Genomic DNA, 72089 nt, shown 5'->3' on the forward strand with positions numbered 1-72089 from the left:
CATTTCACCTATGTGCACTATAAGTGTTCTTATCTGTTAGATCTTTTAGCCAATACCAGTTTGGCACGCAATATACCTGAAGGTATATTTTCATATCACAAGTAATTTTGTGAAATTTAGCACAGTAGTGGTGGGATTTTATTTTCTCACCATTTATTTTGGCACTATTTACGGATAATAAGGATTGTCACTTATAACTCACCAATTTATGGTGTACTTAGGTTACACCCTAGATTTATTTTGGGGGTTCCACTGTTATATATGATTTTGAATTTTCATGTGCATTCTATTCTGTATATTTTGAAATTCATAAGTCACCTATTTATGGTGTACTTAGATTTCACCCTAGATTTTGTATTTTGGGGGTTCCACTGTTATATATGATTTTCATGTGCACTCTATTCTATATATATATTTTGGAATTTATAGTATATGCTCTTTCTGTGAAGTTTTCTGTTAATTTTGATTTTTAAAGGGATATAGTATTAGCGCCACAGCAAATTATTTTATTCAACTATTGCCCATTGTGATTGGTCACAGCTTGTCACATGGTACAAGGCTGTTGTGAATAGCCTTGTACCATGTGACCTCTGTGATCATTCACAGATTTCACTAGTAGTAAGCAATGATGTCAGCAAGTGACATCTTGTTTACTACTATTTATGTGATCACTGATTTGCCAATCAGTGATCACATGATCAGGACCTCACACAGAGGTCCTGTACAGCGATCGTTGTTCTGCTGTGTCCTCCGGAAACAGCAGGCACCGGATCGCAGTGCCGTGCACTCCCCGGGAGCACGCACAGGCAGGGAATGTGGAGGCCGTTTATAAACGACCACCTGCTCCTGCACTGCTCCCGTCCAGCCATTTATGTACTTGGGCCGGACAGGAAGTGGTTAATTCCTGTAAGTTGCGAGGTGGGGTCTCCATGGATTAGACTTGTTTTTCCAACACATCCCACAGATGCTCAATTGGATTGAGACCTGGAGAATTTGGAGTCAACACCTCAAACTTGTGTTCCTCAAACCATTATTGAACACTTTTTGCAGTGTGGCAGGGTGCATTGTCCTGCTGAAAGAAGCCACTGCCATCAGGGAATACCATTTCCATGAAGGGGTGTACTTGGTCAGCAACAAAGTTTAGGTAGGTGGTGCTTATCAAGCAGCCTCCACATGAACAGCAGGACCCAAAGTTTGCCAGCAGAATATTGCCCAAAACATCAACTACCTCTGCCAGCTTGTCTTCTTCTCATATTGCAATCTGGTGGCATCTCTTCCCTGGCCATCCACATGATGTAAAAGAAATCATGATTAATCAGACCAGGCCACCTTTTCCCATTGTTCCATGGTCCAGTTCTGATGCTCATGTACCGATTGTAGGTGCTTTTGGCTGTGCACACAGGCTGTCATGGGCCCCCTGACTGATCTGTGTCAATGCAGCCCTATACAGAGCAAATTGTGATGTCCATTTTTTCTGCTGTGATAATTAATGTTATAAGCAATCATTTTCTCTGAATGAAATTTATTCATTCAGTGTGTACTACTGTGATTAGCTGTGATGATTGGCTGTGATTGGCCCTGTCTGTACCATGTAGTCACTGTGACCAATCACAGAGATCACAGAGATCAACACAATAGTACACAATGAATAGTTTGAATGTAAGCCAACTATTGTGTACAATTGCCATGTGATCTCCTTTGCCTGGTACACTGATCTGTCATCCACTGTGCCTGGTGACAAATTGCGGTATGGCACGTTCCTGGGAGGATGTCATGTGACATCCACCCAGGATAGCAGCCCTCCTGCTTGCCTGACATTTGTCTATAGGCTGGGCTGGTGGTGGCTAATTATCACTTGACATGGGCACAAAGATTCTTTGATTGTACCTTTGATAAACTATCTAACAAATGGAGAACCATGTGAGAAAGCATACAAATGAACCCCAACAACATTGAAAACGTTGTGAGGATTGCCTGTGCTGGTCATTATTTTGTCTACCACAAGGAGGGCTATAACTTTAAGGATTCCCTTGGCCATGACCTAGAGGATGTAAGCTGGTCTCATCATTGTAGCCTTACTGGCATTAATAATATTATTGAAGATAAGATGTCTACCAATTTTAGGAACGCATGTGTGTTCAAAGTGAATATCTACAGTATGTGTCATAGATATTCAGTCTATCTAGTGCTCACCCATACAGATGTCAGATTGGGAGCAGCATCTTTTTCTTGCTGCTGCTGTTTCCCAACTGGCATAAACTAGACTGCCTGCACAGAACACCTGTGCATTCCCATACATTCAAACATGACCTTCTGAGTGGCGTAAAATGTTCACCGGGCACAGCGGGTGACAGATCGTGCCATAGCTTGATCCGTGGGGCATGTGCGAAGTGTGATCCTGGGAGGACATCATATGACATCCAGCCAGGATAGCAGCATTCCCACTCGGCCGTAATCTGCCTATAGGCCGGACGGAAGGTAGTTAATTATCACTGGATATGGGCATGGACATTCTTTGAGTGTACATTAAGTAGACTATCCAACAAATGAAGAACCAAGGGAGGAAGCAAACAAATGGACCCCAACAACATTGAAACCTTTTTGAAGATCGCTTGTGCACTTCATAATTTTGTCCACCACAAAGAGGGCTTTAACTTTGAAGATTCCCTTGGCCATGACCTAGAGCAGGGCTTGAAAATTCCGCTCGGCAGCTCGCCAAATGCGAGGGGAAACTCCTTTCTTGCGAGCACAGTAATGCCCTGCACATTTATTGATGGAGCGGGTGGCTTGCAATGCGATCCCCAGGTATCGATTTGCATTCCACTTGCTCTCCAAGCCTCGTTTTGAAGCCGACTTCCTTTTTCCAACTTCCAGCTTCTTCTTTGGCACCGCCATTACACTGGCAGCGCCACTGAGGGGACAGGTGCTGGAGAGGTCCACTCTCCACCGCCGTGGGGGACATGAGGAGAGGCCTGCTCTCCACCGCCATGGGGGACACGTGAAGGAGACCCGCCAACTGTGCACATCTCTACATATTTTTGGGCATCTAAATAAGCACTTTTTTAGTTTTTTTTCTTAATGCACTACTTCTTTAAGCTCTCTTTTAAAAAACGTGATATTTTGATTGCACCCTATTGCTATTAAGCTATTGCTGTTATGTTTCAATTGACATATAATAAAGTTATGTTATAATTGCTGTTTTTTATTTTTTGGACTCTTTATTCTAAAGAAAAATGTAATTTCATAAGATTTAAGGGGGCGTGGTTGGGGACAGGGCTGGGGGTGGGGATGGGCCAGGGGTGGGGTTGGAGGCGGACCTGGGCAAGGTTTGGTGGGGCAACTGGTGGAGAGTAAGGTTTTTGTCTGGCTAGTAGGTCTAGACTTGAAATTTTAAGCCCTGACCTATAGGATGCAAGCTGGTCCCATCATTCTAATTGAGGTGTGGAAAAAAGAGATGTTTGCCACCTACCATGTGTCGTCAGAAGGGGAGCTCCCATGGCAAGATCTAATTTTCCACTGTTTGTGCCTTCCTTAATAAAAATTGTAGCCTTGCTGGTATTAATATTATTATTGCAGATATGATGTCCACCATTATGAGGATGTGCAAGATCCAATTTTAACAATAATGTATGTTCAAAGTGAATATCTTTGTGTCTGTACAGACACAGCCACTGCTCAAAATCTGACATCTTAGTCTGCATTTGGGGCCAGTCACCCATACAGATGTCAGATTGAAAGCAGCGTATTTTTTTTTTTGGTGGTTGTGCCCGCGATTGATAGGTTTCTGGTCTAGGGTTTTTGGTTTGCTACAAACACAATTTATATTACGGTCCGTAGGGATGCAAAGGTGGCCCTCCTGCATTGCCCAATTTTGGGTCTGTCTAGGTCTCAACAGAAATTGGCATCCTACCTATTCATTTTGGCCAAATGTGCTATAGCCAGGGGCAGACTGACAACTCATGGGGCCCCCGGGCAATAGGGGATCATGGGGCCCCTGTGTCCCTGCCCAAACTCAAAAGAGCCTATGAAAAAGGTATCAGGGGCATCTCATGGGGCCCCCTACTGACCCCAGGCCCTCGGGCAGTGCCCGAGTTTCCAAATGGTTAGTCCGCCCCTGGCTATAGCTCAAGCTTGGAGAACCCCTTCGGTAGTTTTCCAGGAGGTGAGGACCCGGATGAATGGTATGTTGTTCAATGAACAGATGTCTAGCATTCTTCATGATTCTCATCCGAGATTCCTTAAGGTTTGGGAATCTTGGATACATTATTTCTTACCATACCTGCCTCCTACTAGTTATGGCCTCCTGTAGTCACTGCCTGTGCTAGCCCCGGATCCATGATCCCTCTAGTTTCCCTTCTCTTATTGTTTCTTTCAGATTCCCTTTTGTTTTCTTTTCTTTTTCTTTTCTTCTAACCTTTTTTCTTTCTCTTTTTTTCTTATATTATGTTGAATTACTGCTGCTATTTGGCTCGGCTTTTTGCCGTCCCTTATTGATGTCATTGGACATTTCGTTATTTGACTAATACAAGTCAGCAGGATATCTCTGTTTATATGTTATTGTTCTGCTCTGCCCCTGCGTGGGTGTATTTTGAGCTTGTTATATTCCTAAAAACAAAACTTTAAGAAAAATATTGAAACAGAAAGCAGCGTTTTTTTCTTGTGTCCCAATTGACATGTACTGGATTGCCTGCTTGGAACACCTGTGCATTCCCATGCATGCAAACATAGCCCTCCAAGAGGCGTAAAGTGTTTGAATGGGGTTTTATTAATAAGACTAAAATTCGTCCTATTTTCTCACTGGGTGCCCCCTCATTTTTAAGGGTGAATTCCAATCAGTCCCTTAATGGCAGACATTCAAAATTACTGGGCCATGGTTGTGTGAAATATATGCACTTGTCACCCAAAACCTTCTGTGTGCAGTTTCCCACCCAGCCCCCCCCCCCCCCCAATAGCCCCCTCTCAGTCCATCGATATGCACTGGAGTTTCAACTATCCCGGGACTCCATTTCCTCATTGCCTGAGACAGCAGCAGGAGCCATTTGCTCCCACTGCTATCAATCACAGCCAGTAAGCCAATGAGAAGGGTGGGGGCAGGGCCACACGGAGCAGTGACTGGGGATATGCACATGCTCAGGTGGCCCCATATTAAGCAGCACCCAACAGAAGGGAGGGGCCAGGAACATAGGTGGGGTACCAGAGAAGGGGAGGATCCCAGCTGCTCTGTGTAACATCACTGCACACAGCATGTAAGTATAGACATGTTTATATTATAATAAAAAAGAAAAAAAAAAAGCTTTTGGAATCACCTTAACACTATTTTAGTAGACTAAAATTCAACTAAAGCTACTTACGAATATATATTATTTTGCTTCCAGCTAATATAAGTACACTGGAGGATGTTTCCTCAATTGAATAATGCGGCCACGGCAGTGGAGGCAGCGGTGGCTACCTCATATGAGACTCTATTAAACCATTTCTATAGAGGAGAGGTTCCATCCATATATATACACACACTATATTGCCAAAAGTATTGGGACACCCCTCCAAATCATTGGATTCAGGTGTTCTGATCACCTCTATGGCAACAGGTGTACAGTATGCCAAGGTGCTTGAATTTATACACCTGTTACCATGGAGGTGATTGGAACACCAGAATCAAATGATTTGGAGGGATGGCCCAATACTTTTGCCAATATAGTGTGTGTGTGTATATTTTATATATATATATATATATATATATATACACACACACATACACATACATACATACACACATACATACACACACTTTATACTGTATATATTGTTCTGGACATTAATACTGAATTTTTATAGCTGGGCAATTCCTATTCTCATATTGATTAGTGGTTCCAAATTAATAATAATAACTACTGCAGTAGGGAACAGACACAAAAAGATGCATTCAGCATCTTTACAAATCACTGTTCTGTTTATTTGGGGCATTTGAAGTTTTTTATACACATGATTACGTAGGTATCACATTAATATTACAATTGTACTTTTATGGTAACAAGGGGCGTTACATAGGTAGGCTAATTTCTAATCAGGACTTGAAGGAATGCAAACGTAATGAAAACATTAATAGTGCCGTGTGCACATGAGTGCAGTGTACAATACATAGGCATAGGCAAAGCATACAAAATAGAATATAGTTTTATACAGAATTTACAAATTTCCTTTACAATCTCCCCTCTTTTGATAATATTTTACATTTTGATCACAGACTACACCTACTATGACCTTTTACCTGGAGCCTCCTTGAATTTTTCCAGAACTAGTCCCGGCCTAGGAGGCAAACTCCACTGGGAAGAATCTAATAGCTGAGAGCAGCTATGTCATTACAAAATTACCTTTTATTGTGACTAAAACTTACATAAAAAAAGTAAATGATTTCTAAGAAATATTTACAGATTAATTGGCTGTACACTCACATCTTGTGGCCAAAATGGCCTTGTAGCTGAATCCCTTCCACGCCGCCCTATAGCAGAAATACTGCTACAGGGCAGCACGGCTGCACAAAACCACGTGTATATATACGTGATTTCGCAGTTCCAGGTAGGGGGCGCATGCGTGCCCTACCTGTGCCACCATTCGCAGCATCGGTTGTCAATCACCGAGTCCTGGAAGGTGATTCCGCTCCAACACCTGGCGATTGCTGAGTATCACCGATAGGGGAGAGACCTGTGTATAAACACAGATCTCTCCCCTATCAGCTTCTGCACACTGCTTTGCATGGCTTTGCATAGCAGAGCCATACAAAGCAGTGTGCTTACAGTGTAAAGCACACACTCAGTACACAGTTAATCCTTTGATCGCCCCAGATGTTAACCCCTTCCTGCCCAGTGCCATTAGTACAGTGTCAGTGCTTTTTTTTGTCAGTGACACCAAGTCAGTTACCCCCAGTGTCAGAATGTCCGCCACAGTCCCGCTATAAGTCGCTGATCGCCGCCATTACTAGTAAAAAAAAAAATTACAGTATTCTACACCATTTGTAAGTGCTATAACTTTCACGTAAACCAATTAATTTACATGTATTGCGATTTTTTTTTTTAGCAAAGACATGTCGCAGAATACATTTTGGCCTAAGAGTAACTGTGTGCAGGGAGTGTTTTACTAGGGGGCAGTGTGTTGGTGCTTCACTGTAATCACACTGCTCTGGATGCCTGTGCTGTGCACAGCCATCCAGAGCAGTGTGCCCGAGGTGGCAAGGAGGAGGACTGTTAGTAAACAAAACGCCCTGGAGAAGGGGCGAAGCGCATTGACGTCCAATGTACCATGTCACTTCCGGTGAGTGGAGTGCACGCCAGTGTGCAGCGCTCTCAGGGGCCATCTTGCTTGAGGGATAAATCACCTATGTCTTTACATGCTGTCATCTATCGCTGACTGTAAGATCTGGCTATGTGGCGGTTTGGCTCCAGATACAATAGATAAATGCTGATTACATTCTTTTAAGATGTGAGTGGTTTGGTATTTGAATTTATCCTGAGTCTTACAGTATTACACTATATATATATTTTTTTCCTCTGCACAAATTACCAATTCTTATGGAAAGTGATCTTTGCTCGCCCTTGAGGTTGGAGGCTGATTATAATTCCATTATGGATCTCTGAGGCATTGAGAGAAAGGCAATAGTCTTATCTACAACTTTCTGCCTAAACCTTGAGATTGGAGGCTATGCGCCTATATAGCCAGGTGAACTCGTCATTACTGGGTGAACCCATCATCATTGGATGAAATATATCTCAATGGCTTGTTTTTTCCTATCATGCTCTTTGTGTAAAAAATCCAGTGTCATGTTCTAAAAGGACAACCTTTTCTTGGCAATATTATAATTTCTCTTTGTTTGTTCTTCTTGTTAGTTTTAGTTAAATAATAAAAGTCCTTGGTTTCCATCTTACATATTTTTTCAAAGTCACAACATAATATAACTATACTGTGCGGTCATACAGAGATGTCCGTAAATCTAGTTTTCTTCAGCTTACCACTGCACTTTCAAGGAAAAGGGACACCTCATTCCACAGTCCACACATTCTGCTTTGGATTTAAAGATAAAAATAAATAAAAACAAAAAGTGCCAACAATCTGTATATGAAGAACAGAAAAATCATCAGTCAGATAAAAAAAACAAACAAACTATAAAACAACCAGCTACAGGTGCCATCTATCCTAACAGTGTGTGTGGGCTTGGTGAGATGGGTCTGTAATTTAATTTATTACACTCACATCATGGACCGCACATCAAGTTACTATAAGACCTTTAGTTTTCATTTTTATAGAAAAAGTTCTCCTGTAATCCCATCCATATAGACTCTGTTAAGCATTAAGGCAGCTGCAATATAACCACCTCATGTTAATCTAAAGTAACCCCATATCCACCCTATTAGATTGTAAGCTCTTATGAGCAGGACCCTCATAATACTCTTGTTTTTTTATTGTAAAAGTATCGTCTCCCTTCGGACACAGATCACAGAGCGCACTGGGTGCACAGTGCAGCAGGTGAGATTTTGGGAGGACATAAATACACCCTCCCAGAACTGGACGACCGCACTGTAGCCATCATTTGGCTATAGTGCGATCAGCAAGTAGTTAACATATCATGTATGCATATGTGTACATATTTCTTTTTAGTACAGATACTACAGGCCATGCTTCCTCATAGTTGAATTCAGTCTAGCATGTGTGGTACAGCGCTCACTCATGTGGGATGCCATGGGATGTTCCCTGTAATCTTAATGACTATAGAAGTGGATTGGATTGATTAATAAATACCCCCTCTATCACTCAGCCTCACACCTCCTTCTTGCAATTTTATATTGCACCAGGTTTGTTTTATGCTCAGTATATGCCCAATCTTTTATGATGTCTTTGTGCTCGATTCTACCACGCATTTATGTAAATCATGCTCATTACTCGAAAGTACAATTGTCAATCACACAGTGTTGTAAGGCTAAATCTTTAGTAATCACGATACATGTCAGCAACACTTTGGGGTAGTTTTAATATAAAATTTGCTTTGCAAAAGGTCTCATCATTCCAGCAGACATAACAAATAATACCCATAAAGTTTGTAATGTGTGTCCCATAATTTCTTTGTTGCATTTTGCTAGGCAAAGCATTCCCTAACATTCAATCCTAAGAGAAAAGTAAAAACATTCAAAATGAGATTTAAAGAACATTCATCAATAGAGAAAATAGCCTAACACTTTAGGCTAAGAACATTCAACCAACAGAGGAAATATGAGGTAAGCCTCAGCACTGTGTACAGTCTATGGAGAGTCTTATGCAAATGGTTGGACAAATGGATGTTTAGCCAAATGAACCTTCAGCTGCAGAGTGAACCATTTAGCAGCTGTATTACTACCACTGCTAAAGTGACAGCTTCCAGCTCAGGTCTCCTGGTTGTTAGGAAGCTGGCACCTGCCAGTTGTTGTACAGCAAAACATTTTTTCTTTCGGTGACAGCCCTGTGCCATTGAAATTACCACACTGAGTCATATGCAGGATTTATAGTTTATTTTGTATTCAACATGAAAATTTATTATAAAAATTGCTAGTAAAAGGAAAGATTTCCTTAGTATCTATTTTACACTTGATATACCCTCTACACATTTAAATACAATGAGGAAGATTGTTGTTAAATCCAAAAACTGTCTTAAATTGTCAGCATACATACTGTATTTATTTCTGTTAATCTATTTATGCTTAAGGTTTGATTGCTGTCAGTGTTTCTGTTCGGGAAATTCACCTTCTCTAATTGCCTTGCACCAATTTTACTGAGGATGAAAGTAAAAGGTAAATCCAAAATTTTGTGTTGTCAATAGAACAGGAATGGGAGGGAAAATCTTCCAGTGGGGGCGCTTGTTGTTGGGGACTACTGTCTAAGAAGACATTTCCTTCACATTGGAAATATATCCTCTTGTTTCCTGTTGTGTCTGTAGCACAGAATGTTACTAAACCCACAACAGTAAAATCAGTCTGTATATGCAGTAAAGCTTGCATGCTATACTCACTGTGGAACCTAAGGGGTTAATCCTCTGCATTGTGTAAAAAGGCTGTTTGATTCTGACTTCTCTGCCCCTCTCTTGTTCAAATATCCTCCCTGATAAGACAGACTGAACCCATAGCTCTTCTGCACATGCTCAGTTTAGTGTGTATTGCTAGAGAGGTTTTTTTTTTTTCTTGGGAGAGTGCACATGATCAGCACAGGGCCAATCAGCACTGTCCAGCCAGAGGTCAGGGGTTCTACATCCTCCTAGAGCAGAAAGAAAACTTCTCCTACAAGCTTTAACCAGTGCTCTGCGGAAGACACAAGACTGCTCTAACTTCTGATGAGAAAAGGTATTTACCAGTTTATATTTACTAAAATAATTGCATTTCCATGTTCTGTGTACTGTGGGAGATCAGATATAGTGAATGCAGGGTGCGGGGTTTAGTAACACTTTAAGGGAAAATCTTCCTAACCGGACAAAATTGGAAACAATGTTATTAACCTTTATTTGTCCAAATGAAATAAAAAAAAAAGAAAAATATTGCATTTAGAGAACTTTATCAAGTTAACCACTTGTCCTCCGGAAGATTTACTCTCCTTTGTGCACGCCCCCTACCCAGAAATGCGGAATCACACACGCACACACACATATATATCACACATACACACACACACACACACACACATATACATATATACACACAGACACGTGATTCTGAACAGAGCGGCTGCCCTGCTGTAGGGCAGTCGGCAAGTGGTTTGTTCCTTATACTAATTCTTTTTAATTTCACATAACTGTTTTTTCTAGCAATAGCAGTTGAGGTCAATTATCACATTGCCGGGGGTACTTGAGCAAGTTGCAGCACAAGGGTTTTTTCAAATCATGATTATAGAAGCTGCCCTTATATTTACCACTGTCAGTCTTATTGTTTGTGCAAATTCTTTTCACTTGGTCTGCACATAAATGTGGGGAAAATGTAAATAACCACTTATGAAAAAAAAATGAATTACTTTGATTATATGCTGATCTGTTGAAGTTAGTTTTTGTGATATTTTCTCTGTAAACTCTTAGAAACCTACTAAGGATTAAGGGCCATGTTATCCACAGACAATTCTCTAGAATGGAGAAGTACTATCATTGAGCTCAAAGTAATGTGAGCCTCCACCATGAGACTTAACAAGTTAGCATTCACCCAAATTCTAGGTTTAGCTAAATTTGGGTTTTCCTTAATTTTCACCATTGTTTTCACCATGAATACCTTCACATTATTTACAGCACATTGCAACTATTTTTCTGCTCCACGTTTCATCATTAAGGGTGGAGAGCATGAATCTTGCTACATCTGCTCGAGACACTGTGTTGGTACAAGGGTATCCCTTCTCATCTGGGACAAAGTAGCCTTCATGAGTCAATATTTCTTTGTCTGCAGAAAGATAATTACCATTTATAAAATTTTTATGTACAGAATTGTACTGCTTAGCTGAAAAATAAAATGTAAAATTAAGCATGGTATCATAAAAACATATCATATAGAACCATTAATAGAAATATAGGTGCTGCTGATAGGTCTAACTAACTTCTATGGTACCTCTGTAACCTATAAATTAGTTGACTTAAATTTCTATCATACAACAGAAACCTAAATGAGATTTGGAAGCCACTACTTATCTTTTTGCCATAAACTGTCTCCAGTTTTTCATTTTTGGTATGGAGTCAAAAGGATTAATTCAACAAGCCAGAGCAAAAGCAGTGATGTAATACACAGCACATTAATAATTTTATTCAGGACAAAAATGTATTATATGCAAGAAGCTCAACAGCTATTATCAGATAAAACACATACCAGCCTCTTAAGAAAGACCCCTTACGTAAATTAAAATCTGAATTAATACATCTAGAAGATCAAATCACCCCTAGGTTGACCAATAATTGCTTGCATGGACAGTCTGACAAATGATCTCGCAATACATACATTTCTTTCTGTGACCACTAATTATATCACTATCCTCCGGAATCAAGAATTCCAACCAAATTCTACTGGTTTTTAGGAACTAGCGAAGCCACTTTCATGTGTTTCTTTTTAGCTGTGCGTTCAATATAAACATTTGTTCCAGATCAAGTAGGTCTTACATCGTTAATATACCACCTTATCAAACAGGTATCAACTCAAAGCAGACACCGCATTTATTGACTGTTTACTCTGGCACACATTTCAAATTTTTGGACCAATTCTTTAAAGCCAAGGTACCACTATGGGAGAAAAAACTGCCTCGAGCTATGCTAATCTGGCAAGGAGCTATTTGGAAGACCTTAAAATTTGGAAATCTAATCCATTTTCACTGATGTTCTAAACTATGGAAGAAACTACTAAGGATGCCTCTCAGACATTTCGCAACATTCCAGTTCCTTCTACATAAAATGCCCAAGTCTAACTCAATAAGAATACATTTTATCACCAGTAACACAAAGCACCTCTAGTCTAAGAAAGTCTAGCTTTGGATCTTGTTTTTAAGGTATTTAAATTTTTCCTAATGGCTCTCTATGCCAGGAAAACAGTAACCATGTGCTGGAAAAAGCCTTCTACCCCTTCTTTCCAGTTCTGGATGCATCTTGTGAACACTAACCTGCCTCTGTATCAAGCTACATATCGTATTAGTGGTTGCCCAAAGTAATTAGAGATGAGCGAATCGAAGTAGCCGAAGTGGAATTCGAGTCGGATATCGGAAAAATTTCGATTCGCGCCGAATCCGAAAAATAGCCTACTTCGGACGCGCGAATCGAAATTTTTCCGAAAATGGCGGCGGACATGTGCGGCGACGGAGCGGGGATGTCTGGGAAGGCGCGCAGACAAGGCGCGCTGACCCATAATGCATTCCTCAATGACATGTGATCGCATCAGCCAATCAGCAGCCAGCCAGCCAGCACTGTGTAATGGTCGAGCTATAAATAGCGGCCATTTTGGAATTCTTCATTTGCCTGCAGTCATTGAACAGAGGCAGACCGCTCTGTATTAGGGACAGAGTTAGGGCCACAGAAACGATACTTGGGGACAGAGAAACGTTACTTAGGGACAGAGAACCATTACTCAGGGACACAGAATTGTTAATGAGGGCCACAGAATCGTTACTTAGGGACAAAGAAACGCTAGTTAGGGCCACAGAATTCTTACTCAGGGACAGACAGAATTGTTACTGAGTGCCAGAGAATTGTTACTTAGGGCCACAGAAACGTTATTAGGGCCACAGAATTGTTACTCAGGGACAGACAGAATTGTTACTGAGTGCCAGAGAATTGTTACTTAGGGCCACAGAAACTTTAGTTAGGGCCACAGAATTGTTACTCAGGGACAGACACAGAATTGTTACTGAGGGCCACAGAACTGTTACTTAGGGCCACAGAAACGTTATTAGGGCCACAGAATTGTTACTCAGGGACAGACAGAATTGTTACTGAGTGCCAGAGAATTGTTACTTAGGGCCACAGAAACTTTAGTTAGGGCCACAGAATTGTTACTCAGGGACAGACACAGAATTGTTACTGAGGGCCACAGAACTGTTACTTAGGGCCACAGAAACTTTAGTTAGGGCCACAGAATTGTTACTCAGGGACAGACACAGAATTGTTACTGAGGGCCACAGAACTGTTACTTAGGGCCACAGAATTGTTACTCGCACAGACACAGAATTGTTACTCAGGGACACAGAATTGTTACTGAGGGCCACAGAACCGTTACTTAGGGCCACAGAATTGTTACTCGCACAGACACAGAATTGTTACACAGGGACACAGAATTGTTACTGAGGGCCACAGAACCGTTACTTAGGGCCACAGAATTGTTACTCAGGGACACAGAATTGTTACTGAGGGCCACAGAACTGTTACTTAGGGCCACAGAATTGTTACTCGCACAGACACAGAATTCTTACACAGGGACACAGAATTGTTACTGAGGGCCACAGAACCGTTACTTAGGGCCACAGAATTGTTACTGAGGGCCACAGAACTGTTACTTAGGGCCACAGAATTGTTACTCGCACAGACACAGAATTGTTACTCAGGGACACAGAACTGTTACTGAGGGCCACAGAACTGTTACTTAGGGCCACAGAATTGTTACTCGCACAGACACAGAATTGTTACACAGGGACACAGAATTGTTACTGAGGGCCACAGAACCGTTACTTAGGGCCACAGAATTGTTACTGAGGGCCACAGAACTGTTACTTAGGGCCACAGAATTGTTACTCGCACAGACACAGAATTGTTACTCAGGGACACAGAACTGTTACTGAGGGCCACAGAACTGTTACTTAGGGCCACAGAATTGTTACTCGCACAGACACAGAATTGTTACACAGGGACACAGAATTGTTACTGAGGGCCACAGAACCGTTACTTAGGGCCACAGAATTGTTACTGAGGGCCACAGAACTGTTACTTAGGGCCACAGAATTGTTACTCGCACAGACACAGAATTGTTACTCAGGGACACAGAACTGTTACTGAGGGCCACAGAACTGTTACTTAGGGCCACAGAATTGTTACTCGCACAGACACAGAATTGTTACACAGGGACACAGAATTGTTACTGAGGGCCACAGAACCGTTACTTAGGGCCACAGAATTGTTACTCAGGGACACAGAATTGTTACTGAGGGCCACAGAACTGTTACTTAGGGCCACAGAATTGTTACTCGCACAGACACAGAATTGTTACTCAGGGACACAGAACTGTTACTGAGGGCCACAGAACTGTTACTTAGGGCCACAGAATTGTTACTCGCACAGACACAGAATTGTTACACAGGGACAAAGAATTGTTACTGAGGGCCACAGAACCGTTACTTAGGGCCACAGAATTGTTACTGAGGGCCACAGAACTGTTACTTAGGGCCACAGAATTGTTACTCGCACAGACACAGAATTGTTACTCAGGGACACAGAACTGTTACTGAGGGCCACAGAACTGTTACTTAGGGCCACAGAATTGTTACTCGCACAGACACAGAATTGTTACTCAGGGACACAGAACTGTTACTGAGGGCCACAGAACCGTTACTTAGGGCCACAGAATTGTTACTCGCACAGACACAGAATTGTTACACAGGGACACAGAATTGTTACTGAGGGCCACAGAACCGTTACTTAGGGCCACAGAATTGTTACTCAGGGACACAGAATTGTTACTGAGGGCCACAGAACTGTTACTTAGGGCCACAGAATTGTTACTCGCACAGACACAGAATTGTTACTCAGGGCCACAGAACTGTTACTTAGGGCCACAGAATTGTTACTCGCACAGACACAGAATTGTTACACAGGGACACAGAATTGTTACTGAGGGCCACAGAACCGTTACTTAGGGCCACAGAATTGTTACTGAGGGCCACAGAACTGTTACTTAGGGCCACAGAATTGTTACTCGCACAGACACAGAATTGTTACTCAGGGACACAGAACTGTTACTGAGGGCCACAGAACTGTTACTTAGGGCCACAGAATTGTTACTCGCACAGACACAGAATTGTTACTCAGGGACACAGAACTGTTACTGAGGGCCACAGAACTGTTACTTAGGGCCACAGAATTGTTACTCGCACAGACACAGAATTGTTACACAGGGACACAGAATTGTTACTGAGGGCCACAGAACCGTTACTTAGGGCCACAGAATTGTTACTCAGGGACACAGAATTGTTACTGAGGGCCACAGAACTGTTACTTAGGGCCACAGAATTGTTACTCGCACAGACACAGAATTGTTACTCAGGGACACAGAACTGTTACTGAGGGCCACAGAACTGTTACTTAGGGCCACAGAATTGTTACTCGCACAGACACAGAATTGTTACAGAGGGACACAGAATTGTTACTGAGGGCCACAGAACCGTTACTTAGGGCCACAGAATTGTTACTGAGGGCCACAGAACTGTTACTTAGGGCCACAGAACTGTTACTCGCACAGACACAGAATTGTTACTCAGGGACACAGAACTGTTACTGAGGGCCACAGAACTGTTACTTAGGGCCACAGAATTGTTACTCGCACAGACACAGAATTGTTATACAGGGACACAGAATTGTTACTGAGGGCCACAGAACCGTTACTTAGGGCCACAGAATTGTTACTGAGGGCCACAGAACTGTTACTTAGGGCCACAGAATTGTTACTCGCACAGACACAGAATTGTTACTCAGGGACACAGAACTGTTACTGAGGGCCACAGAACCGTTACTTAGGGCCACAGAATTGTTACTCAGGGACACAGAATCGTTTAATTAAAGAGTATGTCAGACAACATGCAGAGGAGTGGCAGAGGAGGCAATGTTTTAGGAGCGAGCAGACGTGGCAGCAGAGGAAGGGGTCGAGGCAGCACTATTCGCAGCCAGAGGCTAGTGCTCCCGGTGTCATCCAGTACAGTGAGGAAGAGCTAACAGAGGGCGGTCAGGAACGGGGGGAGACATCCGCCTCTTCAGCAGCCAGGCGAAGAAGTAGTGGCGAGGAGAGTGGCTCGGTAGCCGGTGTAGAGACAGGTCTGTCTCCTGACCCACACGCAGCCGAGGGGGCTAGTAGTGAGGCGGAGACCCTAATTGATGATGATGAGGCTGATCGCACTTGGCAGCCTCGTCGTCATCAGGCTATTGCTTCCGCATCATCAGGAGAAGAGGGTGGCAGCTTGGCAGCGAGCAAAACAGTCGGTGGGTTGTCTCCATCGCCACACTCTGCCATGTGCCACTTTCAGGTCTCCTCACACACTGCTGGTGTGTTGAATTTTTTGACATAGGGTGCTGGCAGATTACGGGCCTCCCATAGCTGCTGCCAGGCCCCTAATCTGCCATGGGCCCCTATACCGCCTCCTCATGCTGCTGCCAGGTCCACAGTCTCTCATGCCATGTGCCACTTTCAGGTCTCCTCACACTGCTGGTGTGTTGAATTTTTTGACATAGGGTGCTGGCAGATTACGGGCCTCCCATAGCTGCTGCCAGGCCCCTAATCTGCCATGGGCCCCTATATACCGCCTCCTCATGCTGCTGCCAGGTCCAGAGTCTGTCATGGGTCCCTGTACGGCCTCCCATTGCTGCTGTCTCCATCGCCACACTCTGCCATGTGCCACTTTCAGGTCTCCTCACACACTGCTGGTGTGTTGAATTTTTTGACATAGGGTGCTGGCAGATTACGGGCCTCCCATAGCTGCTGCCAGGCCCCTAATCTGCCATGGGCCCCTATACCGCCTCCTCATGCTGCTGCCAGGTCCACAGTCTCTCATGCCATGTGCCACTTTCAGGTCTCCTCACACTGCTGGTGTGTTGAATTTTTTGACATAGGGTGCTGGCAGATTACGGGCCTCCCATAGCTGCTGCCAGGCCCCTAATCTGCCATGGGCCCCTATATACCGCCTCCTCATGCTGCTGCCAGGTCCAGAGTCTGTCATGGGTCCCTGTACGGCCTCCCATTGCTGCTGTCTCCATCGCCACACTCTGCCATGTGCCACTTTCAGGTCTCCTCACACACTGCTGGTGTGTTGAATTTTTTGACATAGGGTGCTGGCAGATTACGGGCCTCCCATAGCTGCTGCCAGGCCCCTAATCTGCCATGGGCCCCTATACCGCCTCCTCATGCTGCTGCCAGGTCCACAGTCTCTCATGCCATGTGCCACTTTCAGGTCTCCTCACACTGCTGGTGTGTTGAATTTTTTGACATAGGGTGCTGGCAGATTACGGGCCTCCCATAGCTGCTGCCAGGCCCCTAATCTGCCATGGGCCCCTATATACCGCCTCCTCATGCTGCTGCCAGGTCCAGAGTCTGTCATGGGTCCCTGTACGGCCTCCCATTGCTGCTGTCTCCATCGCCACACTCTGCCATGTGCCACTTTCAGGTCTCCTCACACACTGCTGGTGTGTTGAATTTTTTGACATAGGGTGCTGGCAGATTACGGGCCTCCCATAGCTGCTGCCAGGCCCCTAATCTGCCATGGGCCCCTATACCGCCTCCTCATGCTGCTGCCAGGTCCACAGTCTCTCATGCCATGTGCCACTTTCAGGTCTCCTCACACTGCTGGTGTGTTGAATTTTTTGACATAGGGTGCTGGCAGATTACGGGCCTCCCATAGCTGCTGCCAGGCCCCTAATCTGCCATGGGCCCCTATATACCGCCTCCTCATGCTGCTGCCAGGTCCAGAGTCTGTCATGGGTCCCTGTACGGCCTCCCATTGCTGCTGTCTCCATCGCCACACTCTGCCATGTGCCACTTTCAGGTCTCCTCACACACTGCTGGTGTGTTGAATTTTTTGACATAGGGTGCTGGCAGATTACGGGCCTCCCATAGCTGCTGCCAGGCCCCTAATCTGCCATGGGCCCCTATACCGCCTCCTCATGCTGCTGCCAGGTCCACAGTCTCTCATGCCATGTGCCACTTTCAGGTCTCCTCACACTGCTGGTGTGTTGAATTTTTTGACATAGGGTGCTGGCAGATTACGGGCCTCCTATAGCTGCTGCCAGGCCCCTAATCTGCCATGGGCCCCTATATACCGCCTCCTCATGCTGCTGCCAAGTCCAGAGTCTCTCATGGGTCCCTGTACGGCCTCCCATTGCTGCTGTCTCCATCGCCACACTCTGCCATGTGCCACTTTCAGGTCTCCTCACACTGCTGGTGTGTAGAATTTTTTGACATAGGGTGCTGGCAGATTACGGGCCTCCCATAGCTGCTGCCAGGCCCCTAATCTGCCATGGGCCCCTATATACCGCCTCCTCATGCTGCTGCCAAGTCCAGAGTCTCTCATGGGTCCCTATACGGCCTCCCATTGCTGCTGTCTCCATCGCCACACTCTGCCATGTGCCACTTTCAGGTCTCCTCACACTGCTGGTGTGTAGAATTTTTTGACATAGGGTGCTGGCAGATTACGGGCCTCCTATAGCTGCTGCCAGGCCCCTAATCTGCCATAGGCCCCTATATACCGCCTCCTCATGCTTCTGCCAGGTCCAGAGTCTCTCATGGGTCCCTGTACGGCCTCCCATTGCTGCTGTCTCCATCGCCACACTCTGCCATGTGCCACTTTCAGGTCTCCTCACACTGCTGGTGTGTAGAATTTTTTGACATAGGGTGCTGGCAGATTACGGGCCTCCTATAGCTGCTGCCAGGCCCCTAATCTGCCATAGGCCTCTATATACCGCCTCCTCATGCTGCTGCCAGGTCCAGAGTCTCTCATGGGTCCCTGTACGGCCTCCCATTGCTGCTGTCTCCATCGCCACACTCTGCCATGTGCCACTTTCAGGTCTCCTCACACTGCTGGTGTGTAGAATTTTTTGACATAGGGTGCTGGCAGATTACGGGCCTCCTATAGCTGCTGCCAGGCCCCTAATCTGCCATAGGCCCCTATATACCGCCTCCTCATGCTGCTGCCAGGTCCAGAGTCTCTCATGGGTCCCTGTACGGCCTCCCATTGCTGCTGTCTCCATCGCCACACTCTGCCATGTGCCACTTTCAGGTCTCCTCACACTGCTGGTGTGTTGAATTTTTTGACATAGGGTGCTGGCAGATTACGGGCCTCCTATAGCTGCTGCCAGGCCCCTAATCTGCCATAGGCCCCTATATACCGCCTCCTCATGCTGCTGCCAGGTCCAGAGTCTGTCATGGGTCCCTGTACGGCCTCCCATTGCTGCTGTCTCCATCGCCACACTCTGCCATGTGCCACTTTCAGGTCTCCTCACACTGCTGGTGTGTAGAATTTTTTGACATAGGGTGCTGGCAGATTACGGGCCTCCTATAGCTGCTGCCAGGCCCCTAATCTGCCATAGGCCCCTATATACCGCCTCCTCATGCTGCTGCCAGGTCCAGAGTCTCTCATGGGTCCCTGTACGGCCTCCCATTGCTGCTGTCTCCATCGCCACACTCTGCCATGTGCCACTTTCAGGTCTCCTCACACTGCTGGTGTGTTGAATTTTTTGACATAGGGTGCTGGCAGATTACGGGCCTCCTATAGCTGCTGCCAGGCCCCTAATCTGCCATGGGCCCCTATATACCGCCTCCTCATGCTGCTGCCAAGTCCAGAGTCTGTCATGGGTCCCTGTACGGCCTCCCATTGCTGCTGTCTACATCGCCACACTCTGCCATGTGCCACTTTCAGGTCTCCTCACACACTGCTGGTGTGTTGAATTTTTTGACATAGGGTGCTGGCAGATTACGGGCCTCCTATAGCTGCTGCCAGGCCCCTAATCTGCCATAGGCCTCTATATACCGCCTCCTCATGCTGCTGCCAAGTCCAGAGTCTGTCATGGGTCCCTGTACGGCCTCCCATTGCTGCTGTCTCCATCGCCACACTCTGCCATGTGCCACTTTCAGGTCTCCTCACACTGCTGGTGTGTTGAATTTTTTGACATAGGGTGCTGGCAGATTACGGGCCTCCTATAGCTGCTGCCAGGCCCCTAATCTGCCATAGGCCCCTATATACCGCCTCCTCATGCTGCTGCCAAGTCCAGAGTCTGTCATGGGTCCCTGTACGGCCTCCCATTGCTGCTGTCTCCATCGCCACACTCTGCCATGTGCCACTTTCAGGTCTCCTCACACACTGCTGGTGTGTTGAATTTTTTGACATAGGGTGCTGGCAGATTACGGGCCTCCTATAGCTGCTGCCAGGCCCCTAATCTGCCATGGGCCCCTATATACCGCCTCCTCATGCTGCTGCCAAGTCCAGAGTCTGTCATGGGTCCCTGTACGGCCTCCCATTGCTGCTGTCTCCATCGCCACACTCTGCCATGTGCCACTTTCAGGTCTCCTCACACTGCTGGTGTGTTGAATTTTTTGACATAGGGTGCTGGCAGATTACGGGCCTCCCATAGCTGCTGCCAGGCCCCTAATCTGCCATGGGCCCCTATACCGACTCCTCATGCTGTGACGTTGCAACAAGGTGGAATTCAACCCTACATATGTTAGACCGCCTTTACGAACAGCAAAAGGCCATCACAGATTTCCTGATGTTAAAAGCGGATAAAGGTACTCCCTGTGTAACTTAGATGTCAGCCATTGGCAGCTCATGCGTGACACCTGCGCTTGCTCAGGCCCTTTGAGGAGGCCACGCTATTCGTGAGTCGGCAGGACTATGGGATGAACGACGTCATTCCTCTGTTGTACGTCCTGGAACAAATGCTGTTAACAATGGCTGGTCAGGGTGCGGTAGACGTGGCGCACAGATCTAAACGCCACATGACCCCTGTGGGGGCAGGACAGGAAGAAGAGGAGGAGGTAGAGGAGGACATTGGTGCTCAGGAATTATTGAGTGAAATGGGTGGTTTTTCCACTCAGCGGACAGGAGTGGAGGAGCAGGAGCATCTGGTAGAGGAGGAGGAAGAGGAGACAGAGGACCCAGACGCACCGTGGCAGTATGCTGTGGAGATGGAGGCAGGGAGTCCCTCGCATTCCTTGGCACAAATGGCCCATAGCATGCTCGCTTGCTTGCGTAGCGACAGCCGAATAATAACCATCAGACAGAGGGATGACTTTTGGCTGTCCACCTTGTTGGACCCTCGCTACCGTTCAAAAATGGTGGCCTTTTTCACACCTGCTGAGAGGGAGGCCAAAATAACGTACTATAAAAACCACCTATGTAGTCAGCTGGTCTCTGCCTGTCTGCGCCAACGTCCATCCTCAGACACTGTGGGCCCTGTGCGCTCGCGTTCCGCTGCCATGGCAGCAGGGGAGGGGTGGGGTGGTAGGAGCAGTGGCAGCTCCACCAGCAGCGGCTGCCTCAGTCTGCAGTCGATGATGAGTAGCTTTCTTCACCAGCGCAGTGAGGAAACTACTAACCAGCCGCAGCAGCAGCATCAGGTGGACCTGGAGCAGGACCTCAAACAACAGGCTTAGGCCTACTTGGACAGCACCCTGCCAACCGAGGTAGACAATCCCCTTGACTACTGGGCAACGAAACTTGACCTTTGGCCCCAACTAGCTGAATTTGCCCTTGAAAGGCTGTCATGCCCGGCCAGTAGCGTGGCATCGGAGCGCGTGTTTAGTGCGGCAGGAGGTATTGCAACTCCGCGGAGGACACGACTGTCCACCCAAAGTGTGGAGAGACTCACGTTTGTGAAAATGAATCAGGCGTGGATTAGTCTGGATTTCAAACCACCAGTTCCTGACACAACTGACTAAATCCGCCATGAATCATGCCCCAAACATGTGCCACTTTCAGGTCTCATCACACTGCTGGTGTGTTCCATTTTTTGTCATAGGGTGCTGGCAGATTACGGGCCTCCTATAGCTGCTGCCAGGCCCCTAATCTGCCATGGGCCCCTATACCGTCTCCTCATGCTGCTGCCAAGTCCAGAGTCTCTCATGGGTCCCTGTACGGCCTCCCATTGCTGCTGTCTCCATCGCCACACTCTGCCATGTGCCACTTTCAGGTCTCCTCACACTGCTGGTGTGTTCCATTTTTTGTCATAGGGTGCTGGCAGATTACGGGCCTCCCATAGCTGCTGCCAGGCCCCTAATCTGCCATGGGCCCCTATACCGCCTCCTCATGCTGCTGCCAGGTCCAGAGTCTCTCATGGGTCCCTGTACGGCCTCCCATTGCTGCTGTCTCCATCGCCACACTCTGCCATGTGCCACTTTCAGGTCTCCTCACACTGCTGGTGGGTTCCATTTTTTGTCATAGGGTGCTGGCAGATTACGGGCCTCCCATAGCTGCTGCCAGGCCCCTAATCTGCCATGGGCCCCCGTACCGACTCCTCATGCTGCTGCCAGGCCCGTAATCTGTCATGGGCCCCTGTTGTCGCTTGTTGGCATATTCCGCTCGTTCAGATGCTCCTTCTCCTGCTACTCCTCTTCACGGATTCCGTCAGCAGTCTTTCTTGGAATCCGTTTCCAAGAGACAACAGTTTGCGAGCACGCACCCGACGGTGCAGAAGCTGAACGTCCTCCTGTCCAAGTTGCTGCTGCCAGGCTCGTAATCTGTCATGCGCCCCTGTACCGCCTCCTCATGCTGCTGCCAGGTCCAGAGTGTGTCATGGGCCCCCGTACCGACTCCTCATGCTGCTGCCAGGCCCGTAATCTGTCATGGGCCCCTGTACCGCCTCCCCATGCTGCTGCCAGGTCCAGAGTGTGTCATGGGTCCCTGTACGGCCTCCCATTGCTGCTGCCAGGCCCGTAATCTGCCATGGGCCCCCGTACCGACTCCTCATGCTGCTGCCAGGCCCGTAATCTGTCATGGGCCCCTGTACCGCCTCCTCATGCTGCTGCCAGGTCCAGAGTGTGTCATGGGTCCCTGTACGGCCTCCCATTGCTGCTGTCTCTATCGCCACACTCTGCCATGTGCCACTTTCAGGTCTCCTCACACTGCTGGTGGTTTCCATTTTTGTCATAGGGTGCTGTATGGCCTCCCATTGCTGCTGCCTCCACCGCCACACTGTGGCGCCACACTCTGGTTTTGGCCCCGTGACTGCCCAAATGAGTGAAGTGTGCGGTGATTCTAAGATCGACGGCACTCATCTGCATGTCATACTGACTGACAGTATTATTTCTCTTCCCCAGCAGACTCCAAGGGCATTTAAATTAAAGGTACAGTGTTCTGCACTAATATTAAGTCTCTCTGAAGCCTAGAAACACCCTTTTTTAAGTTAAATTCACAGCAAATTTATTCGACTCGAATCGAATATTGTCCACGAATTCGCCGAATCAGTCGAATCGAATTTTTCATTTCTTCGCTCATCTCTAAAAGTAATTTAAAAAAGTCTGGTCATGCTGGGTTGACAACTCCACTACAGCTACATTAATAGATACTTAAGATTTAGCTTTACCTCGCTCTGGTTCGTTTTCTGAAATTCTCCCCTGTTCGGTAATTAACCTTGTCAACTCACCAGTACATCCTCTGCTCAAGCCATGCACTTACTCTTACTGTGATCTCTGTACAAATTTTTGGTCTTCTGTGATTTCTAATTGTGGACTCCGCCCCTCTGTAGGTTGTGAGTCTGTGTGTTTTTATTCTTTAGTGCATTGTTGCACATTATGCAAAATTCATTTTAAAAAAAAACTAGAACTAAAAAACCCTCATCAAAATCTAAAATTATCTTTAAAATAACACCCAGCATTGTAAACAATATTAAGCCATGTAAGATGAGGAAAACCAAGAAACCAAGGAAAACCAAGACAACCTTTTAAAAAAAAAGGAGTTTTCCAATATTGGAAGTTGAATTGAATTGCAAGACCTTTTCCTACATCACCCATGGTCAAACAACTTTCCATGATGGTGCTGGCAAAACTTATCCAATCATGCAATTTGTCATGTGATGTATGGGTTTACTGCCCTTGGCAGTGGTCTTGTAGGATTATTAGATAGCTCCGATGTTGCTTTGGAGAACATCACCTAACTATCTTACAAAGCTTTCTGAACCATAGTGGTCACCATCATTTCACTCTCAAGCATATGAAAAGATTAGCAGGTCTGTCTTTGTTTGCAATAGAAAGAAATGTATTGGATCTATATCTTAAACACACTAAGTCCCCTGGGGTAAATGAGTAATTGGATGTCAGTACCATTTTAATATTTATCCGTTTAAAAACTATTTGTCAATATAGCAGTACGATCAACAAATTTATTGGCCATACAGTATTTTGCATTGCACGCTTCTTTTTATTTATTTAATTTATTACAGGTACTTATATAGCGCCGTCAATTTACGCAGCGCATTACATATATATTGCACATTCACATCAGTCCCTAACCCTCAAGGGGGGTACAATCTAAGGTCCCTAACTCACATTCATATACAAGAGCCAATTTAGACAGGATCCAATTAACCTACCAGCATGTCTTTGGAGTGTGGAAGGAAACCAGAGGAAACCCACGCAGGCACAGGGAGAACATCCAAACTCCAGGCAGGAGGTGCCATGGCTGGGATTCGAACCAACGACCCTAGTACTGCCAGGCGGAAGTACTAACCATTTAGCCATTTTGCAGTTCATCTTATTGTGGCCTTATTTATTATTTGGTAGAACATTGAATACACTTTACATAACAATACAGTGCATTCATAAAATATTCAGACTCCCTTCAATTGTTTCTATTTTGGTATGTTGCAGCCTGATACTACAGTTGTTGAAATTAATATTTTATCATTAATCTACACTCAGTACCCCATAATGACAGTTAAAACCGAATTATAGAAATGTCTGTGAATTTATTAAAAAGAAAAAACTGCAAAATCACATGTACTTAAAAAGGAACTTCACTCTCTCAATCAATATTTACTTTTTGTATTCCTCATGCTGCTGATATTAGTAAACAGATAGGACAGTATATTACATTTACTTGTCTTAAAATATTTTTTTACACTTCTTCAGTTATTTCCTGGTTTCCATGCCTAGGCAAATGATGTCACGCATCCCAGGAAGGGCTTTCTCAGCTAAGCACACCCTCCTGCCTGCATGCCTGAGCTAAGGGCAGATGGCTTCCAGATTCCAGGAAGTAAATTCATCTGCCCTTACTCATGATGGCTGCAGCCAGAAATGCTAGAGAGGTGTTTTTCAAAGTGATTTCTTAGCAAAATAAAGCATGGAAACATGAATAGATGGAGAAGTTTGCTTTGAATATTAAAAATTAATCAAATAATATTTTTTGTTTGTGCTGCTCAAATGCAGGGTAGTTACACTTTAAGTATTCAAATCCTTTACTCAGAACTTTGTTGAAGCAGCTTTGGCAGCGATTACAGCCTCAAGTCTTTTTGAGTATGACGTGACAAGCTGTGCACACCTTGATTGGAGAATTTTCTGCCATTCTTCTTTGCAAATCCTCTCAAGTTCAGTCAGGTTGGATGGGGACCGTCTATGGTCAGCAATTTTCAGATCTCTCCAAAGAGGTTCAATAGGGTGCTGGACAACTATGAGAATATTCACACAGTTGTCCCTAAGCCACTCCTTTGTGGTTTTGGCTGTGTGCTTAGGATTGTTGTCATGTTGAAAGTTGAACCTTAAGCCCAGTCTGAGGTCCTGAGCGCTGTGGAACAGGTTTTCAATGAGGATATCTCTGTACTTTGCTCCATCCAGCTTTCTCTCAACCCTTACAAATCTCCCAATCCCTGCTGCTGAAAAACACCCCTACAGCATGATGCAGCAACCACCATGCTTCACTGTTGGGATGTATTGGGCAAGTTATGAGCGGTGCCTGGTTTCCTCCCGACATAATGTTAAGAATTGAGGCCAAACAGTTCAATCTTGGTTTCATCAGACCAGAGAATCTTGTTCCTCACAGTATGAGAGTCCTTTAGGTGCTTTTTTTGCAAACTCCAAGCGTGCTTTCATGTGTTTTGCACTGAGGAGAGGCTTCCGTCTAGCCACTCTGCCATAAAGCCCAGATCAGTGGAGGGCTGCAGTGATGGTTGTCCTTCTGGAACTTTGTTCCCTCTCCACACAGGATCTCTGGAGCTCAGTCAGTGATCATCAGGTTCTTGGTCGTCTATCTTACTAAGGCCCTTCACCCCAATTGCTCAGTTTGGCTGGGCGACCAGCTCTTGGAAGGGTCCTGGTTGTGCCATACTTCTTCTATTTGAGAATTATGGAGGCCACTGTGCTTTTGGAAACTTTCAGTGCAGCAGAAATTTTCTTGTAACCTTCCCAAGATCTGTGCCTTGTAATAATCCTGTCTCTGAGTAACGCAGGCAGTTCCTTTGACCTCATGGCTTTTACTCTGACACAGTATGCATTGTCAGCTGTGGTGCCTTTTATAGAGAGGAATGTTCCTTTCCAAATCATGTCCAATCAATATACACTATATTGCCAAAAGTATTGAGAAACCTGCCTTTACACGCACGTGAACTTTAATGGCATCCCAGTATTAGTCCATAGGGTTCAATATTGAGTAGGCCCACCCTTTGCCACTATACCAGCTTCAACTCTTTAGGAAAGCTGTCCGTAAGGTTTAGGAGTGTGTCTATGGGAATGTTTGACCATTCTTCTAGAAGTGCATTTGTGAGGTCAGGCATTGATGTTGGATGAGAAGGCCTGGCTTGCAGTCTCCGCTCTAATTCATCCCAAAGGTGTTCTATCGAGTTGAGGTCAGGACTCTGTGCAGGCCAATCAAGTTCTGCCACTCCAAACTCGCTCATACCTGTCTTTATGGACCTTGCTTTGTGCACTGATGAGCAGTCATGTTGGAACAGGAAGGGGCCATCCCCAAACTGTTCCCACAAAGTTGGGAGCATGAAATTGTCCAAAATGTCTTGGTATGCTGACACCTTAAGAGTTCCCTTCACTGGAACTAAGGGGCCAAGCCCAACCCCTGAAAAACAACCACACACCATAATCCCCCCTCCACCAAACTTTACACATGGCACAATGCAGTCAGGCAAGTACCATTCTCCATGGCAACTGCCAAACCCAGACACGTCCACAAACCCATTCCATGAAGCTCTCTACGCAGTGTTGTACTAATCTGAAGGCCACCTGAAGTTTGGAGGTCTTTAGTTATTGACTCTGCAGACAGTTGGCAACTTCTGCGCACTGTGCGCTTAAGCATGCAGTGACCCCGCTCTGTCATTTTACTTGGCCTACCACTTCGTGGTTCAGTTGCTGTTGTTCCCAGTTGCTTCCACCTTGTTAAAACACCACTAACAGTTGACCGTGGAATATTTAGTAGCAAGGAAATTTCATGGGTGGACTTATTGTACAGGTGGCAACCTATCATGGTACCACGCTTGAATTCACTGAGCTCCTGAGAGCGATCCATTCTTTCACAAATGTTTGTAGAAGCAGTCTGCATGCCTAGGTGCTTGATTTTATATACCTGTGGCCATGGAGGTAATTGGAACACCTGAATCCAATGATTTGGAGGGGTATCCCAATACTTTTGGCAATATAGTGTATGTAATTTACCACAGATGGACTCCAATCAAGATGTAGGAACATCTCAGCAACAATCAAAAAAATGGGTGGCACCTAATTTAAATTTCCAGTGTTGTTGCACAGGGTCTGAATACTTATGTCAATGTGATATTTCAGTTTTTTTCCTTTTTCATACATTTGTAAATATTTCTGTTCTGTTTTTACTTTGTCAATAAGGGCTATGAAGTCTAGATTAAAGGATAGGTTTACCTTTGGAACATGTTACATGTTCCACATATTTTTAAGGTGGAACATGTAACATGTTCCCATAGCCGCAGCCGTGCCCACCGCCCCCCTCCCTCTGACAGATAGTATGGGGAAACCTCTCCCCACACTATCTGTCAGATTTGAAAACAGTACAGTTATGCGGGGCTTTGCCCACACGGCCGCGTCACCTTAGTGGCTGTCGGCTTGTAGCTTTCAATGAACTACCACGACTCTGTGTCAGTATATCTGCTTGCTCATACATCACGTAAGGCAAGCAGATATTCTGACAGGTCTGCAGGAGACCTGCATGGCATCAGGGATCTACTGATCGCCGGTGCTATGCTTTCCAGGCTCCTTTGGACAAAAATAATAAATGCACATTGTTTTACCTGCAAAAATGTGTATTTATTATTTTTGTCCAAAAGGTGAACATATCCTTTAATGAGAAAACAAAATTGATTTAAACAACTGTAGTATCAGGCTGCAACATAATAAAGTTGAAAAAGTGAAGAGGATCTGAATACCTTATGAATGCATTGTATGTTTGGTATCCACCATTAGATATACTATGTGGCTATTTATTTTGCTTATGGCATTAATCCTCACTCTTAATAAAGCTACATTCTAATGCTGACACCCTGATTACCCCTAGCAGCCACTTCTTGTTATCCTCTTATTCATGTTTACCTTTAATTCCATATATTTGCCTACATTGATCTGCGGATGTTTCTCTCCTTTATATATTCTAAGTATTTCATACTTGCCATAACCTATAAAAATGGAAATAAGAATCAACTGTAATAAAACTACTACATAGTTTTATTACAGTTGATTCTTATTTCCATTTTTATAGTGCTTTTTACTCTCATTTATTTTTTGTAGTGCTTCTGCATTCTGTTTTCTTTCTTTATTCACCCCAAGCGAACATTTCAAGTATGCCTCTTAGATGTATGTTTCATATGCTCTGCATTTGCCTTTTTATTAATGTCCATATATATTTTATTTACATTGCAAGGCTTCCCTCTCGTGAATAGCGGATTCCAAAAGTTTTATTTTTATATCCTTTTTACTGTACAATATTATTGCTATGTGTATTAACATGATGTTCCTTTTTTAGGTTGTTTACATTCACATTTTTGCCACTTTACTTATAGTAACCACCAAGCATATTTATGTTTGTATTGTACAACATACAAATCTGAATTAGTGTTACATATGTCAATGTGGGAATGCCCAATATCACTGGACTACACTTAAATCCTTATATTCTCCAGGATTCCTAGGGAAAGGAGCCCTTAAAATGTATTGCCATGATAACCCAAGCTATCTGATGTGAGGTGAAGTGATTATGAGCAGGTGAGGATGCTGTTGCTTTCCACCACTCACTTCAGTTCCTTTCACTTACACACTACTGTACTGCTGGCTATTGAGGGCTGTCTGATGCCCTCAGCGGTCAACTCATCAGGCTCTACATGGACTTTTGCTTCTTCTGAAATTGTGAGTTCAGCAGTATTGTGTCTTATTAAATTTTACTTTTTTTAAAGAATAAGTTCACTTTTTGCTCCATGTTACACCCATATTTAGGGTGTAATATGCATCATGGAAGCAAATATTACCCCAGAAATCCACTTGTATTCAACCTCTTACCAAAATCCTAGGGTACACCCTATGTGTCATATTTGCTTCTACTAACATTAGCATGCCCGTGCATCCCCATGCCTCACACAGCTGCATCATTTCTCTCTGCTGCCGGTCCTAAGTAGAAACTACACTTCCCATCTGCCATCTCGACAGATGAGTCTACAGAGCACGTTTTTTCCTCCTTCCTGGGCACGATCACAGCTCTGTATGCCTTCTCTGCCTCATAGCTGGCCTCCTCCCCTCACTTCATTCCTCCCTCCCTTGCAACTCCCTAAAGTGGCATCACTGCCAAGAGCAAAAAAAAGTGCAGATGAACAGCAACACACATACGATCACACCACTTCCCTTGTGCCAAGTAAGGACTCTGTACAGCTCAGTGGCTAAATGGTTAGCACTTCCAGCTGGCAGTACTAGGGTCATTGGTTCAAATCCCAACCACGGAACCACCTGCCTGGATGTCTGGAGTTTGCATGTTCTCCCTGTGCCTGGTGGGTTACCTCCGGATTCCTTCGGCACTCCAAAGACATACTGATAGGTTAATTGGTTCCTGTCTAAAATAGCCCTAGTATGTATGAATGTGAGTTAGGTAGCTTAGATTGCACGCTTCACGAGGGTAAGGGACTGATGTGAATGTACACACGTAAAGTGCTGTGTAAATTGATGGCGCTATATGAGTACCTGTAATAAATAAATAAATAAACTGCTGCGACTGACAGTTCTTATAAAGCAGGAGGCGTGGCCTTGCAAATTACTTCATTGGCTTTCCATGTCCTTATCTAGGCAATGATATCAATTGTCAAGCCACGCCCCCTGCTTTATAAGAACTGTCAGTTGCAGGAGTTCTTACTTGGCACAAGGAAAGCGGTGTCATTGTACTTTAGTCCCCTGGCCGGTCACATCATCGCCCAAATAGGGACAGGGACAATTGTCTCATGAGCTCTCTTTCAATAGAAGCTGTGTGATCTCATGTGTGTCCTTCGGTGAGTGATCGTCACATTGATAAACCTTGAAAAAGAATAAATGCATGTTTAAGGCACTATTAGTGCATTTAAACATTTTAAGAAAAAGGTGAACTTATCCTTTAATGCACAAAGATTGTTACTCCTTTTTTCTGCTTTTCACTTTATATTTCCAAAAAAATTATATTTTGCTCACCTGTTACTGGAACATTTTGAAGTCCCGGTGGTCTTACAACAGTCCAGTTAAGATCAGGACATTCTTTTTCAAGGTACTGTTCCATCTCAAACATGTTTGTGAGCACACTTTTTATGAGAGGTATGAGAAAATTGCGTACAAAAAATGAAGAATTCTGCGCAGTGCTAGCTATTAAAGGGAAGAAAACAATTTATTTTGGTTGTGATGATTACATTTAAAATCATTAAATGAAAAATTATTACATAAAATTTATTAAAAACATAGTGATTACATGTGTGGCATTTGTGCAAACCACAATTCTAAAGTGTTGTGAACTATCTAAACATTTTGATAACACAGGTAACATGCAAGACTAATAGGCTTGTTCAAATGTACAAAAGTCTCAATGCAAAAGTGCCTCAGCAGTCAATAACACTGCTCTGATTGGCTAGTGGGGATGTTAAAAGTATGGGATTGTTTTTTTTTTTTTAATGCTACTTACATAGATGGATGCAGCATTGATCCATTGTTACATCTGTTCCCTGCCAACTCTAAGGCTGAGAACTGAGCGATCAGACACTGCTGATCGCTCAGTTCTTCCCACAGCTCTGAGCAGTGTCAGTCACTGCTGTCTGCTCTGCCCCCCCCCCCCCACACCCAGCACTCATTGGAGAGGGTGAGAGTGGCTGGCTAAGGAGCTTGTCCAAGCTCTTGGATGGATCCCACCGATATGGTCACGATCTTTCCCCAGCCCGGACTAGCTCTGTGATGTCAGCTAACAGCAGACTTTATCCCGCTGTCAGCTAAAAACAGCTTGAAGCTTACTAACAACTTTTCTAAAGCTACAGCCAGCACATCCATTACCCCTGGTTCACATATATGTGGCAATGCGGGCCGTGTTTTGCGTGGGCACGACAGGTCATTAATTTGAATTGACTCCCGTTCCCCGTGACATGCAGGGAAGGAGTCTGTGCACTTCTTCTGAAAACGCAGCCCGCACGGGAACCTTGGTTCCCAGTATGGTTGCGGTTTCCAGTGCGGGCAGCATGCCATTAGAACTAATGGCACCCGCCCGTGGGTCCGCATTTCTCTGTGTGGGTGGTGCGGCTGCATGGATTTTTGTGCTGATCCGCAGCGGCACCACCCGGACATATGTGAACCTAGCCTTAAAGCTAAACTCCATGCACCTGCCAAGGGAATTGTAATCCTGTACAGCCTTATGTACAGTCCTGTGATGTGCACACATTTCCCACACTGCACAGCAGACACATGATACAAGTAGATAACTAAGCAATTCAACTTCCAGGTTCAGCAGTTGAGCTTCAGCCTCTTCATTGAACAGTGAATCATCATCACCTCTGTCTAGTGCACAGGGAGGTGAGTAATTGAAAAGAGTGGTGTGTATCACAAGATGTTTCAATTTCTTTGGCAAGAAAAACAGTAAACATACAGTATATATAATTTAATTAAAAAATTGCACAAAAAAATTATTGTTTTCCTTTAACCCTTTCAAGGGTTTAATTGGTTTTTGGATAATAAAACCAAAATTTGCCTACTTGTTAAAATGTTGCTCATTTTTACATTTCTTTTAAACCACTGGGAATCGTGCTGGGAAATAATAATTTACAGATTGTGAATGGAAAGGGATCGAGTCACTATTGAGCTTCTGCAAAAATCGAATTATGCAGTCTTAAATCATTATTACTCTTACTTACTACTTTTTTGTAACTTTAGGCCTCGTTCACATGGGCGTACTTAAGCGTATTGAGTAGAGAAAAACAAACAGAGGGTGCAGAGGCCTAGTGCATTACCTTTAAAAATGTATTTAAGAAATGATAAAAGTAGGTATTGTACTCACAAAATGACAATACAGTCAAAGGCACATCAGGGCTCTGAGGAAGAGGCAAGTCCTCGAAACGTGTTAGGCTGTTGGAGGTCTAGAGTTCCCATTACGGATAGACACGTAGTGCGGATTGGACAGAGCTGTTCTTTCAAGATGTGCCTTTGACTATATTGTCATTTTGTGAGTACAATACCTACTTTTATCATTTGTTAAATACATTTTTTAAGGTAATGCACTACCGCTGGTGCGCCCTCTGTTTGTTTTTCTCTACTCAGTACATTTGGACATCCCCGGTCATTTGAGGGCAGCAAGGCGTGCATATCCCAAGAAATTCATGATGTGGTCCTATCCATACAGAGTCCATCCCTAAGCGCAGGAGTATCTGGGTTTGCCGTTTCTTTACTGTACTTAAGCATATACCTGCGTAAGGCCCATATTTTGCCTGCACAGGATGCAGAGGTGTTCCGAGCATCTGCGTGTATGCAGTCTCATTCATCTCAACTGGGATGCAGCAGCTGCACAGACACAGCCGCTGCTCCCAATTTGACAGGTGTGTTTCCAAACTCACACTGTCTATGTTCTGAGACACACATCCACACCCACATCCACACTACATGAATGTCAAATTGGGAGCAGTGACTGTGTCCATGCAGGTGCTGCATCCTAATTGACAAGAATACGGCTGCCTGCATGCAGATGCATGGAAGACCTATGCATCCTGTGCAGACAAAATATAGCTCTTCCACCACAAGTCTTTGTGCTCTATGCTTAACCACTACAAGTCCGGACATTTTCACCCACTTCCTGTCCAGGCCAATTTTCAGCTTTCAGTGCTATCACACTTTGAATGACAATTGCGTGGTCATGCAACACTGTACCCATATGCATTTTTTAGCATTTTTATGAGACAGATAAAACTTTATTTTGGTGATATTTATTCACCACTGGGATTTTAATTTTTCTGCTATATAAATGAAAAGTCTAAAAATTTTGAAAAAAAGTGTTTAATAACATTTTGCAAATAAATAATCTTTCTTCATAAATCTTGGCCAAAATTTATTCAGTTACGTTTTTAGTAAAAAAAAAATAAAATAACCCAAATTAGTTTATAACCAAAAATTTCAATTTTTCTAAATTTTTTTTTACATTTTAATTTTATTTTTTATATTATTATTTTTGTTTTATGTTATTTTAACATACTGTCACCCTAGCAGTACAGTGACACTGTACTACTTGTGGGGGGTGATGAAGATTTTTTTTTTTTTTTTACACTGATTGCTTTTACACTCATAAAGGCTGTAAAAGCAATAATTTCTCCTTCTCTCTGGCTGCATTCTTGCAGCCATTGAGAAATACTGTGAGAGCTGTGATTGGTACCATGTGAGGTACCATGGTACCATGTTGAGAATAGCCTTGTACCATGTGACCTCTGTGATCATTCATAGATTTCACACGTAGTAAGCAATGATGTCAGGAAGTCACATCTTGCTTACTACTATTCATGTGATCACTGATTAGCCAATCAGTGATCACATGATCGGGACCTCACACAGAGGTCCCGTACAGCGATCGGTGTTCCAGACACAGCGGGCATCGGATTGCAGTGCCACACACTCCCAAAGAGCACGCAAAGGCAGTGAATGTGGAGGCCGTTTATGAACGGCAACCTGCTCCTGCACTGCTCCCGTCCGGCCATTTATGTACATGGACCCTACAGGTTAAGTGCTCTACATCTGGCTTTTTTGCTCAAAAGTCAGGGGTTTTCTGACTTCAAGACATTTGTGCCCTGTCACCTGTACATACTCGCTCACTGTCTCCCAGCAGTAGCAAATAGCAGCGTCCTGCAGGTAAAGCTTCATTCACATGGCCGTATTTCTATTTTCTGCATGGAATGCAGGTTCTTGTTGGCAAATCCAATAGAAGATCCTACGAACAACATGGACCTAAAGTACTTGTATTTAGATGCGTTTAATTCTTCTAATTACTTTATGCGTGTATGTATGCAGGTATTTACATGCATTTACATGTGTAAAATCTGCATATTACGGTCACAAACACAGTTGAGTATGGTCCCAATGATAGTGCTGCATTTTGGTGCGTACACAACTATAGGTGTAAGCATCTAGGTTCCTGTGTGAATGAGCCCTAAGAGGAGTGTAAAGTGTTCAAACTACAAGGTTCTGTCATTTTATTGCACTCATCAAATATTTGTTACATTTACTTACTGTCAGTATACCATGAGGTCATCACTACTATTCTGTTCACTTCAGTCTGTCGCATTGCTCCCACAATGGCTTTCATGGAGTCAGTGTATTCGCTGATAGATGAGAACATTTTATAAGGGAATCCTAGACATGACATTACTGCATCCTGGCCTTGGAAATGTTCCGCTAAGGATTCCTGTGAAAAAATATTGGCTTCCACCACCTGCAAAACAAAGTATGCGTTAGATTTGAAGTGCACGATTTAGCAACGTGAATGCTACATATGTTAAACACTTTTTTTCCTATTAGTGTTTTGTTGTTAAAGAAATATAAACCTTATGTATCTGTTTATGGTAACACTAACCCAGGCGTGCTCAACCCATGGGCCACGGGCCACAGTGTCTGACGTGGCCCACGACCATACCTGTGGCATCCCGTACACCCTCTTTGGGTGCATGCCGCTGAATGATTACTGCTCTTCCATAATCCCAGTGGCTGTCATACATGGGCCACTATTGTGCTAGTATAGCTGCCAGTGGAGGTCTGTTGCAACAAACTGCATTCTCTTGTAATTTGGTACTTTGCTATTTCAAGATTGGACCAGTCCTTCAGAGTTCTTTTCTACATTTTCTATTTCTCTCCTCACCCTTTACCATCAGAATATATTTAGTCACTGGTTCAGCACACTTCCCTATCTACACTATACAGTACATTAAAAAAAACTTTCTTTTTTTTAGCCTTCTTTATCACTTGTATGCTATTGACACCCAGAACTGTAAAGAATACTATCATACCTACTCCGTTAAAGTGTAAGTTTACCTTTACAGAAAATCAGTAAGGTGACCTTACACTGGTCCTGCAATCCCCCACTGTCAGGACGCAGCTTCACCATTCTGGGGATTTGAAATCCCCCCGACTTAATCTTTTATCCATACCTCTCAGCATGTGCTGACAAGGGGCATTCTGATTGGTCAGCACAGTCATATGAACAGCACTGACCAATCAGAGCCTGTCTAGCCTGTCCTGTCAGCAAAGCAAGGAGAAAAAAGCTAGTGGTGTCCTGGTGCTGGACAGCGTGGGGGTCACGGGACCCTGGTACAACAGGACCGAGAGGGATAGGGAGGGGTCCAGTGTAAGGTCACCTTACAGATTTTCTATATGGGTGAGCTTACACTTTAAAGTATATGTAAACCCTCACCTTGTAAAACAACAAATTAATTTGTGTATATGTATAAAACATTAGATACATTTTCTTTACTTTTTTATAAGTGATCACATAATCTCTGCCATCAGCTACATAAGGAGCTTAGAGAGCTGCAGGAGAAGAAACAGCAGCATACTGATCTTCCCAATTAATGGCTGTGCGGGGGGGGGGGTCATGATGAGTCATTGGAGGAGAGCAGTGCTCTTCTGCCTAGTGTGGTCAGCTTTTAATAGGAAAGCAGAGGGACTGGCAGAAACACCAGGGAGTTTACACAAAGGAAGCAATACAAAGAGAACAGGATACTTTTTCATACAAGTACATAGTACAGCAGGTATATATCAGGAATTAATTAAATATTGGGTTTACAGTACATGTACTTTAGGTTCTGCTACCACCACTTGCACAACATCAGCACCTTTTTTGGGTACCTGCAAAATCAAAACCATTACCTTTATAGTTATCTCAACTATTGCAACAGGATTCCACTAGACCAGCCTCTCCCAACCTTTTTAATATACAGGAACCCTTGAAATAACTTTCTTGTCTTTTGGAAACCCCTGCTAAATATTGCCATCTTACATTTGCAGTCAGTTAGAAGGATCTCCCTCTAAGGCTGGCCATACACTATACAATTTTCTGTCCAATTTTCTTTAGATTTACCTTCAACTATGTAGTGCAAGGGCCTGCCTAATTGGATACAATTGAAAGTGTTGTTTAGGTTTGACCTATTATATGCTTTTTGGTAAATCTAAAGCAAAATTCTCAAGAAAATTGGATAATGTATGGCCAGCCTTACAGACAGCTAAACAAATCACTGATTACTGTGGGAACTTATCTGAGAGGTGGAAATAGCTGTTTACCCAAAGAACCTAATTAACGTCTGGAGGAACCCAGGTTGAGAAAAGCTGGACTACATTCTTATGTTTAACAATCTATGATGTATGCTTCTGCAAAACTTCTTATCTTCATATTCTGATTTTCTCTATTAGACCCTAATCACATAGGTGTTTTGCCATGCTGTGAATCCCAGTGACAGGACTCTACTGATTTATCTTGCTGGGATTTGCCAACTGGCAAAATGCCCATGCGAATGGTGCCTTCTCCACCAGCTTCTGTGAATAAAATTCCGGTTACTATGCTTTGGGTTACTATGCTAATATATCTTTGGGAAAAATATATTAAAAAGCTTCCTTTTTTTCTGAATATTGGTAAGGGTATGCATTCCTTATCTAGAAGTGTCACAGTGTTGGTTGAATGAAAGCACTGAAGAGTGATTCACATTCACGTGGCTTTTCACTTTTTGGCTTCACAGTTTTTTTCATTTTGTTCACTTTTTCACTGATTTGATGTGATTGGGTATTCACTTGAATAAAGTCACTATTATTTGGATATATATAAAAGGATAATGCACTATGTGAATATTTTTTTCTGTTTGAGGTACACTAACGGAGGAATTTTTTGAAACACAAGAAGAAGTTGATTTAAAGATTGGACTTGTGGGTTTTGGACTGCACATAGTTTTTGAGGGTCTATTGTACAGCATTTTCTGTGTTTTGATCGGTTACTATGCTTGCTTTAAATCTCTTTAGAACCCTCATGGCCCATAATTAACTGGTTTTATACACAGATACTCCCCACGCTCCCATTCAGATCCTCCATTGACCTTTGATTTCCTCCAGCTTCTAACGTCTAGAAATTATCTTCCCACCCAATTTGGGTTTCCCCTACCTCTAATGCACAGGTGTCAAACTGGATGCCCTCCAGCTGTTACCAAACTACAATTCTCATGAGGCATTGCAAGATTGACAGTTACAATCATGACTTCCAAAGGCAGAGGCATGATGGGACTTGTAGTTTGGCAATAGCTGGAGGGCCACCGGTTTGACACCCCTGCTCTAATGTATTTGAACAGCCTGTAAAAATCTACAATATCAGAATTACCTGCTATCTTCCTCATTATCCTATTTATTCTTATTCGCTTTCTTATTATTTATTAGGTAACCAGCCCCTCATGACTTCCAGCTACTAGCATCTTCCTTACCAAAAATCGCATAGTATTCCAACAACCACTTAACATGGGAGATTAAAAAAAAAGAAAAATATTTCTCAAAATTATGCTTGTATGAGATTTTAGTGTTTTGGGTTTATGTATACTTTAAAAAGGTGACCTCCAGCCAGTTTTGTACCTCAAGGCTAAACCACTTTTTTACTACCCCTCAACTGCTCCCCCTTCAGCTGCAAAGGCAGCAGCCGATGGTGTACACACTCTTTGCAGCTGTGCCAGGAGTGAAACTCCTTGTTGTGTTGGGTGGGCACTATTGCATACATAGTAGTGGTTTTACCTGTCAATGGATTTCTGTTTCTCTCCATCCAGTCCTAAGATTTGCATAGGTTGGTTACCTAACTTTTCTCTTCTGCAGTTTTTACATAGGTCACTCCTTCTTTGTTAATGAGCAGCAGCAGACTTACAGACTCATCCATCAGCACCTGCACACCTGATTGGCCCCTCCAGCTCGTGGAGGGTTACAAAGGCTTATACAAGCCATACATGGGTCAAATTCCAAATGAATTTTCTTCAGAAAATTGGAAATTTCATGCATTTTGTAACCCGATTGCCACCATTGATTTCAACCAACCAAGCCTTCAATTTCACCTCATGTAAGACCTTCTGCTCTGTAGTTCCCCTGTTACCTCCTCCCATGCTCGCCTCCAGGACTCTCCTGAGCTTCTCCCATCCTATGGAACTCCCTACCCCAATCCGTCCGGCTGTCTCCTAATCTATCCACCTTTAGACGATCCCTGAAAACCTCTCTTTAAAGAAACCCATCCTGCTTCTACCTAGTAAACGGCCATTTATTTCCTCTATCAGCTCACCCCCCACAACTATTACCTTTTGTATCACTCAACCCTTCCTCCTAGATTGTAAGCTTTAACGAGCAGGGCCTTCTGTTTCCTCTTGTACCAAATTGTATTGTAACTGTAATGTCTACCTTCATTTTGTAAAGCGCTGCGCAAACTGTTGGCGCTATATAAATCCTGTATAATAATAATAATGTTGGTACAGAAAAGAATTTTCGTGGCCAAGAATTTTCTTTTCTTTCCAGGTCACAGCTCATGCTCATTTCTTTTTCAGTTATATTTCTCACTCGATTCTCCCATCATTGATTAGAAATTAGTTCATTTTTTTTTTAAATTTCCAACATACCCAATCACTCATATTCGATGGTCACACGAAAATCAGCCATTTCTGTGGCCCACTAATGGTGAGAAATTCGAACGAAAATTTTTAGAAAAGATTTTCAAAAGAAGATTCTTTCAGAAATTGACCACTGTATGGCCAGCTTTAAGCTGAATTAGGATTTATTCACTGGCAATTATCTCACTGCATTCAGATGCAACTAAACTATGCATCTGGATGCAACAGCCCTCTGTATTTTGATTAGCTGCATTGATTTGGATTCATTAGGATAATTACTTGCATTCAGGTTGTGTGTGGTCAGAACCACTGGCCCTGGATGCAGATTGCCCGGTGGCCAGGACCAGTCAAAGACTGTATTTGCATTTATATGTAAGGTTACATGCATGGGTCTGGCCATTGATTTGGGTACAAATCCAACTATGATGGCTCTGATTGCAGCTGTTCACACAGAGTGCATGGGGCAGCGGAGAACCTAATGGCCAGTGTGAATCATGCCTTAATGCTAATTGCATTGAATGTAATTATTTCAAGTAAATACTAATCAATGTTATTTTTTTTTTTTTTTACCTGCTTGCAGTTGTATAGTCAGTATAGTAAACTATAGCCAAACACGTATTCAATGCAATTAAAAAGTAGAACAGCCAAAAGAAAAAAAGATGATTATTATGGTTATAATACAAACCTTCAGATTTTCATGCTGGATTGTTATTTTATTGACATCTCTCACAAGAGCTTTTACTTCATGTCCCTGTTCCAGTGCTTGAGACACTAAGTATAAACCTGTCTGGCCAGAAGCTCCAAGGACTGATATCTTCATTCTTGACGACTGCTTGTGGAAACATACAGATATATTTCTCGGTCATTATTCTCTTGGAAAAGTTATTTTCTCAAAATAATAAAAAATGTCTAATATGTCTTTATAACAGAATGTACAAAGTGTAAAAGATCTCATTAATTAGTTCAAGAACACTTAAAAAAAGGTCTTGTTTTATACATTGTACCTGATTATCACTGTTTTATGTAACAAGGGTATAACTATGGTCGCAGCATAAAATGCAATAACTGTAAAATTCCATAATTTTCAGTAGTACAAAGACACATGTGCAAAGAAACACATTTTCCCTTTTTTCACAATTTAGGTAATATAGAAAACATCAGCATTGATGTTGTGCATTATTAGCTTTTTTTTCATCCTAGAATTATTGCTCTAACTTTGGCATCCTAACATGTGTGGCATAATCATAATATTCATATGTAGATATCCTTGACTCAAGCGTTTAATTCATATATGTGGGGTCTTTAAAATAATTGCTTTTTATTGATTAACTTTTTTCCCCACTTACCTTTACTGCTATCACATTGGGGACTACCAAGTTGTGAACCGCAGTGGGGGTGAATTTGTGAAGGGGGGTGAAGTTGTGAAAAGAGGTGAGACCTGGAAAGGGAGTGTAGGTTGGACAAAGTGAGAGCTGGGGGGTGAAGAAGAGGTGAGCTGCGGACAGGGGGAAAAAAGAAGTGAGCTGCAGAAAGGGAGTTGGGGGGGGGGAGAAAAGGTGAGCTGTGGACAGGAGGGGGGGGGGGAGAAGGGGTGAGCTGTGGACAGGGGGGAAAAAAGAAGTGAGCTGCAGAAAGGGGGTTGGGGGGGGGGAGAAAAGGTGAGCTGTGGACAGGAGGAGGGGGGGGGGAGAAGGGGTGAGCTGTGGACAGGGGGAAAAAAAAGAGGTAAGCTGCGGAATGGGGGTGGGGTGGGAGAAGATGTGAGCTGTGGACAGGGGGAGGAGGGGTGGAGAAGAGGTGACCTGCGGACAGGAGGGGGTGAGAGGTGAGCTGTGGACAGGAATGAAGAAGAGGTGAGCTGAGGACAAGGGAGAAAAAAGAGATGAGCTACAGATGGGGGGGGGGGGGGTGTGAGCTGCAGATTGGAGGGATGGGAGGAGAGGTGAGCTGCAGACAGGAGGATGGGGGAGAAGAGGTGAGCTGCAGACAAGATGGGGGTAGAAAAATTGAGTTGTGGACAAGAGGAGGGGGGAGAAGAGGTGAGCTGTGGATAAGAGGGGGGGGGGGGAATATGAGCTGTGGAAAGGAGGAGGGGGGAGAAGAGGTGAGCTGCACAAGAAGGGGGGAGAAGAGGAAAGATGTAGATGGGGTGGAGAGGTGAGCAATATAAAGTTATATTGGGGGAGGTAAGTACTGTTCCTTGTGCTGATTTTTTTCAGTGCCCTGTTTGATGCACACACCTCAGCACTGCACAGTTTGCTCTCCTGAGCCCTGTGTGTTATGCACTCCTGGGTGTGGTACTCTGTGCCTCTTGTGCCTTGAGCAATGCACAGATTTGGTGCTGCCTTACTTCTCTCCTCGAGGAACAGTGGGGTTGGGAGGAGGTGAGTTGGCGGGGGAGGGTGAGTTCCTTCACCTGTTCTCTGAGAAAAAAAAGCCCTGGGTGTGATACAGCCTGTGACTGGCAGAAATATGTCCACACCATGGTATTGCCAAAAAAGAAAAAAATACATTTAAATCATATATTTGTATGATAATTTAAAACAGGTAATTATCTTATGGCTTCTTCTAAAGGTTGTGAGCAACATTTATACACTATATTGCCAAAAGTATTGGGATCGCTCTCCAAATAATTGTGTTCCAGTCACCTCAGTGACCACAGGTATATAAAATCAAGCACCTAGGCATGCAGACTTCTACAAACATTTGTAAAAGAATGGGTCACTCTCAGGAGCTCAGTGAATTCAAGCATGGTACCATGATAGTTTGCCACCTGTGTAATATGTCCATCTGTGAAATTTCCTTGCAATTAAATATTCCACAGTCAACTGTTAGTGGTAATGTAACAAAGTGGAAGCAACTGAGAACAACAGCAACTCAGCCACAAAGTGGTAGGCCACGTAAAATGACAGAGCGAGGTCAGCAGACGCTGAAGTGCACAGTGCGCGCAGAAGTCACCAACTGTCTGCAGAGTCAATAACTAAAGACCTCCAAAATTCATGTGGCCTTCAGATTAGCACAACAACAGTGCGTAGAGCTTCATGGAATTGGTTTCCATGGCCAAGCAGATGCATCCAAGCCTTACATCACCAAGAGAAATGCAAAGTGTCGGATGCAGTGGTGTAAAGCATGCCGCCACTGGACTCTAGAGCAGTGGAGATGTGTTCTCTGGAGTGACGAATCACACTTCTCTGTCTGGCAATCTGATGGACTTGGCTATGTTTGGTGGTTGCCAGGAGAACGGTACCTGTCTGACTGCATTGTGCCAAATGGAAAGTTTGGTGGAGGGGGGATTATGGTGCGGGGTTGATTCTCAGAGGTTGGGCTTGTCCCCTTAGATCCAGTGAAGGGAACTCCTAAACCGTCAGCATACCAAGACATTTTGGACGATCTCATGCTCCCAACTTTGTGGGGACAGTTTGGGGACGGCCCCTTCTTGTGCCAACATGACTGCACACCAGTGCATTAAGAAAGGTCCATAAAGACATGGATAAGCGAATTTGGGGTGGAGGAACTTGACTGGCCTGCACAGTCCTGACCTAAACCCGATAGAACACCTTTGGGATTAATTAGAGCGGAGACTGTGATCCAGGCCTTCTTGTCCAACATCAGTGCCTGAATTCACAAATGCTCTTCTAGAAGAATGCTCAAACATTCCCATAGACCACTCCTAAACCTTGTGGACAGCCTTCCCAGAAGAGTTGCAACTGTTATAGCTGCAAAGGGTGGGCCAACTCTATATTAAATCCTACGGACTAAGACTGGGATGCCATTAAAGTCCATGTGCATGTAAAGGTAGGCATCCCAATACTTTTGGCAATATAGTGTATTTCTGTATGATATACATTTTATTTATATTTCTGGATGGTATACATTTTATTTATATTTCTGGATGGTATACATTTTCACAACAAGATGGCATTGCACAACACACTGTAAAATGCAATGAGGCCTGTATAATTGCTCATATACAGTTTTGCTGTAATGATTTGCAAACATATTGGGGCAACCTATAAAACTAGATAATAGAAAGTAAATAGAAAGAGTTGTTGTTCAGAGCAAACAAACATAAGTTACCTTTCACTGTATTGAAAATGAATGGTGAGTAACGTGTAAATAACCTAAATTCCTAACTAACTATGCAAGTCTAGAAACAAGTTTTGCAACATTTATGTCAGCACAAAGGCAAACCTTTGAGACTTTGTTGACACAAACATTAACAGTAAATTTGTCACTCTTTTAAAGTAAATATTTTTACTCGCCAAAGTCTATATATAGTCTGATCTATATGCCCCACTGAAAGTAGGTTCATTTCGTTATTGAGGACTAATCTAACTTTAGGACCAAGACCTGCCAAATGCCTTCCCCCTATATAAAGAGAGTTTCTATGTTAACCCCTAGATGCCAAGCGCACACAAATATGCGGCTCCTCAGCATCTGGGATTTGACGCTGAGTGGCCGCATATTTGCGTACCCTTTAAAAATACATATGTGCTGACAGTGCGCACCCTGCATGCTCCCAGCACATATGTCCATGACTCACGGAAAGGTCCCGATCTCCCCTTGCGATCGGGACCTTTTCCGATCATGTGACCGTCGTGACAGCAAATCACAGCGGTCACATGACCCTAAAACACTTCCCGCCTCCCGACTTCTGAAACCTCTTAAAGGGCCGGGAGGCAACGGCACAAAGGGGTTAACCACCACCTTTTATATTTACTAACAAATATGTAATACGAAGGCCTATGTGATATAAACTGAATTGATTTTTTTTTTTACACGTTCACAGAGCTGTGAAAAAACTAAAACAAAACAAAAAACTTGCAAGTGCAAAAACACAAACACAAAAAAGTGCACTTAATGGTGTGCTTTTCTTCCCCCCCCCCCCCGAAGGAGTAGGACCTCTACCCTGATCCCCCGGGGCGCAAGGCTCCTAACAGGGACAAAGGGTTTCCAACATGGTCCACCTAGCCAAAAGGCCTGGCGGACCCCTTTCCTTGTGGCTAGCTGAAGCCGACCACGAAGTACTAGGTCAGGGAGCTCTCCCGAGGAGAGACCCCCCAGGAACAGGGGAGAAAGGAACCTAATGGCCATGCATCCCCCCCTAGACTTAAGGACAGGTCCGAGGACCCACACACTCCATCCTAGTGAGAAAAAAAAATACACACAAAAGTGCCCTCAATGTGATTTAATAACGCTAAGGGGCAGTGTCAATGGGCTTTTGTTTGCTTCAAAATTGCCTCTCCCACCACACAAGCCCTGACAGGCTCTACCCAGATAGTCTGCAGGAGCCTGACATTGCACTCATGATCTGCTGATCATGGGTGCAATGATTTAGAGGCTCCTAAGAAAAACATTGTAAATGCACTTTTTTTTTAACTGCATTTATTTATTTTTTTTTAATTTAAGGTGAACTTATCATTTAAGGTGAGCATACACTATGTAATATAGATGTACAATCTCCAATAGATCTACCATCAGTTATGTATTGAAAGGCCTGTTTAATTTTATACATATTAAATAGGTTCTTGAGGTGTGTCCCGCTATGCCTAGTTTTGGGGTCTCTAAGAGCCAGTTCACACCACATGCAGTCCCTCCCGTGCGGTTTTCTTTCTGCATCAAAAATGCATTGATAGTAGGTTACATGGGTTCAAATGGCAACATGCTGTATTTTTTTCTGCACTGAACTGTACTGGAATGTAGTAAAACTAATCAACAATGCACAGGAACGCACCTAAAATGCACCAGAACACACATGTATTATTTTAAGTTTAAGAAAAAGAGAGGGGAAAAAATTAACTGCAGTGCCTCAAAAATACGCATGCAGAAACGCATCTGGAAAGCATCTAGACTACATTTCTATGGTGCGAATCAGCACTAAAGCTGGACATACACTGTACAATCAGAATGTACAATCTCCAATATTAGATTTCCCAAAGCTATCTAATATAAGGACAAACCTAAACAATCGATTCAGTTTGTATCCCGTCAGGAAGGCCTCTGCACTACATAGCAGATGGTAGATATTAAAGAGATTGTACAACCAGATTGTACAGTGTATGGCCAGACACCCGAAAGAGGACTATCATGGTAATTTAAATAGGGCATTTAGCTTTTTTTTTGTATTTCAATGTTTTTTATTAATTTTTAACAGTTTAACATAGGAGCAACAGATCACGCCCTTGTGGGGGCTATCAATGGCACATAAAAAATTTGAAAAAACAGTGCTCTAACACCAACAGAGCAAAAGGTGCACCCACGCAGGGGCAATCAATGGCACTTAAATGACAAAGCATTAGTATAACACCGATAGTAACTCAAACTAAAGGCAGCTATCCACTGCCACACCAAAAACAAACAAAAAAAAAAAAAAAGGAAGGAGGAGTACAAAAAAAAAAAGATAACAAAACCAAGAGCAGGGGTCCAAGAACGCCGATACCAAACAACATCACATCCCCAGACTAGGGGGAGCATGGGAAAGGCATACTGCAACCACGGCTTCCATATTTTCAAGAATTTACATTGGGAGTTGTTGCAGATACTTGACATCTGTTCATTGAGCATCATAGTGGTCATACAGTCCCGCACCCACCGAAGAGGGACGAACGGACTCTTCCAGGCCTGAGCAATTGTTCTAGTGGCCGACAAAAACAAATAGGAAGCCAGCTTCTGCTGATGAGCCAAGAGGCCCGGTATGGGGCAATGAAGCAAAGCATACCGAGCATCCCGGCGTATGGAGAGATGGAACAAGGTGAAAAGGAGGCCAACACACGAGACTAAAAACGAAAGAGTCTCGGGCATGACCACCAGATATGCAAAACATCACCACGATGGCCACAACCCCAGAAGCATCGATCACTGCAGGCAGGGTTCGCCTGGGCCAAATGAGCCAGAACCCAATACCAACAAAACAATACTTTGTATGCCACCTCCAGCGACCAGGCCCTATTCCAGTCCTCCAGATCCACGACTGCCCCCAGGTTATGCTCCCACTGAACAACATATGAAAAGAAGTATGCGTCGTGCGTCTGTTCAAAGCTGCACAAAGAAGGGAAATAGGGTCCGGGGCGCCCAGACACTGTTGGTAAAGCAGTTCAAAGGCAGATTTCTGGTACGGGAAAGCAGAAGTGAATTTACTCAGCGCTTTACACATATATATTGTACATTCACATCAGTCCCTAACCCTCAAAGGGTCCCTAACCCTCAAGGGGTGTACAATCTAAGGTCCCTAACTTATAATTCATACATACACATATTAGAGCAAATTTAGACAGGATCCAATTAACCTACCAGCATGTCTTTGGAGTATATATATACTGCTCAAACAAAATTAAAGGAACACTTTGAAAACACATCAGATCTCGATGGGGAAAAATATCTTGCTGGGTATCTATACTATGTGTTAGGAATGTAAGGATGCCCCATCGCTTGATGGAAATGAAAATTATCAACCTACAGAGGGCTGAATTCGAAGACAGTCTGAAAATCAGAGTGAAAGATGATGCAGTAGGCAAGTCCATTTTGCTGAAATTTCATTGCAGCAACTCAAATGGTACTTAGTAGCTTGTATGGCCCCCACGTTCTTGGATTTGGGTCAGGAGAGCATGGGGGCCATCTAATGGTATCAATTCCTTCATCCTCCAGGAACTGCCTGCATACTCTCACCACATGAGGCCGGGCATTGTCATGCACCAGGAGGAACCCAGGACCCACTGCACCAGCGTAGGGTCTGATAATGGGTCCAAGGATTTCATCCCAATACCTAATGTCAATCAGGGGGCCATTGTCTAGCCTGTAGAGGTCTGTGCGTCCCTTTTGGATATGTCTCCCCAGAGCATCACTGACCCACCACCAAAACGGTCATGATGAATGATGTTACAAGCAGCATAACGTTCTCCACGGCTTCTCCAGACCCTATCACGTCTGTCACTTGTGCTCAGGGTGAACCTGCTCTCATCTGTGAAAAGCACAGGGTGCTAATGGTGAACTTGCCAATTCTGGTGTTCAGTGGCAAATGCCAATCGAGCTCTATGGTGCTGGGCAGTGAGCACAGGGACAACTAGAGAATGTCGGGCCCTCAGGCCACTCTCATGAAGTCTGTTTCTGATTGTTTGGTCAGAGACATTCACACCAGTGGCCCTCTGGAGGTCATATTGTAGGAGTCTGGCAGTGCTCATCCTGTTCCTCCTTGCACAAAGGAGAAGATACCGGTCTTGCTGAAGGGTTAAAGACCTTCTACATCCCTGTCCAGCTCTCCTAGTGTAACTGCCGGTCTCCTAGAATCTTCTGCAAACTCTTGAGACTATGCTGGGAGACACAGCAAACCTTCTGGTAATGGCACGTATTGATGTGCCATCCTGGAGGAGTTGGGCTGCCTGTATAACCTCTGTAGGGTCCAGGTATCGCCTCATGCTACCAGTAGTGACGCTGACCCTAGCCAAATGCAAAACTAGTGAAAAACAGTCAGAAAAAATTAGTAGGGAAAAAAATGTCAGTGGCCTCCACATGTAAAACCATACCTGTTTTGGGGGTCTTCTCATTGTTGCCCATCTAGTGCACCTGTTGTTAATTTCATTAACACCAAAGCAGCTGAAACTGAATAACAACCCCCTCTGCTACTTAACTGACCAGATCAATATCCCAGGAGTTTAATTGACTTGATGCTATACTCTGATTAAAAAGTGTTCATTTAAAATGTTTGAGCAGTGTGTATATATATATATCAGAGAGCGAGAGAGGGGGAACTGTGTGCACTAAAGTGAGCATCACACTACCCCCCTACTGCTGGCTCACTGCAGCCAGAACAGACAGCTGTCAATCATTAAACTGCTGTGGTTTAGTATGTCGCAGCTGTCAGGGGATGTGTGAACTGGCCCTTAGATTGGTAATAGAAGGAATGGAAGGATAATCTTAAGTGATGCGACTGCTTCTAGCAATGTTTGTGACAGCTAGGCATTGCAAGGGCTAAACCCTGCATTTTAGACACTGGTTAAGGGCTGGTTCACAGCAGATGCAGTCCAGTGCGTTCAAAAAAGCATGGACAGTGTTTAACATGGATTCTAATGGCCCTAGTTTACACCAGTGCAGTGCGTTCCAGTGCAAACAAAAGTAGAACATATTTTTCTATATAGAGCACTTCTGGAATGTGGTAACAAAATGCATAAAAAACGCACATGTCCTCAATTGAGATGAGAAGAAAAACGCACGAGAACACATCAAAACATTTCACATGCAGAAATGCATCTGGAACACAGAGAATGTGGCGTGAACCGACCCTAAAACCAGATTATCAACTGTTCTTTAAAAATGAAATAGTTCCTTTATTGCCCTGGAAACCTTGTACAGTGATTTAGATGAGGTTCGACTGGTCAGACCCCACCCATTATGAGACATCTGTAATTCTCAACTATAATACCTCAACTCATTTGAAACCGTATTAACAATGCAAAGAGAAAAATATGACAGTTGCATAACCATGGAAAACCTTACCTAGAGTCAGTCTGACAGCTTCCCTATGTACGGTTGTTACAGTTTGACAGTAATGTCGATGATGCCGTCATGTAAGGGGAGGTGGAAATTACACAAGAAATCCCAGCGTATCACATTACAAGTACTCTTTCTAAGGCCTGTGTTCATGTTTGTTAGACACTCCCATCACCCTGCCTTTAGCTAGCAAGCATTTCATTGTATTCCATTGTATTGAGCCAACTGCAAAACACATTTACATGGACTTTGATCGCCATGATGTAGTAATAAATGTGTTGAATAAACTACTTTAGAAAATAAAAAGTCCATACAAAACTACATTTATACTTTAAGAAAGAGGAAATGCAGCATAAAGATACTACTGCTTACAATGAGCAAGCTGTCAGCTGAATCTTTTTAGGCTCTGCTACTAGACAGTTTAAGACTGGCCATACATTATACAATTTTCTTGAGAATTTTGCTTTTGATTTACCAAAAACCATATAATATGAGGTCAAACGTAAACAACACTTTCAGTTGTATCCAATTAGGCAGGCCCTTGCACTACATAGTTGATGGTAAATCTAAAGGAAATTGGGCAGAAAATTGTAAGAAAAGTATATAGTGTATGGCCAGCCTAATTCCACCACAACTCATTTCAAACGGATGAAACAGGTGTTAGTCCACACCTATGAAGATTGTACTTTAAGGTTAGGTTCACACCTATGCAGTTTGCCTTTGATTGGTTTCTGCAGTGTTTTTTGTGGTGTGTATTTGCACATGCATTTTTTTTTACGTGTTTTGCATTTTTTCTCCCAACTTGATTCTGGATAGATTAAAAGGCGAAACTCCTCAAAAAAGCACTAAAAACGCACTATATGCATTTCTGCAGCATTTCCATTGAAGTCTATTGAACCAATAATGCAACGTTTTGTGTTTAACCCCTTGACGCCGATCGCACGCAAATATGCGACCTCTCAGCGTCTGGGCCTTATCGCCGAGCGGCCACATATTTGCGTGCAATTTAAAAATACATATGTGCTGAGAGCGCGCGCCCTGCCTGCTCCCAGCACATATGTCCGCTACTCCTGGAAAGGTCCCGATCTCCCCTTTCGATCGGGACCTTTTACGATCATGTGACTGTCATCACGGCGAATCACGGCAGTCACATGACCCTAAAACCCCGCCCCGCCTCCCATCTTCTGAAACTCTTAAAGGACTGGGAGGTGCTAGTGCCAAGAGGTTAAAAAAGTCCCTAACCCTTTACAAAGATCACACTGGGTGGAAAAGTGGATATGTGAATGTGTCCCATAGGAAATCATGTTTATTGACTCTAAAGTGTGGGGTCTTTGTGAGCTACTATTGTGTATGCTAAGTGCTAATAAATATTTAAATATTATCAATGATAAAATTGTGGTAAAATCAATACAATAGAGAAAATAAAATTAAATAAAAACTGTGTATAAAAACTGTGAAAATTAGTGGTTCGCTTACACTCTACACATACTCATACCATTGTGTCATAGAGAATAAAATAAAATCAGAAATGGTGTCACGCTCCACTACGAATTGCAAAAATTGGGGAAGGGCTCTGATGTCACGACGCTTAAAGCAACATACAGCAAGTATTCATCAATATTGGAAAACTTTACTGTGGATTCAAATCTCAACATTTTAATGCGTTTTTAACTTGTAACACATGTGAGTGCACTACTATATTTAATAAATTATGTTTTAAAGAGAATAAGGCACTATATTCTTTTATTACATTTCATGGACATTACACCTATGGAGAAAAATCCCTAGGAAAACAAGGAGACTTCCTAGTGGGTAGAGGGATATTCCCATCCATCCATCCAGCTCCAGGAAAATCCATAAGGAAGCGAGACGTACTCCTGCTGGAAAGAAGGACCACTCCACCCATCCATCCCAGGGAAAGAGGGATAATCCCATCTAAGTCCTATTAAAGGGACACAAGCCTTTTATGACCTCACTTAATGGTCTGGTCATATACACCAGGTGAGAGCACAACCGGTGAAGGTGCATAATATTTTTTTATGATTGGTGAACTGCACGATTATTATTTCGTATCACAGCACTAGAAGAAGTCACAGACTTAATAAGGACATGTTTGCAGCAGTAATATAATTGCAGAGATATTGATATGCATTCTTTCGATGCTGGACTGTTATTTATTTAATATTCCTTTATTCACATGTTTGCAATTGGTAGTGGAGCACGACACCATTTCTGATTTTATGTTTAATGGACTGCTGTGCATTTCTGCAAAACGTAACCAAAAACGCTTAGGTATGAATCTAGACTAAAGGATAAGTTCCCCTTTTGGACAAAATTAATCAATGCAAATTTATTTGCAGGTAAAAAATGTGCATTTATTATGTCTACAGGAGCATGGAAAGCATTGCCCCAGCGATCAGTAGATCCCTGATGCCATGCAGGCCTCCTGCAGACCTGTCAGAATATCTGCTTGCTGTACGGGATGTACCAGCAAGCTGATATTCTGACAGGAAGCTTCAATGAACTAACACTGCGCTCCACAGTGCCATGGAAGTTAATTGAAAACTACAAGCCCACAGCCGCAAAGGCTGCCGGGACTTGTAGGCACTCATTCACAGAACACTGTGAATGACTGACATGGCCTTTTGGGTGGAGCCCCGCACGACCGTGCTGTTTTCAAATCTGACAGATAGTACGGGGAAACTTCTCCTATCTGTCGGGGGGGGGGGGGGCAGCTGCAGCACTGGGAACATGTTACATGTTCCACCCTACAAACGGGTGGAACATGTTCCCGAAGGTGAACTTATCCTATAAAGTCTTTTTTGAGAAGAAAAGAATAGTGTTAAACTGATATGATTGTACATTATGTAAAGTGTTGTCAGAGTTATATACTGTAAATTCTACTCTTTTTATCCAATCTTTTATTCTTGGATTCTCTTGGGCCTTCCAAAATTTAGGGATTAACCCTTTTGCTGCATTAATAAAATGGGGTGTCATTGAGTTTCTGTATTGTTTTGTTCTTAAATCGGTATTATGAAATAGGCACACCCACGGGTCTCTCCATATGCTTTCCCCCATACTCTCATCTATTTGTTGTATTATTTCCTGCCAGAATTCCTGGATTTTAGGACATTCTCGTCATATATGTGTTATTGTACCCACCATCCCATATTTCCTTCTACAATACCTAGAATTCTCTGGATGTTATTTATGTGCTCTACTAGGTGTTATGTACCATCTTGATAGTAATTTATAGTTCATCTCTATAGTATTCATATCTACTGCCCCATGTACAATTCTAAGAATTTTCCTTCTCTGTTTCTCGCTCAACTGCATTCCCAACTAATTTTCCCCTTTAAACCCCCTCTTATTTTGTCTTTACATGTCATTACTATCACCATCTTTACCATATTTATTCCTCCTATCCAAGAAAGTGATCTCTTTGAAATCTTTCTCAGCTCCTCCTTAACCTCATTTATTAATGGAATATACTTTGGTATATATTCTTATGTGACAACGTCAACTTTACTCCTAAATAATTACGCTCTTTATCCTTCCAGGTAAATGGGAACTTTTCTTGTAGAGACTGTCTTTCTGCTTTTGATAGATTAATATTCAATATCTGTCAAGGTCCATTCTCTGCGGTTTCCTTTGATCTGACCTGGCCTGTGATCTGTGATTCTTGTCTACTGTTCTGTACCGTTTGCCCCGTTGTTGTCGACCCGGCCTGCCCGACTACGCTATTGTCTGATCTGATTCCTTACAGCTACACGCCATTGGCAGCGGCCATTACCACAGCTGGGGTGTCTCGAGGGCCGCGACCTGGTTCCTGGCTGCGTCAAGTCCATCCCCACCATCAGGGGCTCTGGTGAAAGGCAGCCTGGGACTTAGACTCCGCGCCCTGAGGGTCTGTGGGTGGTGGTTGTCGGCAGTCTGTGCGTGACCCTGCCTTGACATTACACGAATGCCATGAATCCTGACAGTGCAGGTACACCCCCGCTTCCTATATTAGTCGCCAGACTTGATCAACAGAATCTCTTGTTGGCTCAGTTTGCTCAGGCGTTGCAAACTCTGCTTGCACGCACCACGCACCTTACTCCGGTGGTTGCTCCCACTGCTGTTCCGTTGTTTGCACCCACCGCCGCGGCTGCTGCGGTACCTAGAGGTATGACTGGTTCAGCCCCTCTTCCACAGCGCTTTGGGGGTGAGCCGAGTCAGTGTCGTGGATTCCTCAACCAGGTGGGCATTTATTTTGAGTTAATACCCCACGCTTTTCCGACTGAGAGGACAAAGGTGGGTTTCCTCATCTCGCTGCTCTCAGTCAAGGCCTTGGCCTGGGCAAATCCCTTATGGGAGAGGAATGACCCGGTGATTCACGAGTTTTCCGGCTTTGTCGGCGCCTTTCGTAGGGTATTCAACGTGCCGGCTCGCTCTGCCCTGGCTGCCAAATTACTCATGTCCATGCATCAGGGTTCACGGACTGTTGCCGAGTACGCCATAGAATTTTGTACCCTGGCGGCAGAGGTGGGCTGGAACAATGAGGCTCTAGTAGCTGCTTTTTCTCATGGTCTTTCCGATGCGTTGAAGGACGAGATTGCAGCCAAGGAACTACCTGTGGAGCTGGAAGCACTCATTTCCTTCCTAATTTTGATTGACACTATGCTCAGGGAGAGGCCTTCACTCAAGGAACGCCTGCAGAGGCCTCCCAACCGACTGGCGCCTGCGTTTTCTGTCCCACCCATTCCTCCCTCTCCTCCCACGCCTCCTGGGGATGGCTTGTCTGGTGGTGAGCCCATGCAGCTGGGGTTTGCTCGCCTTTCCGAGGAAGAGCGGGCCGCGTGGCATCGGGAGGGTCGCTGTCTGTACTGTGGCCTTGGTGGGCACTTTCGGCAGTCCTGTCCAGTCCGTCCGGGAAACGCTCGCACCTGAGATCCAGTCAGGGACAGATCTTGGGTGGAGTCTCCTCGTCAACGGCGTTCCGCAAGGATAAACCACTGATCACCGTTGTCCTCTCTTGGGCGGAGGGCTCGGTGACGGCCCAGGCGTTGGTAGATTCTGGGGCCGGCGGGTTGTTTATGGACAGTTCATTCCCCTGCAGGCCTGAGTTACCCCATTGGTTCTTGAGGCGATAGATGGCAGGCCCCTGCAACCACCGCAGGTTACCCACAAGACTCTGCCGGTTGAAGTAGCTATTGGGGCGGTTCACAGGGAGTTGGCCTGTTTTCAGGTAATTTCTTCCCCGCACTATTCAGTGGTTTTGGGGTATCCCTGGGTCAATCCGACCTTTATTTGGCATACGGCCGAGATTCTCTCGTGGTCTCCACAGTGTGGGGCCGGGTGCATCCGTGGGCCGGTTAAGGTGTTGTGTGCCTCCTCAGACTCTGCGTTGCCCACCGACTATGGGGAGTACCTGGACGTGTTTGACAAGGTGCGCGCTGGTGCCTTACCTCCCCATCGTCCTTACGACTGCGCCATATCCTTGCAAACCGGTGCTACCCCTCCGCGTGGCAGGGTGTATCCCCTCTCGATTGCGGAGAATAAGGCCATGGAGGACTACATTGCGGATGCGCTTTCCCGGGGGCACATTCGCAAGTCTACTTCCCCAGCAGGAGCGGGCTTTTTTTTCGTAAAGAAGAGTGGTGAATTGAGACCTTGCATCGATTATAGGGGTCTCAATCAAATCACCATTAAGAATGCCTACCCTATTCCATTGATTACGGGGTGCAACGGTCTTTACCAAACTCGACCTTAGGGCGGCGTACAACCTCGTACAGATCAAGCAGGGGGACGAGTGGAAGACCGCGTTTAACACCAGAACCGGGCACTATGAATACCTGGTGATGCCCTTCGGGTTGTGTAACGCGCCCGCGGTCTTTCAGGGGTTTATAAATTATGTCCTTCGTGACTTGTTGCAGCAGTGCGTGGTGGTCTACTTGGATGACATCCTGGTTTACTCTGTCTCCATGGAGTCCCATATCCAGGATAGCAAGCGGGTGCTGCAACGGTTACGTGAGAACGAACTTTTTTGTAAGCTCGAGAAATGTGAATTCCACTGATCCCAAGTTGCCTTTTTGGGCTACATCATTTCTGCGGAGGGATTTTCCATGGACCCTCAGAAGGTTGCGGCGGTTCTGCAGTGGCCTCGTCCCAATGGTCTTCAGCCCTTTCTGCGCTTTTTGGGTTTGCCAACTATTATCGGAAGTTCATCAGGAACTTCTCCACGCTGGCAAAGCCTCTCTCAGACCTAACCAAGAAGGGTAGTAATCCTCACGAGTGGCCATCCGAGGCCATCATAGCTTTCGAGGCTCTGAAATCTGTCTTTGCTTCGGCTCCGATACTGTTTCATCCCAATCCTGAGTTGCCTTTCGTCCTCGAGGTTGATGCATCTGAGACGGGAGTAGGCGCTCTCCTGTCTCAGCGTCGGTCTCCCGATCGACCCCTACTTCCCTGTGGGTTCTACTCCAGGAAGCTTTCCTCTGCAGAATGCAACTACCAAATTGGAGATAGGGAGTTGTTGGCCATCATTCTGGCTCTCAAGGAATGGAGGCACCTGCTCGAGGGCTCCGCGGTTCCGGTCCTCATTCTTACCGATCACAAGAACCTGACATATCTTTCGGAGGCCAAGAGATTGATGCCCCGTCAGGCCAGATGGGCCTTGTTCTTGTCACGTTTCAACTATGTGGTTTCCTATTTGCCTGGCTCCAAGAATGTCAGGGCTGATGCATTGTCGCGGCAATACTCTGAGTTGTCCAGGGAGGACTCTGAGCCAACCTCGGTCATACCTCCGGATCAGATCCTGGCTGCCATTCGCACCAGTCTGACTTCCCCCCCTTGGGGAGCAGATTTTGGCAGCTCAAACTGACGCTCCTCCCGAGAAACCGGATGGTAGATGTTTCGTACCTGAGGCATTGCATACCCGCCTGCTGCGTACCTACCATAACTCCAAGACTGCCGGGCATCCGGGGAGGAACCAGTTGCCCTGGGTCGTTTCTCGTTCATTCTGGTGGCCAACTCTCCATGCCGACATCGCCTCTTATGTAGCGGCATGTTCGGTCTGTGCCCAGAATAAATCTCCACGGCATCTCCCATTGGGTCTTCTGCAACCCATTCCCAGTGAGGAGCGTCTTTGGTCACACCTGGGCATGGATTTTATTGTGTTCTACTCAAGAGATTACCAACGGCTCAAGAACTGGCCACGGTTTTTTTCAGGGAGATTTTTCGCCTGCATGGGTTGCCCAGGGTAATTGTCTCGGACCGTGGGAGTCAGTTCGTGTCCAGGTTCTGGCGCGCCTTCTGCTCCCAGTTGGGTATCAGGCTCTCCTTATCTTCGGCCTACCACCCGCAGTCCAATGGGGCTGCGGAGCGTTCCAACCAGGCCCTGGAACAGTTCCTTCGCTGCTATGTCTCGGACCATCAAGACGATTGGGCCGATCTCCTGCCATGGGCGGAGTTTGCCAGGAACTTGGCTGTCAACTCCTCCTCCGGGATGTCTCCCTTCATGGCCAACTATGGGTTCCAACCTGAGGTATTACCTGAGAGGTTCTCACCACAGGACATTCTGGCTGTGGAGAACCATCTTGCTGCCCTGCGTTCTTCATGGGGGCAGATCCAGAGGTCCTTGAGGGACTCGGCACAGTGCCAGAAGTTTCAGGCTGACTGCAGACGGCTGCCCGCTCCTTCATACCAGGTCGGAGATCAGGTGTGGTTGTCTACTTGCAACCTCAATCTTCGGGTGTCCGCACCCAAACTGGCCCCCCGTTTTGTTGGTCCTTTTTGCATCCTGCGTAAGGTGAATCCGGTTGCCTATGCCCTTGCCCTTCCTCCTGGAATGCGGATCTCCAATGTCTTCCATGTATCCCTGTTGAAGCCTCTGGTCTGCAATTGCTTCACTACCTCTCTGCCTCAGCCCCGTCCCATCCGGGTTGAAGGTCATGAGGAGTATGAGGTGAGCCGGATCCTGGACTCTCGATTGGTGCTCGGCCGGGTGCAGTTCCTGGTTCATTGGCGCGGTTATGGTCCCGAAGAGCATTCCTGGGTTCCTTCTGCGGATGTTCATGCTCCTGCCCTCCTCCGCGCTTTTCATGCCCGCTTTCCTCAGAAGCCTTTTGTTGAGCCGCGGAGGGGGAGGGGTCCTTGAGGAGGAGGTACTGTCAAGGTCCTACCTTTTCCCAGAGGTTATGCTGCTCCATGTGCTGGCATCCATCTTGGATTTCTGCAGAGCATGGTGGGAGTCTTTTATGCCTTCAGGCCTCTGCGGTCCATCCCCCAGAGGGGTGTGGTTGATCACATATAAGCCTGTTGTCCGCACGTGCCCTTTGCATTCGTGTCTTGTGTGTTAGTGTTGCAACAGCTCTGTGTATACTCTCGTGACTCTCCTGGAATCTGACTCGGCTTGTGACTAGACCATGCTCTGTGGTTTCCTTTGATCTGACCCGGCCTGTGATCTGTAATTCTTGTCTAATGTTCTGTACCGTTTGTCCCGTTGTTGTCGACCCGGCCTGCCCGACTACACTATTGTCTGATCTGATTCCTACCAGCTACACGCCATTGGCAGCGGCCATTACCACAGCTGGGGTGTCTCGGGGGCCGCGACCTGGCTCCTGGCTGCGTCAAGTCCATCCCCACCATCAGGGGCTCTGATGAAAGGCAGCCTGGGACTTAGACTCTGCGCCCTGAGGGACTCCGGTCTGTGGGTGGTGGTAGTCGGCAGACAGTGCGTGACCCTGCCTTGACAATATCTCTGATTTGGAGAGGTTGATTTTGAAGTTTGATAATTCTCCATAATGTTTTAATATTCTCATGAGATTTGGTAATGTTACTTTGGGGTTCCCTACATAAAACAACATATCATCTGCATATGCTGCCACTTTATGTTCTGTTTCTCCAATTTGTAATCCCTTTAGATCTACACTCTCCTATATCGTTGATAACAAGGGTTCTAAGGATAATATAAAAAAAGTGAAAGTGGTTATCCTCGTCTTGTTCCATTGTACATGTCAAAGGGATCTGACAATGAGCCATTAACTTTCACTGTTGCAGAAGGATAGCTATATAGAGCTTTTATCCACTTAATCATTTTTGGACCCAGTCTTATCACTTCTAGAGCACTCATCATAAATTTCTAGTCCACCCTGTCGAACTGCATCTATTGACAGAAGTAATACCGGACATTTCTCCTTCTTACTTTTCTGTAGCACAAGTAGTTGTCTCCACCTTCTCCAGACTCCAGCCACCTGTCTCCAGACCGTTGTCTCCACCTTCTCCCCACTTGGTCTATAGCAGGGGTGGGCAAACCTTTTGACTTGAGGGCCGCAATGGGTTCATATATTGGACCCGGGGGCCGGACCAAGAGTAGATGAATGATGTGTATGTGTGAATTAATATAAATTAAATTAAAATTTGTAACATTAAATGTTTAGATTAATTTAAGGTAGAAAAGCATAAAAAGTTATTTTACAAAACTTTTATGCAATGTATTTCTTTCATAAAATAGTGCCTTCAATTTTAGTGGGAACAGTGTTGTTGGTCTCCCTTTTTTGTTAAGGCATCAAAGTCAGGAGTTAGTTTTGTTGTTGCAATTCGCAGAATAGATCTGAGGTGTTGGTCAGTTAACTGGGATCTGTGACGGGATTTATTGATGTTCATGACACTGAACGTCTGCTCACACACGTAGGTCGAGCCAAACAAGGCCAGAATCTTCTGTGCCATCCCCCGGAGGTTTGGAAAACAGTCATCTTTAAGTGAGGCATAGAACTCTTTTAGTGGAAGAGAGTGGAAGTTCTCCTTTAAGATTGCATCAGATTGAAGATCGATTAGTTCCAATTGCACTTCTTGTGGTGCTGTTTCTGGATTTTGTGACAAGGGACAGGCCACCAGCTGAAGTGACTTTTCAATTTTTTCAAAATCTGAAAACCGACGGCCGAATTCTTCATGCAGGTCATTCAGTGATTTGCTATATTTATTCACATTTTGGATGGCCTTTTCCTGTGTGGCTAGTGTGGGAAAATGAGAGAAGTTTTACTTTGAAATTTGCCTAGAAAAAAAAGTCAACTTGGCATTGAAGGCATTTACATTACTATACATGTTGTGTACATACAGGTCTTTTCCCTGTAGCTTGACGTTAAGCTCATTCATGTGAGCAAAAATGTCAACAGCAAACGCAAAGTCACACAGCCAATTCTTGTCGCTCAGCTCTGGAAAATCATCAGACTTCCCCTTTAACTCCAAAAATGTATCAATCGCTTCTTTAAGATCCCACACTCGTTTAAACACTTTGCCCAAACTCAACCAGCGGGCACGAGAGTGGTAAAGCAAGTCTTGGTGGTCTGCGTTGGTTTCCTCCAGAAATGCAATGAACTGACAGTGCTGAAGTCCCTTTGCTCGTATGCAGTTAACAAGCTTTATAACTGGATTCACAACATGACTAAGCTGTAATACAGATTTACACAAAGATTCTTGGTGTATGATGCAGTGGAGAAAAATAACTTCTTGCTCAGGGTTTTCCTCTTTCACTTTATCCTAAATTCTTTTCAGCAATCCCACATTTTTTCCAGTTAAATTTGAAGATCCATCCGTAGTGACATTAGCAAGTTTACTCCGAGGTAGCTTCATACTCTCGATGACAGCAGACACCCGGTCATACAAATCTTCTCCCCGTGTTTTTCCTTTAAGTGGCTCAATGGCCAAAAACTCCTCTGTTATTTCAAAACTGTCGCTAATCCCTTGGATAAAAATTAAGAGCTGAGCTGTATCTTTTATGTCTGTACTTTCGTCCAGTGCTAGCGAATATAATTTAAAGGACTCTGCAATATTATTTAACTTGTTTGTTATGTGTTCATCAATCAGTTCCACACGACGAGTCACTGTCCTGCGTGATAAACTGAGTTTTTCAAACTTGTCTTTGCTCTCTGGACACAAAAGACCTGCGGTCTCTATCATGCATTCTTTCAAAAACTCTCCTTCAGAGAGGGGTTTACTAGCTTGTGCTAATTTGAATGAGAGCCTAAAACTTGCTTTGATACTTGACTCTTGAATCGCAGTTTGTCTGTGAAATAAATTTTGCTGAGCCTGTAATTTAGCCATCAACCTCCGAGCTGTAGACCCCCGTTCCTGGGGCGACTGATTGCTAGCATAGTTAGCATGCTTCGTGGCAAAATGACAGCTGATATTATATTCTTTGCAAACCGCAACAGTTTCCTGACATATGAGACATACAGCCATTGATCGGACTTCCGTAAAAAAATATTTTGCTATCCATTCATTATTAAACACTCTGCATTCACTGTCCACTTTTCTTTTCTTTGCCCCACTCATTTTGGGATTCTGCAAAAAAAGTTAAATATGCTTGGTCACTCTGACAGTCAGAGGGAGGGAAAGCTCACACTGAAGTCTTGACTTGCTTTAACTTGCTTTAACAACCACTACTTACTGTGTAGCAGGGGAAAAGATGCAGGCCGCACAATTGCCACCAATCACCAAATGAGACTGCGCAGTGCTTTCTTCTTGGCTCAATCCGTACTCCCCCAAAGCCCCGCCCCCCACTAGCTGCTGGCCGGCCCAGCCACTACCATGCCATCCATAGTAAGTATAGTAATATTCCCCCATAGTAAGCATAGTAATTAATCCCCCATATAGTAATTCACCCCCATTGTAATTCATCCCCCCTATAGTAATTCATCCCCCCTATAGTAATTAATTCCCCATATTAATTCATCCCCCATATTAATTCATCCCCCATATTAATTCATCCCTCATATAGTATTTCATCCCCCACAGTACTATTCCCCCCCCCCAAGTAGTAAGCCAAGTCCCCCCTATGTCAATTCACTTACCTTTGCTCCGCACGTTCCTCTCGCCGTGTTCCCGCGCCGTTCTGGTCTTCAGGGCGGACTGTGAGAGGAGCCTAGCTCCCCTCACGTTCGTCACGCTGCCTACACACATCCTGACAGCCAATGTTTGCCTGCCCTGGCTGTTTTTTTTTTTTATCACGCTCCGCGGGCCGGATTAAAAGGTCCGCCGGGCCATAGTTTGCCCATTGCTGGTCTATAGGAATTCATTCAAGCATTAAATCTTTCATCCTATTGGCAATAACTTTTGCATACAGTTTTATATCTATATTCAATAGTGCTATTGGTCTATAGCTGGCACATTGACATACAGTATATCTCTACCTTCTTTAGGAATGATTGTTATGTGTGCCAGTAAGGATTCTTTCCTTATTTGCATTCCCTCTCCTAACGCATTCGTATACGAACACATTTTCGGGACTAGTTCTTTAAACCTCCTATAGTATCTTACAGTATATCCGTCTGGCTCCGGGCTTTTCCCTACTTCTGTGCTCCTAAGGGCTTTAAATACCTCTTCTTGGGTTATTGGTCTATCTAATTTTGGCAGTCTTTCTTCTTTTATTTTAGGTAATGCCGCTTTCTCTAGATATGTCTGGATTTTTTTATTTCTAAGCTCCTTCCATTCTCTTGAATTCTTTGAGGTTACCACATAAAGGGGCTTCCCAAATTGTCACACTTGATACCTCTTCCATTTCATTTATTTGAAAATATTGCTCTATTTCTTTTTGTATTCTTACTTCCATCTCCTGATCTTGTGTTTCATTTAATTTCCATGCATACGTTTTATTATATTCCTTCCCCACTTTCAGTCTCATTGTAACTGGTGCACAATCTGAAAATGATGTAATCTCGATATTGGATTTGATCAATGATTCTAATAATCTGTGTTCTATCATAATATAATCCAGTCTAGAATATGTTGCATGTACTGAGAAATAGAACATATAATCTCTCATCCCAAAGTGTTTTATTCTTCATGCATCTACCAATTGATATTGGTGTAATTTTTTTTTAATTTGTCTTAAACGTCTTTCTCCATCCCTCTGTACATGCGATGATGTATCCAATTTAGAATCCATGTAGAAGTTAAGATCGCCTGCAACAATCAATTTACATTTCTTAAAATCTATCAATTTCCTTAACGTCTTCTCTAAAAACATGATTGGGTTCTTATTTGCGCTGTAAATATTTGCGAGTGTGTATTCCATTTCAAATTATTTCCCGCTCAAAAACAAAAATCGCCCAGCAGGGTCCACCTATCTGTCTTCTATAGTGAATCTCCCGTTTTTTGCCATTCCAATAGCTACCCCCTTAGCTTGTTTTATTGGTGAGTCAGCATAATACCAAACCGGGTATTTTTAGATCGTAACCTAATTCTTCTATCATGAGATAGATGTCTCTTGTAGGGACACTACATCCATCAAATGTTGATGTATTTCCCTTAGGATCTTATGTCTTTTTACTGGGGAGTGTAATCCTTTTATATTGTAAAATTAACTACCTTCCCATCCTACATCCTTTTTTTTATTCCTACTCTTTTCCTTCCGATCCACCTACGTATAAATCTTAACATGACACTTCTAACAAAGCAAAACACTACTAGAAAAATTCTTCTACTCCCCCCCCCTTTCCCCCCAACTCTCCCCTCCTCACTCTCTTCCCATCTCTCACCCCCCCCATCCTATCCCCCCTTCCCACCCCCAGAAATCCTATGGCTCATCTGTAGCCTGCAGATCTGTTGTGGGATAGTACCCATTTTTGATCTTTCTAATTGGGGTAAGACTCTGTCTATGAACGCCTCCCTCCCCCCTCCCACCCTTTAGAGTGTGTATTCGGGAGTATGTGGCCTCCATTTGTTCCGTCTATGCTATACCTTTCTCACCTCAACCCCCCCCCCCACATTACTCGTGGGAAGAGGAATCCAGGAGAAAACGGGGTTTGGAACTTGATATTCATCTCTTCTTCCATTCCCCTCCTTTCCTTTATCTCGTCAGTCTATCCTGGGATTTCTGGAATTTTCAGGTCTAGTCTTCCACAAAAGTCCTGAAGATCTTCTGGTAACTTAAGTCTAGCTGAGCAACCATCTTTCCATCCTGTTAAACATGGTGGAAACCCCCAGCTATATCGAATATTCTTTTTGCTCATTTGTTCCAATATTGGTCTCAAAGTTCTCCTTCTTGCTAGCCTTTCAGGTGCAATATCTGCGTATATCTGCATAGTCATTCCTTCATATTTCATTGAGGATATTCTTTTCATCTTTTCCCAGAACTTTATTTTATCTTCATAATAGTGGAATCTTACTATCACATCTCTTGGTGTTTCTATGGCCACTTCTTATCCTTTAGACTCTTTCCATTTTTAATTGTTCTGTTGTGGGTCTATCTAATATTAAGTTTAATAGTTTGTTCATTACAGATCTTAAATCTTCACCTTGAGATAACTCAGGTAGCCCCCGGATCCTTAAGTTGTTTCTTCTATTTCTATTTTCTTGGTCTTCTATCTTGTATAGCAGTTTTCTCTGTTCACTCCGCATTTCTTCCATTTGCCCTTTAATCTCAAATATTACAGTCTTTCCTCCATTTCTTCCACACGGGACAAAACCTGTCCTATATCCTTATGCAGGATTGCAATTTCTTTCTTTATTGAAATTTCTAACATTGCATACATATCTACCATTGAAATTTTTGTAGATATGTGTAAACTTCCTATCTGTTCTTCATTATTTCTTTTATCCTCAGCACCTAATATACTTAGTCCTTCTTTACTTGGATTCAGGTCCGTTGTATCTAGTGAAAGTATGGATTGGTCTCCACTATTGTTTTCCGTATCTTGTCTTCCATTAGTTTCCCATTGCCTCTCTGGGGATAAGCCTCCAGGACTTTTCTCCTGCAGGGGCATATATTTTTTGATTGAGCTTGTGCTGATTTTAGGTGTCTTTGCCCCTCCTCCTTTCGCTGATCTACTCTTCATAGTTATTTTCTCTTTTCCCCTCCTCCTCTTCACCTTTTAGCAACTTTAAATAAGTTCTTAATCTTCTTTAGATTATACAGCTATGTGGATATGTTTGCAGTGGATGTATGAGCATGGGCGTACAGAGCTTCTGCCTGTGGTGTCAGGGCCCCTGTGTTAATTGCACCTCATTTTCCCTGAGGGTTTAATACATACAGTCAGGTCCATAAATATTGGGACATAAACACAATTCTAACAATTTTTGGCTCTATACACCACCACAATGGATTTGAAGTGAAACGAACAAGATGTGCTTTAACTGCAGACTGTCAGCTTTAATTTGAGGGTATTTACATCCAAATCAGGTGAACGGTGTAGGAATTACAACAGTTTGCATATGTGCCTCCCACTTGTTAAGAGACCAAAAGTAATGGGACAGAATAATAATCATAAATCAAACTTTCACTTTTTAATACTTGGTTGCAAATCCTTTGCAGTCAATTACAGCCTGAAGTCTGGAACGCATAGACATCACCAGTAGAGATGAGCGAATCGAACATGACGAAGTGGAATTCGTTCCGAAGATTTGGAAAAATTCTATTCGCGACGAATCCGAAGATTAGCAAACTTCGGATGCATGAATCGAATTTTCCCAAAAATGGCGGCGACATGTGTGGCGACAGGAGAAAATGGACAGAGAAGATGGGGCGGGGATCTCTGGGAAGGCGCGCAGACAAGGCGCGCTGACCCATAATGCATTCATGAGTCATGAATCATGACGTGATCGCATTAGCCAATCAGCAGCCAGCCAGCCAGCACTGTGTAATGGTGGAGCTATAAATCGCGGCCATCTTAGAATTCTCCATTAGCCTCCGGTCATTCAAGAGAGACAGACCTCTGTGTATTGAGGGACAGAGTTAGGGCCACAGAGACTTTAGGGCCGCAGAATCGTTACTCAGGGACAGAGAATCGTTACTCAGGGACACAGAATCGTTACTCAGGGACACAGAATCGTTACTCAGGGACACAGAATCGTTACTTAGGGCCACAGCTATCAAAGAATCGAAAATTTAAAGTGACATACACCATTTTTTTTTTGGTGGCTGTCGTGCACAGTTGGTGCTGCAGTTTGCCGATTGTGCTAAATAAACTGACTTTCTGCTTCACAACCACTATTGTACGTTCAAAGAGTTAAATCCATATACACGCCGGGTGGCGGTAATATTTTTTGGGTGATTAGTGCATTCCAGTGTCATAAACGTACAGTTTCCAGCCAACGGCAAGCTGCAATTGACCGATTGTGCTAAATAAACTGACTTTCTGCTTCACAACCACTATTGTACGTTCAAAGAGTTAGATCCATTTACACGCCGGGTGGCGGTAATATTTTTTGGGTGATTAGTGCATTCCAGTGACATAAACGTACAGTTTCCAGCCAACGGCAAGCTGCAATTGACCGATTGTGCTAAATAAACTGACTTTCTGCTTCACAACCACTATTGTACGTTCAAAGAGTTAGATCCATTTACACGCCGGCTGGCGGTAATATTTTTTGGGTGATTAGTGCATTCCAGTGACATAAACGTACAGTTTCCAGCCAACGGCAAGCTGCAATTGACCGATTGTGCTAAATAAACTGACTTTCTGCTTCACAACCACTATTGTACATTCAAAGAGTTAGATCCATTTACACGCCGGCTGGCGGTAATATTTTTTGGGTGATTAGTGCATTCCAGTGACAGAAACGTACAGTTTCCAGCCAACGGCAAGCTGCAATTGACCGATTGTGTACAATAAACGGACTTTCTGCTTCACAACCACTATTGTACGTTCAAAGAGTTAGATCCATTTACACGCCGGGTGGCGGTAATATTTTTTGGGTGATTAGTGCATTCCAGTGACATAAACGTACAGTTTCCAGCCAACGGCAAGCTGCAATTGACCGATTGTGCTAAATAAACTGACTTTCTGCTTCACAACCACTATTGTACGTTCAAAGAGTTAGATCCATTTACACGCCGGGTGGCGGTAATATTTTTTGGGTGATTAGTGCATTCCAGTGACATAAACGTACAGTTTCCAGCCAACGGCAAGCTGCAATTGACCGATTGTGCTAAATAAACTGACTTTCTGCTTCACAACCACTATTGTACGTTCAAAGAGGTAAATCCATTTACACGCCGGCTGGCGGTAATATTTTTTGGGTGATTAGTGCATTCCAGTGACAGAAACGTACAGTTTCCAGCCAACGGCAAGCTGCAATTGACCGATTGTGTACAATAAACGGACTTTCTGCTTCACAACCACTATTGTACGTTCAAAGAGTTAGATCCATTTACACGCCGGGTGGCGGTAATATTTTTTGGGTGATTAGTGCATTCTAGTGACATAAACGTACAGTTTCCAGCCAACGACAAGCTGCAATTGACCGATTGTGCTAAATAAACTGACTTTCTGCTTCACAACCACTATTGTACGTTCAAAGAGTTAAATCCGGTTTTATTTTTGGGGTGCTTATTGAATTAAAGAGTATGTCAGACAACACACAGAGGAGTGGCAGAGGAGGCAATGTTTCAGGAGCGAGCAGACGTGGCAGCAGAGGAAGGGGTCGAGGCAGCACTAGTCGCAGCCAGAGGCCAGTGCTCCTGGTGTCATCCAGCGGTCGTGTCTCCACCGACAACCCTGCCGTCATCGATTGGTTGACTCGGTCGTCTTCCTCTTCCAAGGTCACCTCTGACACCTACAGCCAACGGTCGGTGGGTACGTCAGACACAACCGTTAGTTGGCATGGCCCGGGAGCAAGCCCACTGAAATCACGTGTCCTCTACCTGCCCCTGTCCTTTGGTGTTCCCTCACCAAGCGAAGTATCGCATGCTGTGGGCTCAGCCCCACTGTACAGTGAGGAAGAGCTAACAGAGGGCGGTCAGGAACGGGGGGAGACATCCGCCTCTTCAGCAGCCAGGCGAAGAAGTACTGGCGAGGAGAGTGGCTCGGTAGCCGGTCTAGAGACAGGTCTGTCTCCTGACCCACACGCAGCCGAGGGGGCTAGTAGTGACGCGGAGACCCTAATTGATGATGATGAGGCTGATCGCACTTGGCAGCCTCGTCGTCATCAGGCTATTGCTTCCGCATCATCAGGAGAAGAGGGTGCCAGCTTGCCAGGGAGCAAAACAGTCGGTGGGTTGCCCAGGAGGCAGCAGGGTCGCAGCAGTGTCAGTGGAGCCAAACGGCCACGGAGTAGAGCACCAGCTCCACTGCAGCCTACCACCACGGCCAGTAGTGGTGCCGGTGTGCACGGAGGAAGTAGCAGTCAGCCAGTGAGGAGTAGCGGGGGCAAAGTTTCCTACTCGGCGGTGTGGCAATTTTTCGTCAAGCCGCCCGAGGAAGTAAACGTAGCCGTATGTCGACTATGTGGCCAGAAAGTCAAGCGTGGCCAGGGGGCCAATGTTAGGACTACAGCGTTGCGTCAGCATATGCAGCGTCGCCATTCGGTGGCCTGGGAAAACCGTGATAAAGATACGGCGGTTCTGCCTGCCCCAGCCCCCGCTCCATCACCCGCTCTGTTACTTGCTCCGTCACCCGATGTCAATCGCCCTCTATCAGCCAGTCAAGACTCCAACACCTCTGCTGAGGGGAGTTGTCGCTCGTTGGCATCTTCCGCTCGTTCAGATGCTCCTTCTCCTGCTACTCCTCTTCACGGATTCCGTCAGCAGTCTTTCTTGGAATCCGTTTCCAAGAGACAACAGTTTGCGAGCACGCACCCGACGGTGCAGAAGCTGAACGTCCTCCTGTCCAAGTTGCTGGTGCTGCAGTCCCTCCCTTTCCAAGTGGTGGACTCAGCACCTTTCCGAGAAATGATGGCTTGTGCCGAGCCGCGGTGGAAAGTGCCAAGCTGGCATTTCTTCGCCAAAAAGGCAGTGCCAGCCCTGCATTCACATGTAGAAGAGATGGTGGGCCAGTCTTTGAGCATGTCGGTCTCTGCCAAAGTGCACGGCAGCGCCGACGTGTGGAGCTGTAACTACGGTCAGGGACAGTACATGTCATTTACGGCCCACTGGGTGAACGTGGTGCCGGCACAGCCGCACCAGCAACTTGGACAGGTCACGCCGCTTTTGCCTCCACGTTTGCACGTCCTTGGTCCAGCAAAGATGTCCGCCTCTACCACCTCTTCTTCCGCCGTGTCCTCAGCCGCCACCCCCGTGCCAAGTCCCATTACCCGTCCGGCATATCACATGTGCAGGGCGCAACGGTGTCACGCTGTGCTGCACCTGGTATGCCTTGGCGAACGTAGTCACACAGGGGAGGAACTTCTGAGTGTAATGAACAGAGAAATCGACAGATGGCTGTCTCCGCGCAAACTGAAAATCAGAACCATGTTGACCGACAACGGAAAGAACATGGTGTCTGCTCTGCGTCAAGGAAGGTTGTGCCATGCGCCATGCATGGCTCACGTGTTCAATCTGGTTGTCAAGCGGTTCCTAAAATCCACCATCCCACTGCAAGACATCCTTAAAATGTCACGTAAACTTTGCATGCATTTCAGCCATTCCTACACCGCAAAGCACACCCTCCTTGAGCTGCAGCGGCAGAACGGAATTCCACAGCATCGCCTGATCTGCGACGTTGCAACAAGGTGGAATTCAACCCTACATATGTTAGACCGCCTTTACGAACAGTGAAAGGCCATCACCGATTTCCTGATGTTACAAGCGGATAAAGGTACTCCCCTGTGTAACTTCGATGTCAGCCATTGGCAGCTCATGCGTGACACCTGCCGCTTGCTCAGGCCCTTTGAGGAGGCCACGCTATTCGTGAGTCGGCAGGACTATGGGATGAACGACGTCATTCCTCTGTTGCACGTCCTGGAACAAATGCTGTTAACAATGGCTGGTCAGGGTGCGGTAGACGTGGCGCACAGATCTCAACGCCACATGACCCCTGTGGGGGCAGGACAGGAAGAAGAGGAGGAGGTAGAGGAGGACATTGGTGCTCAGGAATTATTAAGTGAAATGGGTGGTTTTTCCACTCAGCGGACAGGAGTGGAGGAGCAGGAGCATCTGGTAGAGGAGGAGGAGGAGACAGAGGACCCAGACGCAAGGTGGCAGTATGCTGTGGAGATGGAGGCAGGGAGTCCCTCGCATTCCTTGGCACAAATGGCCCATAGCATGCTCGGTTGCTTGCGTAGCGACAGCCGAATAATAACCATCAGACAGAGGGATGACTTTTGGCTGTCCACCTTGTTGGACCCTTGCTACCGTTCAAAAATGGTGGCCTTTTTCACACCTGCTGAGAGGGAGGCCAAAATAAAGTACTATAAAAACCACCTATGTAGTCATGCAGTATATAGCCCTATCGGCCACTTTCTGGCATCCAGTTGCTGTAGCCCCCATCACCACACTGTGCCACGGGCCCCTGTACCGCCTTCTCATACTGCTGCCAGATCCATCCTCTGCCATGTGCGTCTTTGTCGTCTGCTCACGCTGCTGGGTTCCAGTTTTAAACCTAGGCCTGTGTATGGCTTCCGAATACTGCTGCCTCCACCGCCACCCTGCGCCATGTGTCTCTGTCGTCTGCTCACGCTGCTGACGGCTTCCGCTTTTTAACCTAGGCCTGTGTATGGCTTCCGAATACTGCTGCCTCCACCGCCACCCTGCGCCATGTGCCACTTTCAGGTCTCCTTACACTGTTGGTGGGTTCCATTTTGTGATAGGGTGCTGTATGGCCTTCCATTGCTGCTGCCTCCACCACCACCCTGCGCCATGTGCCTCTGTCGTCTGCTCACGCTGCTGACGGCTTCCGCTTTTTAACCTAGGCCTGTGTATGGCTTCCGAATACTGCTGCCTCCACCGCCACCCTGCGCCATGTGCCTCTGTCGTCTGCTCACGCTGCTGACGGCTTCCGCTTTTTAACCGAGGCCTGTGTTTGGCTTCCGAATACTGCTGCGTCCACCGCCACCCTGCGCCATGTGTCTTTGTCGTCTGCTCACGCTGCTGACGGCTTCCGCTTTTTAACCTAGGCCTGTGTATGGCTTCCGAATACTGCTGCCTCCACCGCCACCCTGCGCCATGTGTCTCTGTCGTCTGCTCACGCTGCTGACGGCTTCCGCTTTTTAACCTAGGCCTGTGTATGGCTTCCGAATACTGCTGCCTCCACCGCCACCCTGCGCCATGTGCCTCTGTCGTCTGCACACGCTGCTGACGGCTTCCGCTTTTTAACCGAGGCCTGTGTTTGGCTTCCGAATACTGCTGCATCCACCGCCACCCTGCGCCATGTGTCTCTGTCGTCTGCTCACGCTGCTGACGGCTTCCGCTTTTTAACCTAGGCCTGTGTATGGCTTCCGAATACTGCTGCCTCCACCGCCACCCTACGCCATGTGCCTCTGTCGTCTGCTCACACTGCTGACGGCTTCCGCTTTTTAACCGAGGCCTGTGTTTGGCTTCCGAATACTGCTGCATCCACCGCCACCCTGCGCCATGTGTCTCTGTCGTCTGCTCACGCTGCTGACGGCTTCCGCTTTTTAACTGAGGCCTGTGTTTGGCTTCCGAATACTGCTGCATCCACCGCCACCCTGCGCCATGTGTCTCTGTCGTCTGCTCACGCTGCTGACGGCTTCCGCTTTTTAACCTAGGCCTGTGTATGGCTTCCGAATACTGCTGCCTCCACCGCCACCCTGCGCCATGTGTCTCTGTCGTCTGCTCACGCTGCTGACGGCTTCCGCTTTTTAACCTAGGCCTGTGTATGGCTTCCGAATACTGCTGCCTCCACCGCCACCCTGCGCCATGTGCCTCTGTCATCTGCTCACGCTGCTGACGGCTTCCGCTTTTTAACCGAGGCCTGTGTTTGGCTTCCGAATACTGCTGCATCCCCCGCCACCCTGCGCCATGTGTCTCTGTCGTCTGCTCACACTGCTGACGGCTTCCGCTTTTTAACCGAGGCCTGTGTTTTGCTTCCGAATACTGCTGCATCCACCGCCACCCTGCGCCATGTGCCTCTGTCATCTGCTCACGCTGCTGACGGCTTCCGCTTTTTAACCGAGGCCTGTGTTTGGCTTCCGAATACTGCTGCATCCACCGCCACCCTGCGCCATGTGTCTCTGTCGTCTGCTCACGCTGCTGACGGCTTCTGCTTTTTAACCGAGGCCTGTGTTTGGCTTCCGAATACTGCTGCCTCCACCGCCAACCTGCGCCATGTGCCATTTTCAGGTCTCCTTACACTGTTGGTGGGTTCCATTTTGTGATAGGGTGCTGTATGGCCTTCCATTGCTGCTGCCTCCACCGCCACCCTGCGCCATGTGCCTCTGTCGTCTGCTCACGCTGCTGACGGCTTCCGCTTTTTAATCGAGGCCTGTGTTTGGCTTCCGAATACTACTGCCTCCACCGCCACCCAGCGCCATGTGCCTCTGTCGTCTGCTCACGCTGCTGACGGCTTCCGCTTTTTAACCGAGGCCTGTGTTTGGCTTCAGAATACTGCTGCATCCACCGCCACCCTGCGCCATGTGTCTCTGTCGTCTGCTCACGCTGCTGACGGCTTCCGCTTTTTAACCGAGGCCTGTGTTTGGCTTCCGAATACTGCTGCATCCACCGCCACCCTGCGCCATGTGTCTTTGTCGTCTGCTCACGCTGCTGACGGCTTCCGCTTTTTAACCTAGGCCTGTGTATGGCTTCCGAATACTGCTGCCCCCACCGCCACCCTGCGCCATGTGTCTCTGTCGTCTGCTCACGCTGCTGACGGCTTCCGCTTTTTAACCTAGGCCTGTGTATGGCTTCCGAATACTGCTGTCTCCACCGCCACCCTGCGCCATGTGCCTCTGTCGTCTGCTCACGCTGCTGACGGCTTCTGCTTTCTAACCGAGGCCTGTGTTTGGCTTCCGAATACTGCTGCATCCACCGCCACCCTGCGCCATGTGCCTCTGTCGTCTGCTCACGCTGCTGACGGCTTCCGCTTTTTAACCGAGGCCTGTGTTTGGCTTCCGAATACTGCTGCATCCACCGCCACCCTGCGCCATGTGTCTCTGTCGTCTGCTCACGCTGCTGACGGCTTCCGCTTTTTAACCAAGGCCTGTGTTTGGCTTCCGAATACTGCTGCATCCACCGCCACCCTGCGCCATGTGTCTTTGTCGTCTGCTCACGCTGCTGACGGCTTCCGCTTTTTAACCTAGGCCTGTGTATGGCTTCCGAATACTGCTGCCCCCACCGCCACCCTGCGCCATGTGTCTCTGTCGTCTGCTCACGCTGCTGACGGCTTCCGCTTTTTAACCTAGGCCTGTGTATGGCTTCCGAATACTGCTGTCTCCACCGCCACCCTGCGCCATGTGCCTCTGTCGTCTGCTCACGCTGCTGACGGCTTCCGCTTTCTAACCGAGGCCTGTGTTTGGCTTCCGAATACTGCTGCATCCACCGCCACCCTGCGCCATGTGCCTCTGTCGTCTGCTCACGCTGCTGACGGCTTCCGCTTTTTAACCGAGGCCTGTGTTTGGCTTCCGAATACTGCTGCATCCACCGCCACCCTGC

The 72089-nt window shown here is 45.3% G+C and overlaps 2 protein-coding genes across 3 annotated transcripts; both read right to left on the reverse strand.

Moving 5' to 3' along the window:
* Positions 1-9518: 9518 nt before the first annotated feature.
* Positions 9519-48917, reverse strand: LOC149468485 (flavin reductase (NADPH)-like). Of its 2 annotated transcripts, none has more exons than XM_089669994.1 (5): positions 48791-48917; positions 39987-40130; positions 34923-35124; positions 30876-31043; positions 9519-11432 (listed from the first exon to the last, which is right to left on the reverse strand). In XM_089669994.1, exons 2-5 carry the CDS (start codon positions 40119-40121, stop codon positions 11275-11277), a joined length of 663 nt encoding a protein of 220 aa, XP_089526120.1. In that variant the 5' UTR covers positions 40122-40130; positions 48791-48917; the 3' UTR covers positions 9519-11274. The 2 variants fall into 2 exon arrangements, with proteins under 2 accessions (XP_089526120.1, XP_089526121.1); XM_089669995.1 differs by having other exon boundaries at positions 39987-40133.
* Positions 48918-58288: 9371 nt separating this feature from the next.
* On the reverse strand, positions 58289-59722 carry LOC149468486 (general transcription factor II-I repeat domain-containing protein 2A-like). Its single transcript, XM_089670120.1, has 3 exons — positions 59327-59722; positions 58861-59212; positions 58289-58776 (listed from the first exon to the last, which is right to left on the reverse strand). The coding sequence occupies exons 1-3, from the start codon at positions 59720-59722 to the stop codon at positions 58289-58291; spliced, it is 1236 nt and encodes a 411-aa protein (XP_089526246.1).
* Between the last annotated feature and the right edge of the window lie 12367 nt (positions 59723-72089).

This window comes from Staurois parvus, unplaced genomic scaffold (genome assembly GCF_062004578.1).
Source record: "Staurois parvus isolate SC_StPar_1 unplaced genomic scaffold, SC_StPar_1.0 ptg000086l, whole genome shotgun sequence".
Lineage (NCBI taxonomy): Eukaryota > Metazoa > Chordata > Amphibia > Anura > Ranidae > Staurois > Staurois parvus.

What these genes read in the sequence shown, in the direction of transcription:
- LOC149468485 (XM_089669994.1), bottom strand. Translation starts at nt 40,121, where the DNA reads ATGAAGATATCAGTCCTTGGAGCTTCTGGCCAGACAGGTTTATACTTA. An exon ending in TCCAGCATGAAAATCTGAAG is followed by an intron (nt 35,125 to 39,986) that starts GTTTGTATTATA and finishes TTTGTTTTGCAG; the next exon opens with GTGGTGGAAGCCAATATTTT. An exon ending in TCAAAATGTTCCAGTAACAG is followed by an intron (nt 11,433 to 30,875) that starts GTGAGCAAAATA and finishes ATCTTTCTGCAG; the next exon opens with ACAAAGAAATATTGACTCAT.
- LOC149468486 (XM_089670120.1), bottom strand. Translation starts at nt 59,722, where the DNA reads ATGATAGAGACCGCAGGTCTTTTGTGTCCAGAGAGCAAAGACAAGTTT. An exon ending in CAAATTTAACTGGAAAAAAT is followed by an intron (nt 59,213 to 59,326) that starts GTGGGATTGCTG and finishes TCTGTATTACAG; the next exon opens with CTTAGTCATGTTGTGAATCC. An exon ending in GTATGTACACAACATGTATA is followed by an intron (nt 58,777 to 58,860) that starts GTAATGTAAATG and finishes TTCCCACACTAG; the next exon opens with CCACACAGGAAAAGGCCATC.